This window comes from Lygodium microphyllum, chromosome 9 (assembly GCF_053477565.2).
Source record: "Lygodium microphyllum isolate KBCC chromosome 9, Lygodium_microphyllum_v1.1.10, whole genome shotgun sequence".
Taxonomy (NCBI): Eukaryota; Viridiplantae; Streptophyta; class Polypodiopsida; order Schizaeales; family Lygodiaceae; genus Lygodium; species Lygodium microphyllum.
This window is the reverse complement of record NC_141143.1, coordinates 112,035,219-112,107,307: the sequence shown is the minus strand read 5'-3', so window position 1 is coordinate 112,107,307 and position 72,089 is coordinate 112,035,219. Positions and strand designations below refer to the sequence as shown.

The window sequence follows — 72,089 nt, the reverse complement described above, 5'->3', positions numbered from 1 at the left end:
AATGTGAACTACTGATTGTAGCCCCTCATTTCTATTGTCAAGCTATACTAGCTTGCTCTTCCTCTGTGAACGGAAGCTTGCTACCTTTATCTTGCCTTGCCATTTTAAGTTTGTGTCATATACCATGGTTCGCCATTAGCATTCTTAAGACATTTTCTTGCTAGAAGATAAACAAGAGTTGATCATGCTTTTATGGAAAGAAGAACATGCTTTAAGCATAAAAATAGAATTTTCCTTCGAGCAGTTCTATTCATTTCCAGAATTTTATGACACTTTTCCTTGATTTCACCTTACTTCACCTTACCGCCTCCCACCTTGGGAATGAAAAGAATCCTTCCTAAGATTAGACATGGGAGAGGCAAGACATTTGAGCACAGTATGGTGCTATCTACTTTTGCATAAGCCAATCATAGAAATCAGGGTTGTATTCCAAGTGGGCATGACGATCGAGATTTCGAGGACTAATGCATACTTGGGTAATGTAAGTTAGGACATCGGTTAGAAAATCACCCGAGTTGATGCGGCTAGCCACATGTAGCTCCTCTTCCGTAAGGATGCAATCAATGTAAGGATGGGCCAAGACCTGGTCGTTTAGGTGTTTGTTTCGGGTGATGGCCAAGACCCTAAAAGGGGTTGATGCTATGTAAGTTAGGTCATACTCGGTTGTTTTGATGGCACATCGCTGCTCAGGATTAGTCATTCTTTGGCAACCCTATTTCTCCCGCTGGAGATGTAGGTTACACCGTTTTTGTAAGAAGAATGAGTCAGAATCAGCGAGGCGGGTGAGTTCCTCAAGCTCAACGGGTGAGGCAAGCCTTTAGGTCTTGCGGTATGATGTTATTAGTTGTCTGATAAACATGTGCTCTTTTGAGATTTCACCATTATCGATTAACTCCTTTGAGACCTTGGGGGATGTTATGTTCATGAACTCATATTCTTTCCAAGTGCAGGATAAGGAACGAACCTCAACAGCAAGGGGTTCATTAAGCAAGTTGAGGTCAAGTCTTTCATAGCTCTTAGTGAATGTGATAAAGGTATTATCTAAGAGCTTGATGCAAGTCACCAAGTCATCTCTTATATTCTCAGCAAGGTCCTTTGGCGACCGATAGGAATGAACCTCGCTCGTAGGAAGACCTAAGACCTGCTGGTGGTTGGGGTGGAATTAAGCTAGACAATAATGGTTTGAGGGGCAGCAGACTTGATAGTGGTGTGTCTAAGGGTAGCTTCGTAGTCTAATCTGTGTGTCCAATGCTGCTTTGGGGTACTAAGGGTGGCTCCATTGGCACAGATGGTGCGTTGCCCTCTTCTTGCATAGCCATTGTAGTGCCAAGCTCTCTGGACTTAGATGATTTTGGGGTATCATGCGATTGTTTGGGTTGATAGATTGGTTAGGGTTTTTTTATCACAACTGTCGTGGAATCTATTATTTTTTCCGCTCGGGTTTTCTGGGTGTTCACTACCTTAGAAGGAGTGGGGCTTCCTAGAGATGGGGTGGCAGGAGTGGGGCTTCATGGAGCAGGGGTTGGGCTATGCTTCTAGGATATCTCTTCTTGGGCACCCATGTCTAGGTATTGCATTCGTAGTATCCTTGGGCTTGCAACAGATCTTTGGGGATCCATCGCACCTTGATTGTGTGCCTATGTTGATAGCGTCAGATCAGTCACTTAGGTTTTGAATGACAGTTGTGAGCCTTGCGGGGCTGTGTTTGTTGGCTATGAGTAGGTCATTTTTGGTGCTTTGGCACCCATTTAAGTATGGGCTCTGTGACTTTGGGGATAGCACTAGTTGGCGGTGGTTTTGTAGTTTGGGTGAGCTATGATGACTCAAGACCCCCCTCCCTAGGCTTAGTCCTAGGTAGCTCTATCAGTGGCATGGCGGTCTTGGGTGGAGCCTCGCTGCCCTTGTCGAAAGCTGTCACAATTTGAATGTTGCCAATGGCAAGGTAAATACGGTGCAAATCATAATCTACGTTGCATTGTGCTTGCTTCTTGAAAGTGCGTCCTAATAACCATTCTTGACCTGCATCCTTTGTATTTGGCAATACATAGAAGATGACTGATGAGCTCTCAGACTTGATAGAGACTACAATCTTGCACTTCCCTAGGAGTGCATATGACTTGCCCTTGGATGGGTTAAGTTTAGCGTTGGTGGGCTGTAACTGTGGCTAACCAATGAGGGTCCAATGAGCTTGAGTCAAGGCATTGAAGTCATCTCCCTCATCAATGAGAGCATCTCCCTCGTCAATGAGGGTCCAATGAGCCTGAGTCAAGGCATTGAAGTCATCTCCCTCGTCAATGAGCTTGAGTCAAGGCATTGAAGTCATCTCCCTCGTCAATGAGCTCTCTTTTTGCGGTGAGTTTGAGCCTAAGATAAGCAGGTGGTACTATGTCTTCATCTTTTGGGTCTTGGCCTATAAACTCAAGCCTTCTGATACATGCCTTTGAGTCCTCAACTGCACAACCAGATATGGATTCTCCACTGATGTCTTAGGTCATCTGTACAATGCCGTTCAAGGTGCATCTATTGTCAAGTCTATCATTCTAGTCATCCTCGTAGTTGTAGCTTGATGTTGTTGCATTCTGCTTTGACTAGATGCATTCCGAATGCAACCTATACATATTTTTGTGGTGTGGCCTTTTTTCCCTTGTTGGCTAGATTGGCCCATTGAGGTTCTAGGGTCTCTATTTGGTGTTCGGGTATGGGCTTTTGGTTGTTGTTTTGCAAGTGAGAATCTATGCTTGTGTAGAGCCATTACTACACTAGGATCTAATTTGGAGGACCTGTCACGGCGCGTGTTTTCTCTCTAGCCTACTTGGGGGAGGTGCGATTTGAAGGACCATTCATAGCCAAGTTTTAAACTACTTGCTCTAGATTTTAGCCCAGTGATAAATCTATGACGTGCTTTTGGCTCTATACGGTCTTTGGGTCAGTTTCAGGGTTAAGATGTTAAAAATTTGAAAAAAATCCAAATTTGACCCAACAATTCCGAATTATAGAGGCCCAATGTCTGATTCGGCTCGTCTGAATGGCCGAGGGCCGAATGAGAAAGGGTCAAATGCAACTGGGCCAAATGTCAAATTCGGCCAATTCGAGGGCCGAGTGACCGAACAGCTGAGGGATGAGTCAGGTGGGCTGAGGTTCGAATGAAGAATTCGGCCGAGTCGAATGTCAGCTTGTCCGAGTGGGGTTGGGCCAAGTCGCCAGGGCGAGGGCCGAATCAGGTGGGCCAAATGCCAAGTTGGTCCAAATGGTCAATTCGGACAGGCCGAGTGGTGGGCGTCTGAGTGGTAGTGGGCCGAATGGCCGAATATAGGAGGGCCAAGAGCCAATTCTAGGACTCGGCCCAGAATCGCCATCACTCAGGCCGAATGCAGCGTAATTATGATCGACGCAATAATAAATCGCTACAATTTATTACAATTGGTATATATAATATAATTTATTTGCTTTTAAAAACATCAAAGTAGAGCAATACCCTTGTAATCAAAAGCATTGCAATATTTTTTCTGTTGTTGTAAGGGAAAATCAACTACTAAATAAAGTTGAAATTGGTAAGTGGTGCTAGTTAAACTAAAATTTTCAAAATCTCAATTCTCTTAAACTTGACCCTATGTGCTATCACTTACTTATCAAGTGAATGCAAACAAACATGTGACAAGTGATACGATTAAGCTTAATGTGAACCTCAAGGGAGCAACTAGTCAACAGCCTCTAAAGAGCTCATGAACATTAAGAAGGTTGAAGGCAAGGGGGCAGAAAGCAAATTCCACTCAAAATAATGATTCAAGTGCTCTACCACTTCAAAAAGACAGGTGATAACTCTCTAGAAATTTCAATCACCTTACAAATGACAGTTTTTCATCAAGGAATTAATTCTCAAACATTGAGGTTTGCACACCCAATTAATTCTTCATAGTCTTAACCATTCTAATCTCTTCTAAAAGGCAGAAGCCTCATTGTAGGGCATTGATATTATTTATTAATATGAAGAGGGGACTCGTTCATGGTTTCTAATCATAAATATTCCTCAACAAGGTTGGGGAGTTTCTCTATCTGATAATTAAGGGAGCATAATAAATCCACAATTCCCATCCAACTTGATCCAACAACCTAGGTGACTCAATGATAGATCCATTAATTTTGAGTTATCACCTTGTAGTAGAAGATCTATATGAGCTTGAGGATATATAAAGATTGAAGCTAGGTTTGAGCTTTTAATCCGAGCGTAGTCTCCATAGCTCAAGTCAAGGTTCTCCATCACATCTACTTGGATGTAATAGTAGGAACCTAAATTGGTCCATCCACTATACTAGGACCACCTAACTCTAGGGAAATAAAGATGTAAGGGAATGAAGATCATCTCCAAGATCATGAATATTACATTTGGACCTCCCAAGAGAACACCAAGAAAACCGGGAAAGGAATGTAAGAAATCCTAGCTTGTAACACCAATAAGCATCTTCTTAATCTTCTGATAATATCACTATAAGGAAGAGAAACTAGGGGCATATTTGAATAATACTTAGTGTCACATTTACCTAAGTATAAAAGGTGTGAAGGACAATTGTACATGTACCAATTGAATAATAAAACACTATCATTTCACCTTTTGAAGCTCCTCTCCTATCCTTTCATGGTTGCCAACCATCTCTCTCTTCTTTGTGTCTTTCTCTCTCCTCTACATTTTCTTTCGCTCTCTTCTACATTCTTCTCTCTCCTCTTTATCTCTTCTCTTAGTCCCCTTTAATACAAGTGGTATTAGATCATAAGTCTTTGATCCATTCATCTTTCATTTTCTTCATATCTAGTCTGATTTTCACTCAAGAAATTCTATTTCAAACAAGTATTACAAGCAGAAGACATGGATCACGACTAGTAGTAACTAGTAGGACATCTACAGTTGGAAAACTCCATATTTGAAGGATTACAGTAGAGATTGGGATACATTTGGTGGCAAGAAGGTCATTTTAACAGGTCCTCATTTAGCTCTAGGCATTTTCGAAAGTCATATTGAAGAAAGAGGCCTTACTGAAGTTAGAGAACACTTTTAAGTCAAGGTTACTTTTGAAGACATGCCTTTATTTTCCTTTTTCCAAGCTCCCGTGGTAGACTCATGCTTACAACTCCATTTATCTTCAAAGATCTTCATCTTTGATGAACAATGGACTATTGAGAAAGCTTTCAAGCTTCATGAGCTTCAAGAAGACTACCATTTTCTAGAGCTTAAATGGAGTAAACATCCAAAAGGTTCACCACATTTTGCATTGGTTTGAACATGCCACGCAAATCTGTAGTGTATGGCTTCGTCTATGGCACTTATATCTTGCTTCGAGCATTAGGCAAGTAATACATCAAGAATGGAGCATTCTTCCTTCATCTTATTGCCATTTTCTTCTTCAAGAAACCCTAGGAATTTATGGAACATTCAAGACAACCATGGATGTTCTACAACAAGCGCCTTGCTAGCTTCATCAATTACATTCAATTTTACAAGCTCATGAGCAATTATCTTCAACACATTTGTTGCTATCTATGGTGCTACAACATCTTTCCATAAGATAGTTGCACATGCCAACTTATTGCTGAAGTTGACATAGGAGAATTTTGGAGCACTTCAAATAGCAAATTTGAAACTTGGTATAGACAAAGTAGTTCCATATGTGAGTTATAGCTTGCTCTTCCCTAGTTTTGGATATTCAGGCTCGTCGAGGTTTGTTTGCAAGTTTTTTTGTAGGTTGGAATTCTCCTGTACCATTTCGAACTCAAATAAATCAAGCTTTGGATCTTTGTTTCTATCAAGTTGATCCACATGCTTTTCATCCTTAGCATGCTCGACAAGAAAGATCTGATGAACCTCCTCCTGATAGTTTAGCAAAGCCTCTATGGATTCCAACTTAGCTACATGGTTATGGAAATGCAAATCCTCCTTCAAACTCCTTAGGAATATCTAGATTAACTCCATTGTCATTGGATGCATCATTATCCATTAGTTCTTCAGATTGGGGAGCCCTTGCAGATGTGGAATCACTACGCATAGAAGTCTTTGTTAGTACTTCTTTTTGAGATAGGGGTTTCAGCACAAGCTCGAATCGACATAGCTTTTTGATGCACTTTCATCAGACATAAGCGAGTCCTCGTCTTCGCTGGCATGCACAGGTGTGGAACTGCAGGAGCAGGAGCCAGCTTGTAGCTTTGAGCACTCCTCCACCATGGCTTGGGCGTTTGGGGAGTATGATGGGGCAAGCCAAGAATGCCACTGATCTTTCCCTTTTCTCTCTATTGCAGGCGGCAGCTTCTGCTTTTGTTCTCAAGCTACAGTAAAGCTCAACACGGACGATGTTGCCGGCATCGACGACACACATAGAAATTGATCAGCCCCTCTCAGGAGCTAGGGCTGTAACAGCGACATCGCTTCCAAAATGTGTATTCTGGTATAGAAACTGGTAAATGGATGAATCGTCAGATCCTGGCAATCATACTAAACTTGTGTCTAATGAGGAGACTTCGCAGACCTCGAGAAGATGTAGTAGTAGTTTGCAACTCGTCATTCCATTTATCCTCAACGATTAAGGCACCATGTCTTGCTAATACTCTCTCTGCTCGTCCAACATCCTTGTTACCAGCATCGCCATTACCAGAGTCTGACTATGCTTTCTTGCTTTCCTTCTGCAATGTAAGGGTTTCCATGGAAACTGCATGCTAATCTTGCGATGCTTTCATTCCTTCTGCATCAGCGACTGCAGCAACAGTAATCGTTCCAATAGCAGATATTTCAGTGCATTTTCATCTGAATAGCATCAGCTTCAAGCTTGCTTCAACATTGCTGGTTCTGCTCTTTAGAGAAGGACCATAGTGTTCAGGTGCAAAGTTCAAAATTTCTGAGTAAAAGTCACCAGGGAGAGAGAGACAGAGAGAGAGATGAGGAATCAGGATTAAGGCCTGGTGGAAAGCCTTTGTAGAGACATGGTTGTCAGCTTCTCTTCCTTTCGTTGATATCGAGGAGAAGATGTCTCTCTCTCTCTCTCTCTCTCTCTCTCTCTCTCTCTCTCTGTGTCATGGGTGTTCCCGCCATTTGTGCTTGAGAAGGAGAGCCTACCTCTGGGGCCATTGTCGCAGTATAAGGAGATGTTGCTATAGACCCGTAGGGTAGGAGCACACCACAGTAGAAGCTCTTTTCATGAAGAGTGCAATCCATTTTATGCCCTCACCTTCCATCAGAACTCTATAAGTATTTAAGAGATACACATGGGAGCTCAATCACAATTGTCAAAGGAGACCAGAAGCAGTCCCATGAATCCTTCCTGTTATACAAAAGGGGGAAATAGAGAATCCAAAGGTCGTCTTAAAAATAGATGTGCTTCAATAAGAGAGGTAACATGGATGATGCTGTTGATGATGATGGTGTGAATGTGTGTGTGTGTGTGTGTGTGTAACATGGATGATGATGATGATGGTGTGCGTGTGTGTGTGTGTGTAACATGGATGATGATGATGATGATGATGATGATGATGATGATGATGATGATGTGTGTGTGTGTGTGTGTGTGTGTGATTGATTATGTTTAATTTTTTATTATCAATGGGAGTTAAATCGGTTTATTTGTATTAGTAATGTCTTTTAAAGTTTGTTTAAGAACACATGAGAGATTGTCATATGATGTCTTTTACTTTTTTATTGTTAATGTTTTTCAAAACATTGTTTAGCAAGAAGATGGTGGTGAAGAGCTTTTGTAATGTGTGCCTTATGGCATTTATTGGGACATTGCCAAACCCTATGAAGGGCCACCATCTCGAAGGATAGAATATCGCAGAGTTGCATAGGTTAGGGGAATCGATGTGTAGGCTTTTTGAAACACGCACCCCCACCATACCAATTGAGCTATTGCTCATTGACAATGAAGAGTTATATATATAAGAAACAAAGTAGTTTTGGATCAAATGTTTAATTATAGTCTAATTGAGTATTCTATGTTTCGAACTAAAACATTGTAGTCAATTAATGTGTTTTTTTAATATTGCCATTTATGATCCATATTATTTTCACCTACAAGCGACAACTAATTGTTTGGTATGAAATATGCATAAGCATATATCGGATAGGTTGGTTTATAGGTTTGAGTAACTCATTGTTTTGTTAAAAAATAAAATATTGAGATGTCATTCAACTATAAACACTTGGAGTTATTGGGTTTGAAGCCGTGTGTTTTCTATCTCCACCTTTTTGTTTGTCCATTATTTTGAATGTTAAGAAATCATATGTAGTTAACATGAATGCAACATAATTATGGCTTATTTAATTAATTGCATGATGAACTTGTTATCAATCCGATTAGCTATTGGTTCTATTTCAAGAAGAGATACTTAATCGACGTATAAGTTATTGTTTAATGCCTTGAGCAAGTGTTGTAGTATATGCCTCTATTGAAGGGCAATCAACAACGACACTGAGTTGAAATTAGTGTCATTTGTTGGCGCTTGAAAATATTGGCATAATGCTAAATTTATATTGGGTAACTCCGAGAAGTGCAAGTTTGCAAACTGACTAAAACTACATCAAAAGCCATTACCATTTCAATAGGAGGAAATTATTTTTGTATAAAAGCTTACACCATGAGCAATTTCACAACACATGTAGACATAAGTTCACTTGGGAATAACATACCCTTTCCCTTGTTACATGTGAATAACATAACCTACTAGATAGAATGCTCCTCCTACTAACCCATTAACCTTGAATTCATCTACTTGGGGAACTAACATGTTAATTTTAGTCAAGATGAGGCGACACTAGCAAAGTTGTCATGCCATTTACCTCATTGTTAGCATGCCTCATTATGTATTGCTTCCAAATGAGTTACTTTTCGCTAAGTATTCATACAGTTGTGTTTCTTGCTATCATGTATATGATGATCAATCATCTATCTTACTAAACTTCGTTATTCTTAGACCAATAAAATTTGCATTGGAAGCATCTAATTATAGCAAGGGTGCGATCTTAGGTGTATCAAGTCTATGTAAGAGCTTCCCCAGAATCACAATAACCTATGGCAAGAGCTTCCCTATAAGATTCTTTTCGAACTGAGAGTGACAACTATTGGAGAATCTATAAAGAAGGTAACTCAAGCTACAAGGATGACTGTTGAGCTTGCCAAGCTACTCTAAGCTAGAAACTAGCAACAAGAAGCATACTATTCTTCTACATTCTAAAAGCTATGACTAGACATAGTAGAAGTATAGTGAGGGTTTAGACTAGAAATAGCAGATGCCTTAGTAAGAGCATTACTCACATGGTTCTGCCCCTTATCATGTGCCATAGACATATGAAGAGACCATGAAATACATATCATTTTTCTAACACGAAGTTGTCTAGGCCATAAAACATGAAGACTTCAATGTTTCACAGACAGTGAGGGCATTAATTCAGTGTTCACAACCAAATGTGGAGTTAATTTACATTAGTTTTCATGATTGGGTAGTTGATTCACTACTAAAACTCACATGCCCTAATAATGATATATGTATTAGTTGAGGAACCTAGTGCTTTGAGAGCACCATCATTAACTTCACAAGCAGTAAGGTGATTTTTCTATAATTCTATTGCAATACCTCTTTTGGTAAGTGCCATAGTAGCGTCTTCATAGAAATCTAAACTGTAATGAAAGAAACCTAACTGTCCTATAACTAAGGGAGAGAAGAGAGAGAAGGACTGCAGGAGAAGAGGAAGAGGAGAGAGAAAGACAGGGAGAAGAGAGAGAAAGGGAGGAAAGGGAGGAAGAAGAAGAAGAAGAAGCCATGGAAGCTTGTGAAGGTGAAAAGAGAGATTCTTGATAATTCTATGATGCCTCAAAATACCCTCTTACACCTTATATACCGTCAGTGTGACTAGTATGTTCCCCAGCCAAGTTCCTGTGATCCCCACTCATTACAAACCATCCCGTCTCATAAAGTTTTTGTCCTAAAAAACAAGGGATGATGTCCTGTCCCGTAAGGGTGTGCTGTAGGAAATTAGCCATCACTTTGTGTAAGGAACTCCAAATGGGACAAATGAGGTGTCGTTACGGAGCCCACGAGATGTACTTTCAGCCCATGTGGGTGGGGGGGGTTGCAAATAGGTCAGGACCAAAACTATTGCAAAATAGAGGGCTGTCCAGGAGTTACTAGTGTGCTGTCCAAGATAGTATGGCCGGAGAAAAATAGCCATAACTTCCTCTAGGAAACTCCGATCGGGGCAAGCAAGGTGTTGGCGCGGAGCCCTTGAGGTGTACTTTCAGTGCATGTATGGGAAATGGAGCTGAAAATGGGTCAGGACCAAAATTGGTGCAAAATACTTGGCTATCTAGACGCAAACTACAGCCCAAAACAGGTGTCATGGTTATGTTCCAGCCAATACGGCCTCCTTGAGGTGTGGAAATTCATCCAAGATAGATGCTGGGTGCCAAGAATCTTCCTCTATTGGTAGGCCTTTCCATTTGATTAGGTATTCATGGATGGAACGGGTGCAGAGTTGCTTTTCACGCTACCCAATGACCACTTCAGGAATATACTGGGTAAGGCCCTCCTCATCTATGGGAGGTAGCTCCTCTACATGATCTTTGGGAGTGCCAATGAAAGGTTTCAATTGGCTCACATGGAAGACATTATGGATCTTAGTAGTGGGAGAGAGTTGGAGATGGTAAGCCAATTCCCCGACCTTCTTAATGATTGTGTAGGGCCCATAGTAATGGTGTGCCAACTTGTTGCAAGAACTGTCCTTTAGTGTAGCATAACGGAACTTGGGGACCTTGAGGAGTACCAATTCACCCTCTTGAAAGTCAAGGGGTCTTCTTTTTGCATCAGCATGGAGCTTCATGTGCTCTTGACCCCTTTTGAGGTTTGCCTTCCATTGTTGAAGTAAAGCTTGCATACGGTCCAACTCTTCTTTTCCAAGGGGGTTGAGCTTTTCATTGAAGATCGTGGTGGGAAGGGGCACTCGATAACCATACAATGCTTCAAAGGGGGAGACTCCAATGCTCGAATGAGTGGAGTTGTTGTAAGAAAATTCAGCCAAGTGCAGCCATATATCCCAAGAATTCTGCACATCATGACAAAAATGTCGCAAATAAGTTTCAAGCCACTTGTTGACTCGCTTGGTCTGCCCATCCGTTTGGGGATGATAGGCTGTAGACCGAGCCAGTTTGGTCCCCAAGGAGCTGAAAATTGTCTGTCAAAACTGACTCATAAATTTGGTGTCCCAATCATGTACTATGACATGGGGTAAGCCATGCAACTTAAATACATGCTCCATAAATTGAGTGGCAACTTGAGATGCTGTAAACTGAGATTTTGTAGGGATGAAATGGGCTGCTTTAGTGAGTCGGTCAACTACCACATAGATGCTATCCCAACCCTTCTTGGTTGTAGGTAAACCAGTGATGAAATCCATGCTAATGTGGGTCCATTTTCCTTTGGGGATAGGTAAGGGATGCAACAATCCACCCGACTTAAGAGTGCTATCTTTATTTTGTTGACAAGGCACACATCTAGACACGAAGTCTTTAACATCTCGCCATAGGCCTTTCCAATGGAAGCTTTTAGAGATGCGGTCATATGTTTTGAAAACCCCTAAGTGGCTAGCAATCGGTGAAGAATGCATCTCTTCAAGGATCCTTTGGGTAAAAGGAGAGGCATGGGGAATCACAATACGGCCATGGATCCAAATGAGGCCGTTGTGGAGCTAATATTGAGAGTTGTCATCCATAACACATTGCTATAATTTTTGAAAAAGAGGGCTGAATTCAGCATCAAGCAAGTAGGCCTCTTGGATCTCTTCAATCCAATCATGGTGGAGTTCAGTGATAGATGAAACCTTACATTCCCACATGCGAGAGAGTGCATCAGCCACTACATTGTCCTTGCCACGGGTGTGGGTAATCTCAAAGTCATAGTTTTGTAGGGTAGCTACCCATCTACATTGTTTGGGAGTGAGGTTGGGCTGAGTCAAGAAGTATTTGAGCACACGATGGTCACTTTTCACCTTAAATTTACTGCCATACAAGTAGTGGTGCCACTTTTTAATAGCATAAATGACTGCCAACATCTCCCGATCATAGACATGCAACTCTCTCTCTTTATCATCCAATTTTCGGCTCTCAAATGCTATCACCTCATGTTCTTGCAGCAAGATTGCACCAATACCCCATCCACTAGCATCACAGTGGATGGTAAAATCCTTTGAAAAGTCGGGGCATACGAGGATGGGGGCTGAAGTGAGCAAGTCTTTCAGCTGTTGAAAACTGCGCTTAGCCAAATCATCCCATAGGAAAGCCTATTTTTTCAGCCTGTCGGTTAATGGTGCTGCAATTGTGGCATAATGGCGAATAAATCTCCGATGAAAAAAGGAGAGGCCAAGAAAACCATGCAAGGAGGTAGTGGTAGTGGGGGTGGGCCAATCCCGGACACACTGCACTTTCTTAGGATCAACTTGGATGCCTTTTTCACTAACAATGTGTCTCAAGTACTCAACCTCTGTTTGCAAGAAGACACACTTGCTTTCCTTGGCAAATAACCGATGCTCTCTTAGTATATAAAAAATTTGTCCGGCATGCTTCAAATGCTCATGCAGTGACTTGCTGTAAATGAGTATATCATCAAAGAATTCCAACACAAACAGGAAAAACCATGGCTGCAATATTTTGTTCATTAAGCTCTGAAATGTGGTAGGTGCATTAGTGAGCCCAAATGGCATGACAAGGAAATGGTACAAGCCATGGTCAGTCCGAAAAGTTGTTTTAACTTCATCACCCACTCTCATTCTGATTTGGTGGTAGCCAGATCACAAATCAATCTTGGTGAAGTAGCATGCTCCCTTGAGCTCATCAAGCAAGTCATCAATTCGAGGGATGGGGTATCTATTTTTTATGGTGATCTTATTGAGATCACGGTAGTCAATGCACAACCGGAAGGATCCATCCTTTTTCTTAACCAATAGAACTGGGGAGGCATAAGGGGAAGAGCTAGGCTCTATGAATCCCATTTCAGTGAGCTCCTTGACTTGCTTAGCTACTTCCTCTCTCTCACATTTAGAGAGCTGATAGGAGGAAGAGTTATGGGGGGTTGAAATAGGTCCTCATATTCAGCCAAAAGTGCTTTTAGTGTTGCATTTTGCTTCCCCAAGGTGTGCTGGTCATCATTATCCTTATGCAAATGCAAGAAAAGATTTGGAAGCATTTCTTGAATTCCTTTTTGAGTTGTCTTGCTGTTATAAGCTGAAAATCTGCAATTTCTTTGATGCCCTCCAAATGTACAAGTTGCTTATGCATTACAAACTCCATATACAGCTGAGAGAAGTCCATAGAGATTTTTCCCAACTTCTGCTGAAGCCAATCACAACCCAAAATGACATCCACAGGGGCCCATATCAAGGGTAATTAAGTCCACCTTTGCTGTATAATTTTCGGCCAACATAAGAGACACTTGTGTGCATACATGGAAGCTTACTTCCTCATTTCCATTGGCCGCTTGAACCCTAAGAGGTTGCTGTAATTCAGTAGGAACACATGTCAAACGGCCAAGAGTCGATTTATTCACAAAACTGTGTGTGCTGCGACTATCTATGAGAATGTATACATTCTTGTCATCAATGTTACCATGTAACTATAGGGTGTTTGGGCTCCTAGAGCTGGTCCATGTATCCATGGAGATCGAGCAAGGTGATATAGTGGTAAATGTAGGGTGCAAAGGGTCATTCCCAAGCATGTCATCCATGGGGCAGCTGGGGTCAAAAGGGAACCCATCCAGTGAGTCATAAAATTGATCGGTGTCAAGATCCTCTTCATTTTCAGCATTTTCAGCAAGTGTCATCATGGGAGAGTTGTTATGCAAGTTCTCTTCCAACTTATCAATATCTTCTAGCACATACATGCTATTAAACTTGACAATGGCATTCTTAAAGGAACATTTGGATGCATAATCAATCGTGTATTTATCCCCACATTTAAAGCACAAGCCTTTAGCCTTGTGATCCTTGACAACTTCAGGAGGCATGAATTTTTGACCGTTAGAACTGAAGCAATTCCGTGTCTTATTTTCAGCATACTTTGGGTCACTTTTGGAGGGGGATGTTGTCCCAAAACTGCCTTATTTCCTTTCAGCATTAAAAGTGGGGTAAGTGGGGATTTTGGGGCTGCCATTCCCTGCATTGTTGTTGTGATAATTACTGGCATATGGGGGTTGCCTGATAGGGTATCTTTGTTGTCCTACAATGGGCTGCATGCCCTCATTGCGATGGTATTTCCAACCATGTTGTTTAGCCAATTCTATGGCTGCAAACAAGGTGGCTGGCTTCTGAGCCATTACGTCAACTGAAAGATGCACATCTAGCCCATAAATGTATTTATGCAATTTGACCTCATCACTGACTGTCTCAACATACATGGATAGGTTCATAAACTGGTTGGTATACTCCCTCACGGTGAGATTTCGCTGATCAAACTGATACCATTTCCTAGCCAAACATTATTTCTCTACCGCGGGGAGACAAAAACTTGGATCATATGCATCTTGAAATCTTCCCAATCACAAAACTGCTGATTTTCTCTTTGAATAAATCTCCACCATGTGTGGGCAAAACCTTCCAGATGAAGGGAGGCAAAAATAATCTTTGCCTCATCGGTATGGGGGTAAATGAGAAAATAGGTTTCCAATTTAGAGGTCCATTCCAGTAATTCAGCCGCTGGGGATGAGGACTGTCCATTAAACTTAGTAAACACAATCTTGTCACGCAACTCATTTGGGCCTTGCTGTCCATGAATGCCATGTGCTACATGTTGCCCATACATGCCTTGCTGTCCAAATCCTAGCTGTCCAAAATTTCCATGGGGGCCATGCTACCCATGCATCACGAGGACCAAATTGCATGTTAGGACCTTGCTGTCCAAAATGACCATGCTGCCCAAAACTGCCATGTGCATACTGCCCATTGCTATGTGCATGCTGCCCATTGCCATGCTTCCATTACGGGGGAGTTGTGGTCCCAAGGATGGGCTTGAAGGATTTGTAATGGGGGGTGGGAAGGAGGGGTTCATCATGTCGAGTGGAAGGCTCATCCATCTCATAAGTGCTATGGGGAATGCCATGGGTACCAACAACACCTTGTGGGCTATGCCTGATCTCCAAGGGGGGAGGGCAGTTAGCCTCATGGGGAGGGACATACTCCTTGGGTCGATCCGGGGGGGGGGTTGCAATGGCAGGGATAAGGGCACCCATGCGCTCTATGAGTAAGTTCATCTTGGCTATCATCTCGGAATGACGATGATCTTGGCGGGTTTCCATCTCCCTATGGCGTTGTTCCATCTCTCAATGTCGTTCAGCATGGCGGGTCTCATGTTGGCATAGAGTTTGGTTGAGCATAGAGAAGCGGTCCATCTCGGGGGCACCCTCTTCAAACATGTCTTCACGATCCTCTTGAGCTGAGCTAGAATTGTTCATTGAGGCACGGGAGTCCCTTATTTCACGCTGGAAGTCCTCCTGGGCCTTTGCTTTACCCTTGTCCACCAAACCCCTTGTTACAGAAATGGCAATATCTTGGGCTAGGAAGCTTCAATCGCCAAACCTTTTAATTCAAATTAAAGCTCTCGATCCCCTCTATAAGACTATGTAAAAATATCTCTAACAATAAATGATCATGGCTCTTCTGTGATCACTTTTTGTGGGCTGACTGTGTAGGACTGCTGCCTTGTCCCACTGTACCTCTGAGCACAAAATTGAGCTTATCTCCCAAACCGTAGGGCAGAATGGGGAGATTTTTGGTTTAAATCAAAGGGGGGGATGTCCTCTTTGAATTGAGCTATGGGTGCCGCACTCAATCACACAAAAAGGCTTTGCTATAATTGACTTTTGTGGACTAACTGTGTAGGACTGCTACTTGTCGCACAGTACCTCTGAGCACAAAATTGAGCATATCTCCCAAAGCGTAGGGCGGAATGGGGAGATTTTTAGTTCAGATCGAAGGGGGGGATTCCCTCTTCAAATTGAGATATGGGCCCATGCTCAATCACACAAGAATCCTTTGCTGTAATAGACTTTTGCGGGCTGAGTGTGTGGGACTGGCTGTCTGCAATACCCTACAAGGACTCCACCAAGGAGCATACCTTATCCCAATGGTGAGGTGCTTATTCCAAGACATCCAGGGCCTCAACGGTGGTTCTCAATGCCACATAGAGCCATACATCATTTGCATCCATAGTTCTATTGCTGAGACCATTTCCATGACTGCATACCCTGCCCTTCTTGCATGCATCCACCATACATTTCCAAGTGATACATGACATTACCAATGCATGTAGAGGGCTGTAGACTCAAATGATTAGGGATCGGGCTATTCTATCAAGTGTACCTGCACCTGCAAGAATCTTTGGGCTCCGGATCACCAGGAGGTGGGCAAAGTTCCCCCCAAGCCGGGTTATGCACCCCTTTAGGGTCTTTGGTGGCAAGGGGGATCACCCCTCTTTTGTCTTGCCACCTCGCCTAGCATCGGGCTTTTCCTCACCCAGAATATACATGGCAGACATTTATTATTAAGCACAACATGATATACATTTATAAATTGAGGATTGGGCCTTTCATGATATGCATGATCAATAAGGAAATGGGATGGGGAAAGGGGTTACCTTTGCAATTCAATGACTCATTGATTGCATGACTTACCCTTCTTACAATTTTTTTTTAAAAAATCAATCGGAATCAAACAAGAGTACGGTTAAGGATTAGAGTAAAATCTTGATCAATGGGAAATAAATTGAAAGATTATCCAGCTATGTATGCATTCCCAGGGTGTGGGCTGAGGATGGGAATCCCATTGGCACTCTCAACCCAAGAATTTCTTCCATCTCTCTCATCAAGTGGCTGAGCTCAACAATTGGATGTAAAAGAGAGAGGAAGAACTAATTGACATACCTTGTTCAAGCCTAGGGAAGAGTTATTGGCTACCTCCTTCAAGAGCTTTGTGGTTGCCCATCTTCTTGTTGCCCGTGGTTGTATGGGGGCCTTCAATGTTGTATATCTTCACTTGTTGAAGCTTGTGGCTGCTCCCAAGGCTCCCGGGGTGAGAAAATTGAAGGGGATTTAGTGTGCCCTGAGCTGGGCTGAAGGTTTCATGGCTGCCATGGCTGTTGCCCACAGTAGGGTTTGAGGTATTGTCAAGAACTGATGGGGGGGTCAATACCCGTGCTCAAGTTTGCCCAGGAGTGTGCCAAGGCTGAGGGATGAAGCAAGGAGGGCTGGGATTGAGATGGAGTAGGAGGAGTGAGCCAAAAAGCTCAGCGCAAAATGCACTGTGTTTTTCTGGCTGTTCCCTGGAGGCTCTAGACAAGACAAGCAGGGCTCAAGGATGCTCTAGATGCTGAGCAAGTTGAGGGGGATGATTTGGGACAAGTTATTCCTGTTGAGGAAGAGGAGGGAGCAAGATCTCTGAAGTTCTTGGGGCTGAAGGTTCCATGGCAGCTTGAAGAAAGAAGGAGAGAGAAGGCCCTCTTGAAAAAGTAATTGTGCTTTTGGTCTTCTCTAACTTTGCTACACTCCTTTTGCCCAAAACCCTCAAGAAACTTACATGGAAATTAGTGACGACCTGTCAAATTTGTATGCCTGCCTCTACATGTGTCCATGGTTCTTGGGAAAGCTCCAAGAAAGGCTGCCATAGTCTTCAAGAGGGCTGACAGCCTGCCTGAGTACTCCTATGTACTTGTGAGAGAGATGTAACTAAGGTTTTCTAACGATGGGAAAACTATGAGAACCCTAAATCTATGGGAAAAGAAAAGGATCAAGGACAAAGCTCTGATACCACTTGTAATGAAAGAGACCTAACTGTCCTAACTAAGGGAGAGAAGAGAGAGAAGGACTGCAGGAGAAGAGGAAGAGGAGAGAGAAAGACAGGGAGAAGAGAGAGAAAGAGAGGAAAGGGAGGAAGAAGAAGAAGAAGAAGAAGCCATGGAAGCTTGTGAAGGTGAAAAGAGAGATTCTTGATAATTCTGTGATGCCTCAAAATACCCTCTTACACCTTATATACCGTCAGTGTGACTGATATGTTCCCATGCCAAGTTCTTGTGATCCCCGCTCATTACATTAACTTTGCTCCAGCATTACAAGCAAATGCAATAGGTGCTTTGGTAAATGTTTTTTAGGGTATGCTTGTTATAATCATAAGTATCATAAAAAGAAATTTAGCTCAACAAGCTAGATGCTCAAATGACTGACATAATTAGTATATTGGCATATGCACTTTTAAAAATATCATAATGACAACACAAATGATAGATGTAATCATGATAGAATTTGTACTTATACAACATTTACCACCTCCTGTTCCTCATTTGGTACAGCAATTGCATTATAGAGGCTCTCATAAATCTTTATGGCAATGTTGTTTTGTAAGAAGGCCTAGCTCATACAGAAGACAAGAAAATGTTGCTTAGTGTGATTACCATGGTTAATGTAGCAGTTGAAGAAGGCCTTATACAATCATTGATAAATTTGTGTCTCAATCACCTAGCAGTCACCATGGATAGCAACCTATCAAACCTAGTGCTCAACTAGACAATGATTGCAACTTGAATGATTATGCGAATATAATCTTATATAGTGCTACTACAACTAGAAATCTAACTAGTGATAAGATCAAAGAACTACATGCTCACAAGTTATGCTATAAATGTGCTAAAACAATGTCCTTTGACCATAAAGGCAAATACAATGCAAATAATGCAAAAATATTATTGGTAATAGAATATTTTGATGAAGAGGATGAAGAAGCTCATGTTGAAGAAAATTTTGATGCAGGTCAAGAGGGAGATAAAGGGTCTCAAGTCAAGTATTCATTATGACAAAGACTATGCCAACTAGTAGGTTGTATTTCACTACAAGGCAGCCCTCTATTTTGAGACATATTTAATTCTGATTTCATGACAAATATGCAAGAGTAATATGGCTGAGTGCTCAAAGAGAGATTTGTTTAGAGTTTCAGCACATTTAATTTGGATCAAGGAATTAAAAGTTATCATAAATTTAGTGCAGCAAGATCTATAGTGGATAACACTATGTCTATACCTAGGAGGAGCTCTAAATTGAAAATTTTTGACCCAAGTCTACATTCTCATGCTTTAAAATAGACATCTATACCCTATAATTGATTTCCATCCCTATAGTTGTAATTTTTCTAGCGAATTCTTAAAGATTAGGAGAGGGTGGGGTGGGAGTTTGAGAGAAAGCAATGGACCCAAGGCTAATTCTTGAAGATTTAGGCCAAGGCCAACTTGCATGACTATGCTGATCGAGAAAGGTAAGAGTTGATCTTCAAGGACAAAGACATGGCCTTTATTTGTGTCTTTCCTAAGAAGATTTCCTTGTCCTTAGGGAAATTCAAGAAGTTGAGTCCAAGATACTACAGGCCATACAAGGTTATCAAGTGTCTCGAACCCAATGTATACAAGTTATAACTCCCAAACACTTGAAAGTTCACAATGTGTTCCATGTTAGACTATTGAAAGGTTATGTAGCAAATCTAGATCGTGTTCTTGGTGATTAAAAAGTTGTAATACCAAGCCAAGGAGTCCTTGAGCTTCAGCCTAATAGGACACTTGATGTATGAGAAGCATGACCCTTAGAGACTATGTCATCTAGTGAAAGGATTATCCTGAAGAAGAAATCACTTGGATTGATGAGGAAGCACTATGTAAGCAATATCTCTTTTGAGATGAGAACATCTTGACTCCTCTAAGGGGAAGAGGATGTAAGGTTTAGGTTCCTCCACCCTCCTCATGTGTGAACACTACTTCCACTCATGCCTAACGATCTTTCTCTTTGTGATACCTTTTTATATGACTACAATAGCAGTTGCTATGGTCCTCTCCATGGTATGACTATAACACTAACTTCCAAAAGTTTGGGGAAAGCCTTTGGAACCCTTGTAACATTAACCTCCAAACGTTTGGGAAAGGCCTTGTTCTTTTCATATAGTGGTGATGTTTTTCTACCTATTCGAGTTACTAGGTTTTGATGTTACCTTGAAGATATATCTAAAGAAAAACCTCTATGCCTCTAGTCTCCAATATGGTCATCACTAGATTTGGAATCTTTGTTGCTATGATCTTGGATCCCCTTTAGAAATAGTTGTACCAGTTCGTTTAAGAATAGTTTATGCCTACCAAAAATCCTAGCAATTATTTATTCGAGTTATTTACTACCTCTCGCATGGTCTTGAAAGGTGTTGTGATTAACTAGAGTGTCTATCGTTGTTCTAAGATGGACCAGCATTTCTTGAAAGTGACATGAGAAAATGTCATTAATGTCACATATGGTGCCTATTTATATGTCTTCCTTATCTTCTTAGCTACGGCTAAAGCTCTGCATGCCCCACTTTTGATCCTCCTCAAGCTTCTTCTACCCCTATTGATCCTATTCTACTCAAAGAAGATATTGATTCTATGCCACCTTTGGTGATTTAGCACAACAAAAGCTTAAAACAAATCACTAACTCCACACTTGCTCTACAATCCCCCTTGGTTTTGTTCCTACCACATAAATGCATTGTCTTTATATGCCTTCCCAATATCCACTACTACATATAGCTTCTATTTCATAGTTGAAGTAGAAGATGGGATGACTTTTAGGACCTTCTCTCTTGAAAGGTTTCCTAACATCCATAACATCTTATTTAAGAAAATTTTAGGTAGAACTATGGGTAATCTATGCCATCTCTTTGTATCCTTGAGTAGCTAAATGTTTAAGGATGCCTTCATGAGCATGGTTATGAAACGTGCCCAAATTTTTGGCAATAAAATACTCCTATATTTTTGCCACTAGCTCTAACCATGTCTCAATAATAAGAACAATAATCCCTATCAATGAGGTTTTGTATGCCCATTTATAGGTGGAAGCTACTTTGTTGTCTCCTCCAAAACAAGATTGAAAACTATCTTTATGGCATAGAACAACAATGAGGCTTGGCTTGATGGATAGTCACCTTGTGAATAAGTGCACTTGGATGATGATAGTACTAGGATGGTTGACCTTCCAAGTAGTTTTTCCTTCAAGACATGGTTGCTCCTCACACATAATCAAATGTACCAATAAAGCCTTTGTAGCCTCATTACTAAGTATGCCAAGGTCTATGCCTTGTTGCAAGAGGGATTCCTGCCCACTATGTGGACTTGAGTGTGAATTTGTTATAGTTGGGTGACGATAGACCTCTTTTCTATGGTTTAAGATGAATTATATTTTAAAGCTTCCTTTTCTTCTTTTTCCATTTTTCTTATTCCAAGCTATAGAATCTAGTCATGCCAAAGAAGGCATTAGCATGCTTATCATTTGAGCATCCTGAAACAGGCACCCTTGCCATAATTGATTATGAAAATTGCAAACACTAAATGCAAACCCCCTCCTCCCCCCCCCCCCCCCCCCCTTGGTGCTAGTATATAAAGAGACGTAGGATATCATGCAAGGATACTATAAGTAGAAGAGGACGCCATGATTCCAACTGAAGGGAGAGATTTACAATCATTGTCAACCTCAGATAGAGCTCCCTTGCCTTGGATGTAGCTCTTCAATAAACTCTTCTATGGTGATACTTTTACTCTCTATCTAAAGAAAGAGACAGCGAGGTGAGATAAAGTCTACAAAAGAGAGAGAGAGAGAGAGAAGGAGAGAGAGAGAAGAGACAGCGAGGTGAGATAAAGTCTACAAAAGAGAGAGAGAGAGAGAAGGAGAGAGAGAGAGAGAGAGAGAGAGAGAGAGAGAGTCTAGACAAGGAGAGAGAGAAAGATAAGAATAAAAGAGAAAAGAGAGGAAGTCATAGATGCTAAGCAAGAAGGTTGGAGATGAAGAGGATTTATATTACTTGCATGAATCATTTAAAAAAAATCATCTTACATATTATACTCATGCCAGTGTGGCTAGAGTATTATTCTCTCACTAAAGTTAAATGTCAATTTCCCTTTCATTACAATCCATCTCCACCTAAGAGTTTTTTCTCTCAAAAACAAAAGAGGAGCTTATTACAAATAATTGCTCAATGAGGATGACAAAGTACTACTTGACGATATGAAGGAATATTCATAAAAACTATTGGAATCAAAGGAGAAGAATAAGTAGACCATATTTATATCTATGGTAAGCCATAAATGTGATGCCTTGGTCATCATATCTTCATAAAAATCCATCTCCAAAGAGTGAATAGCATGTTGTCCTCAACAATCCCTACTATAGTAAAATTGAGATAAGTTTTGATGGACTTATCTAATTTGAGCTTGCCATATGTCAAAAGAAATCTTATGACATGTACTTTCAGCCCATATAGGTAAGTCATCTCTAAAAATTGATCAGGGCAAAAACTATTTTAAAGCAATGAGCTATCCGAACCACATATGCCTATTCTTCAACCAAAGTGCCTATTTGAGATAAGGAAAATCCTCCACTAGATATTGGTCTCCTAAAAGCCTCTTCTGAAGATAATCCTTTGACAAAATATCCATTATGAATCTAGTACTAAACTTCTCTAGTTGGCCAATGATCACCATAGGGATATATTGGAGAATTCTCTCTCCATCCATTGGTGGCAACTCCTCAAGATAATCCACTTGTGAGCAAATTAAAGGTTTTAATTGACTCACATGAATAATATTATGGATCTTTGTAGTAAAGAAAGTTGCAATTTGTATGCTAAGCCTCCAATCTATTTAAGGTTTTTATATTGTTCATAATAGCAATGTACCAATTTGTTACTAGAGCCATCAATGTAGCATACCTAGACTGGGGCACCCTAAAAATTACTAACTCTCATTCTCGAAACTCCATGGGTCTCCATCTCGCATCATCATAAAGTTTCATCTATTTTTGTGCCTTCCTAAGGTTCACTTTGCATTGATGAAGTAGGGCCTACATTCTTTCAAACTCTTCCTTTCTTTGTGGATTAATCCTTTCATTGAACATATTGTGAGAAGGGCACCTTATAGCCATACAAATCCTCAACAGGGAAAACTCCAATACTTGCATGAGTGGTATTGTTATAAGCAAACTTAGCTAGGTGTGTCTAGGTATCCCATTCATGTTGTACATCATGATATTAGTGGTGAGATAAGTCTCAAGCCATTTGTTGACCCACTCTATCTGACCATCAGTCTAGAGATAGTAAGCTATCGATGGAGCCAATTTAGTCCCCATAAAATTGAAAAACATCCTATCAAAAAATTTTCATACACTTGAAATCACGGTAATGAATAATGAGTTGGGGTAGGCTATGTAATTTGAACACACATGTTCCATAAATTGACCTACCACTTGAGATACAACAAATTGGGTCTTTGTAAGGATAAAGTGAGTTGTGTTTGTCAACATGTCTACTACCACATAGATACTTTTCCATACCTTCTTGGTTGTAGACAAATCAATGATGAAGTCCATATTTATGTGCATCCATTTACCCTTTGGAATAGGCAATTGAAGTAGACCTCTTGGTTTATGTGTATTGTCTTTGTTTTGCTAACATGGAACGTAGTGTGACCCAAAGTCTTTCACATCCCTCCATAAGCCTTTTCAATGAAAGCTTTTAAAAGTCATGTCATAAGTTTTAAATATCCCTAAGTAATCAATTATTGGTGAAGAATGCATTTCCTCCATGATCTTCTGCTTGAATAGGGAAGCGTTTGAAATATCAATTTTGCCATGAAACCATTTAAGACAATTCTTGCATGGAAAATGAAAATTTCCAAAAGATATGCCTCATGTAATTCTTCATCCAATCATGAGATGAATTTCAATTATAGAAGACATTCTACAAGCCCACATTCTTGATAGTGAATCTGCCATAATGTTGCATTTGTCCCTAGTGTGGGTAATGTCAAAGTCATATTTCTAGAGAGTAGCTATTCATCTTCTTTGCTCTGGAGTAAGATTGGATTGTGTAAGAAAATACTTGAGTACACTATGATCACTCTTAACATGGAACCAGTTGCCATAAAGATAATAGTACCATTTCTTAATAACTAACATATCCCAGTCATACACATTCATTCCTATCTCTTTGTCACTCAACTTGCAACTTTCAAAAGCTATGACCCCATGCTCTAGATGTAGAATAACATCAATACTTGTCCACTAGCATCACACTGAATGGTAAATTCCCATGAAAAATCAGGGTAGCCTAGAATAGAGACTAAAGTGAGCAAGTCCTTCAATTGATTGAAGCTATGAGGGCAATGAAGTCCCAAAAGAATGCTTCCTTTTGCAGCCTTTCTATCAATGGTGTTGCTATAGTCACATAATGCTTCATAAATCTTTGATAAAAAGAGGACAAACATAGAAATCCATAAAGAGAAGTGGTATTAATGTGTGTTGGCCTATCTCAAATACATTGCATATTCTTTGGGTCAACTTGAATCCCATGTTCACTCATAACATGTCCCAAGTACTCTACTTCACTCTGAATGAAGGCACATTTTGTGATGGGACCTAAAATGGCCGGCACTGGCTATGGCACTAGCTGGACCTCATGCTCATATCAGACAAACACACCCTCACGGCCTCGCGGGCCAGGAGCGTCTATCTATTGCTAAAGGACAAACTATCCTAAATCCTAATCTATGTGTTTATAGTTTTATAGTCCAACGTTTCCCTTTCTATAAACTCCATAGAGGGAGAACCCATACACATTGGCAATCAATGCCACGATAATCACATATATGGGAGGCAACTTCTCGGTGGAATCACCACGGCCCCACTGCAACTCTCCTACATCGCAGGGATTAGTCCCTTGATGTGCTGCTCAACATATAAAACAAACGAACAAACTCCACTCTTTCATTTCGAAAGTACTCCAGGAGATACCATCTGTCCTTACTAAATAATTTCCCAAGAAACGAACGTCTATCCTACGATTTAGGATGCCTTTCCACACTCAAGCGTGGGTCATCGTCATCGAAAACATGTGCTATGCATCCATGCCTTTTTATTCCAATACCATGGTTTACATGCACATGTAAAAGTGGATGCTCCTAAAGTGCTCAAACATCATTTTAAATCAGAAATACATGGTGCATAACCAGGCTTTCCAATGAATTTACTAACCCGTTGCGGCGATGTAAGGATAGCACCAAGACAACACTCGTGCTACTATCTTTTTAATTAAAATACACGAACTCTATGTCATGATATGCATCAGAAAATCAGCAACAAGCAGTGCGTAAATCACACCATTCAAACATCCCAACCCCCTACGTTTAGGTATTGCTTTCGTTGCATAGGTGTAGAGGTTCATTTTGTCATGTTTTGATGTACAAAAAGTGGTAAATCATAAACTTTGACAAGGAGATAGGGCAAACTGAAGCTAAACCTCATGCTTCGCCACTACCATACATCCACGAACAATCATTATATTCTTCCTTATTTTTCCAAGACGTATTTCTATTTTTTCCTTTATTTTTCCCATTTTCTTGATTTATTTGGCAATAAAATATGCTATTTTCTGATTTTTCTTGTTCTAATCACTTCAGCATACTAACATTTGACTTATCTTCCATATTCCCCCCATGGGAACACCTTTTATCCACCTGAAATGGAAAAACTACCATTTTACCGCTTAAAAACCACATTTCGGGTTTACGAGAATTAAATAGAGCATATAAATCATTGCAAAATCAAAATATTCTGATAAACAGCAATTAGTCATAATGCAACCAGCACACAAACAAATTTTCATCCAATAAGAACATAATTATCATCATAAACTATAAAAAATCCTTCATTTTTTTCATAAAAATGGTCATACCATGTTTTTATGTACCCAAGACGCCTTGAATGACTCCATAACCAGTAGAAGGAGCCTCCATTGCTCTCAATCCAATGCTGTATATCACTCTTCAGCATCTCCATCAATCTCCACCACCATTTGCTTCAATCTCCTTCCCCAATTCCTCCTTCAAGATGGTGCACATGAACAACCCATAGGGAAGAGAGAGAGAGGGAGGAGAGAGAAAGACTAGAATTTGTTCTCTTCATCCAGACAGCCATATCTCGCACGAAGACTGGCGATAGATTCAGCCAAGAGGGAGAAGTTGAGGCCCAATGTCTCTTAGATAGGTTGCTTGCAGCCTCCATGCATGATTCATGAGGGGGAGGGCGCATTTTTTGGCACCAGCTTCACACCATCTTCCTCAAGTTTTTTCCACGTTTTTTTCATCAAAAATGAAAGGGGGGGGGGGGGGGGGGGGGGGGGGGGGGGGGGAGGTGGGGGGTGTTAAAATCCCAAAGGGCACCCCCCCCCCCTTTGGTTCTCTCAATGTCCACCTTTTAAAATCTTGGCCAATTTTTTGCCTCTTCCTCGTCCGGGCTCTGTTTCAGCCTCTAAAAAATCTAGCGTGTCCGTCTCGGCATCTTGCACTGATTGGCAACTCTTGGAAAACCGTACGATAGTCGAAATAATTATCAAAAATCTACAAGTGTCGCTCGAGCGCCTTTTAAAAGTCATCTTTCACTTTGTGCTTAAAATCGTCCTAGCTGCAGCCACCGCCTTCGTATCGAATATTTTTCCCCTAAATTCTGGATTTTTTGGCAAATTTTAGGCACATCCCAAGCTCAAAACTCCACTCTCATTGGCGACCACGGGATAGGGCAACTCAGCCCGTCGAATCCCACAACAGATCTGCACAAAACAATCAAAGGAAGCATCAAGCTGATACAAAATAGATATATATTAAAACACAGCACAATGCTCACCCTACCCCTGACAAAACCAAGGCAGGAAATCCACAAGGAGTAGGCCTAGCAATAAGCTTATAGAAGGTCCGAAGCTAGTCCCTAACTGACTGCTCCAACACGGCCAAACTAAAAAGAACTATCAAAGAGGTCGCCCTAAGTGGTGGTCTAAACTACCTACCTAACTAAGGACAACACAACCAGGAGCTCCTACTAGGCGAGGACTCTTATAGCCTAATCAAGAAGTATTTCCTTTTAGCACATTTCTGCTTTGAGGTTTTTATTTCCCTATACTCGGGCATGTAAAAAGGAGGGAACTGAGCGTAATGACCCAAGGAGAACAGGGCATGGGCCTCAGGTCGTGTCTCGGTATCCAAGAACCTACCAAGCCCTCGTGAGGCGACACTTAATCCTTTTTTGACACTCACTTTTATTTTCACTCCAACCTTCCTTAATTTCTTCTTACGGGTCTAACTCATCCCCAGGAACCTACCAAGCCTTCGCAAGGCAATGATCAACTACTTCTAAAATTTCCTTTCTTTTCTTTTCTATTTTTATAGGGGTTAGAACCCCTTTTTACACACCTTTGTATCTATTTATTTTCTTTGAGATATCATCATCATTTTTCTTCGGCAGGCTTCTCTAACTACCTCACAACTAAGCAAGAATTCCTAGAACGACTGCCTAGCAGGTTAGCAGAATAGGGTCACTAGAACTGCCTTCTAAAACAGGTCTTTCGATGCTTGGCAATGTCTTTACAGGAGGCAACGACTACTCAGACCTCCCTCAAACATACCTAACCTAAACCTGGGACTTCATGCCTTGGACGTCGGTCCCCAACAAGAAAAGAAAACCCCCTACAAGTATGCAAACACATATAGCATAAAAACCACGTTACTCGTAAAGGAGAGAGATCACCTGGATAGGGCCACGAGAAGCTCCCGCACGACACAAGCTCCTTCCAAGCTCTTCTGTAAACCTGTCTAGCACAAGACTAAAACAAGAAACCATTAACCGCACCTGTACTAAACAGACGACTGGCCCTCTTGGCCTAATGAAATAAAGCATTTCTCTACCAAACTGATTGGCCCTCTTGGCCTAACGAAATAAAACATAATAGCACCTACACATCCCTCCCCGAAATAGTATAGATATACAATAATATGCTCCTTTTCAAGGAGGAAAAATAGGACTCGCAGCCCTAAGCTAAATGCATAAGGTTATGACCCATCCTTCCTGCATATATAGCAAGAGGCGTACGCATAACATGTTGTTTAATCAGCCTATGAGTCCAAGATAACAATGGTAGATGGGTCTCGGCTACTCTTTGCATCACCCGTATCAACCATCGCCGGCCATATATTACATTCTCTAATAACATTCCCCACAAGCGACCGGGTCCTGTCTCGTTATTAATAGCAATGTCCAAACTAGGACCATAGTTGAAGAAAAGGTCTTCTTCATAAGTAAGGTTTGCCAGTGAATCCGCAAACTGATTCCAATAACGTGGAATCAGCTGAAGAGACACTCTCTCAAACTCCTCAAGCAGGGTCATGGCAGTTCGATGATGCATACAAAGGATGGGATTCCGCACTGTGTATGTCCCATCTAGTTGATTCAAGATCAACTGGGAATCCCCTTTTACTAATGACCGCCGAATACCACCTTGCTTGGCAATATGCAGTCCCATAATCAAGGCTTTATACTCCGCCATGTTGTTAGTGAATCTTACCCCGAGATAAGCAGCTAACTTCATCGTAACTCTACGTCGAGGATCTCAGATTACTACTCCAACACTCCCTTTTTTATTAGGGCCCCTGGATGCTCTGTCAAAATATAATGTGTACGTCCACAATGGGTTTACACAGCCTGCCATCACGAACTCCTCGATTAGTAATTATGATAGTCAAAATTTAACATGTTTATAGGATGAACTGACGGTTCCATCCCACCTTCTTCATTAAACTCAACAGGGATACTTGTCAACACTCGTAAGCAGTGATGGCAGAAAACTTTGATCTCCCACACAAAGGTTCCGTATTCTTGCTCAATGACTTTGTATCCTTTTATCCACCAGATGAGTTTCCCCTGATGGTATCTCTGCTCCAGATATGGGTGCTCCAAATAAGGAATTAACCGCCCCATCAACCAACTTTAAGCACTTTTGCAGGTCTCAAATCAGTCCCAACATGGACCTACAATGCATTTCTTCGTGTTAGCATGCTTAGAAATAATAAGGTTTAATCTTATTAAGATTAACCTTATTTTTAAATTCTACTCCCTGCAAATCAGCTATTAGAGCCATAGACCTATTTTTCCCTATCCTGACAATCTTGTAGGGCCCATCCCATCTAGGTTCCAGGTTCCCTGGAAACAGCTCCCTACGCGCATCGTAATACAGAACTAATTGCCCTTTTTTTAAAGGTATACTTATTTGCTTTAAGGTCGTGCAACTGCTTCATCCGACGTTTAGCTACCTCCTGGTGTAATAAGCTCTGCAATTTCAATTCATCCAGGTGGGCTATGGTCGTGAAACATTCAAAGAGTGAATCCTCATCTCCCAAAGAGTGGTTAATTGCAAACCATATGGTTGGCAACTTGATTTCGAGGGGTAACACACATTCTTCCCCATAAACTAATTTAAATGGAGTATGGTTGGTAGCTCGCTTAAACATTGTATTGTACGCCCATACTGCCACATACAACTTCCTGTCCTAGTCTCGTTTCTTCTCCGAGACTATTTTAGACAAGATACCCACAAGCTGCTTATTAGTACTTTCGACTTGCCTGTTTGCTTGCGGATTATAAGGGGTCGTTTGGCTGTGCTTGATTTGCCAAGCTTCAATCAGGCTTTTGATCACTTTATTCAAAAAGTGGGCTCCACGGTCCGACACTAGTTCCTTCGGTGGACCGAAACGGCAGATAATCTGCTCTAAAAGAAAACTTGTAGTCTCTTTTGCATTGTCCTGCCTCGTCGCCCACGCTTCTGACCATTTTGTGAAATAATCAGTTGCTACTATAATGTAACTCTTCTGAGTAGTAGACAATGGGGTGATAGGACCCACAAAGTCAACGCCCCACTTCTCAAATGAAAGGATAGCCATGATAGGTGTAAGTGGACGTTTCCTATTCTCTCTGTTGTCATGCCTTTGACAGGTATCACATCTCTTAACGTACTCAAAGGAATCTTGGAAGATGGATGGCCATCAATATCCACCTCTTAACGCTTTCTGTGTCGTCAACCGTCCCTAGCAAAGTGCCCTCCACATGCAGAGTCATGGCACTCTTCCAAGATGAAAGGAACCTCGTCAGGCATCACACATCGGCTGTAGATATCATCAACACCCTGCCGATATAGTGTCCCTGCGATCAAGGAAAACTTCAAAGCCTGTTATCTAATTTTTCTCTTTTCAAATTTTGATAAACCGGCTCCAGTCTCTCCCGTTGATAGATAATTTGTGATAACAACATACCAAGATGAAATAGAAGCTGTATCAATTTTTAACATTTCTTCAATATCACTTCCTTCAGCCAAAGTCTCTTTCGGCTTCCCAAAATCCACAAGGCATTCCACAATCCCCTACAACCTCAGTGGCTTACTCTTAATCTCATAATCGAACTCGTGCAAAGTGATTAACCACTTTGCCAGACGATTAGCGGTTGCAGCTTGTTCATAAGCAATCTAAGCCCTTCTACCTTTGTATAGAAAACTACCTTCTCATAGAGGATGTAGTGCCTAAATTTTTTTGTCCCAAAGACCATCGCAAGGCACAGCTTCTCCATGTAAGTGTAGTTGATCTCTGATATGCCCAATTTTCGACTAGCAAAAGCTATCATATGATACCACTTTTCCTCCCAAATTTGGGCTAAACAGCACAGCTGATAGTATGCATGGTGGCTGGCTAAAAATATGTAAAATACCTCGCCTCTTTTAGGTGCTTTTACTAGCTCCTGTTTCACATCCTTGAAAGCTACCTTACAAGGGTCGCTCCATACAAATAGATAGCTAAATGATAATAAGTTCGTTAATGGCAACGTCCTTTCTGCCAAGGCATTTATAAACCTCCGATAGTACCCTATCGATGACAGAAAGCTATGTACCCCTTTCAGAGTGCGTGGTAGACTCATAGCGACTATAACCTTGATCTTTTCAGGGTTAGTTGCAATTCCTACTGAACTGACCATATGGCCTAGCAATAGCCCATAAGGCACTCCAAAGACACACTTCCGTGGATTAAGAGCAATACAAAATTGTCTACAACGCTCAAAGCACTTTCTTAAAATAATCAAAATCCTTTCCCTTATAGTGGCTGCCCCCAGGTCATCGATAAATACTTTCAACTCATCTGGGGAGATGTCACCAAAGGTCTTGTCTGTTGTTCATTGCCATGATCCAGGCATTGCACAATCCAAAGGCCATCACATGGTATGCAAAAGTACCAAAGAGAGTAATAAAAGTTGTTTTCAACTTGTCCTCTTCTGCAATTGCCATCTGGTTGTATCCTGCAAAGCAATCCATAAACGAATATATTTCCCTACCGGCTAATTGATCCAAAATCTGGTCAATAAATGGCAATGGGTAGTAATCCTTAACTGTCTGCTTATTCAGCTCTCTAAAATCTACACATAGTCGGATCTGGTTGTTTTTCTTCTTCCTAATGACAACTGGTGAACACCATTCTGTGTGCTGTACCGGGAAGATTAAACTAGCTTTCCGTAACTTCTGTAACTCCTCAAACAGCATGTTCCTTAATTCAAAAGGCATACGCCTTACTTTCTGACACATAGGATGATTGCCTTCTTTTACAAGAATAGTATGAACAGCCAGGCTGGGAGGAATGCCTCTCAGCTTGTCATAGCTCCAAGCAAAGATGTCGCAGAATTCTTGAATCAAGGACACATAGTCCTCCCTTTCTGCTGAACTGAGCATGGAACCTAATTTAATTGGCCGCAAAAATCATTCAACGTGCCAAGGTCCAACTCAATCACATCCGCATCTCTTATCCTATCTTGCGGCTCTATCGGCTCATTTAAAGCTATTTGATAAATATCATCTATAGTAGACCCCTCTTTAGAGTCATCACTGGATGATGTCTCACTACCAAATGGATCATCTGTTGTTTCTAATTCAGTAGAGGATAAAGGAGCTCTCTCACTCTGAGGAGACTCAGGGTAAGCATGGACTATTACTCGATTAGCACCTCTACCTAGAACCACTCGACCGACGGGTATATCGACTTGACAGTCTGTTCATAAGATCCAAGGCCTGCCTAGAAAGACTCGATAGCTAGGACGTCCTGCAAATCTTATCACCCTAAAGTCCAAGAAGCATTCTACACTTGCAACTGTAACATGGACTTTAGTAACACAACCTTCTGGTTGCCTTAGACTATCATCAGCCATTCTAAGAAGGGCGGAGCTATCTTTTTGGATGCCTAGATCCAACCTCTCCATCAACTCTAAACTCATGATATTGACGGAGGACCCAATATCTACAATAGCATGCTCCACTAATATTAAATCTACGTATGTTGAAACCCTAGGGCAATTCTTTTCAGCATGATCAAACCAATCTTCCCCTACTCGTGCTATGCCCAAAGGTTCTACAATATACCCAATACGCAGGATCTTCTTGAATTCCTTGCGTACTCCTGGAGATAATTTAATCAACTGTAAGAGGTTTACATCTGGTTTAACTTCGCAAAGAGAACTTGCTAAATCAAAATCATGATAGGTGGCCAAAGCTCTCTTTTCTCTCCAAACCATCCTTTCTTTTGGTCTCGGGACTGTCTTGGGACCGGCTTTGGTGCTTCTTTTTTAGCTCTTGCCTTCATCAGGCCTTAGAGATCCACCTTCCATGCCAGGATTTAGGACTTGCATCCCCTTATCCCCTTGCTTAGGGTTTCCCTCGACCGGTTTTGCATCACCTTTATCGACCTCTTTAGCCTTTTGGCCTCTTGTCATGGCTCTTAGGTTAGAGGTTTCAGCACCATTGATGCGTACAGCCTCAATAAGGTTGACTCCATTGCCTTGTGGCAAGTCTTCTATAGAGGTCTTTCCCCTTTATAGTATTTGTCTTGGTCCATCATTTTGCTGGAGGTTATTACCTTGCGCTCTATGATTAACTGGACCTGGCTGTTTACTCCCTTGTTGAAGGGAACTAATATTACTCCAACAGGTAGTGGCTAAATGGCCCGACTTCCCACAAATATCACATTTAACATTTGGACATTTTCTAGGGAAATGTTATCTCCCACACCACTTACAGCTGAAACTTGAGGGCCCACCCTCTTCAGGGCGTCAACTCCCTATCAGATTCTACTGCTTCTTTAGGAAATTGACGTCAAAAGCTATTTGCCGATATTGTTCAGAAATCATGTCGGTGTAGTGCTTCATCATATCCTTAACTTCACCAAGGACATTAGAGGCACTCGACTCATAGCCTTGATTGTCTATCCGTCGTTCCATTGGTCTAACAATTTGATTGGGCATTGGTTGTTGACTCACAGAAACAACATTAGGGTTCAAAACTTGGCCTCCAACATTTGGTGGGGCCAACTGACTAGCCATAGGCATAGTCACACTGAGAGGAGCTGGCAGCAAAGGTACATTTTGAATCATGCTTCCTCTCCCATTAGGGTTATTCATAGGCATCCCTTGGCTTCCATTCATCAATGGTAAATTGCCTCCAAGTACTAGACCCGCATTAAGATTTATTTGAGAGGAGTAGGCCGTTTGTAATCGTGACTCTACTCCTGTCCGCGTGATGGCGGTGTCTATATCAGCTAAAGCTACACTGCTCAATTGTACCTGAATATTGAAATCCAATCCATGCAAGAAGTATTGCAATTGCGCAGTCAGCGGAATAGGAATGTAAGTTTGTAACTTACGAAACAATTCCTTAAGCTTCTTAACATAGGCTTTCACATTCTCATGGGGGTCTTGGCATGTTACATTCAAAACATGCAACCAGTATTGGCCACCTCTTTCAAGGGCATATTCTCCTTGGAAAGCTGCATAAAATTGGTCAATTGTGGTTATGATTCCAATCTCTATGCTATGATACCATACCGCAGCCCTTCCTTTTAATGTCATGTTAAAGAACATCATAAGATGTCCCTGATCTTGGATGCGGTAATTAAACATTAGTCTTTGGAATTCACAAATGTGAAACTCCGCATCTTCTTCGGCTAACCCATTAAAAATGGGCAAAGAAACTCCTAAAGCTGGTAGATCCGATGTCCCTGTAGGAATTGCAATGGGTTGTGCCATGACGACAATCGGATTGACAATAGGAGTTTGGACTGATAGGATCACACCCCCACTTGAAGTGGGTTGACTTGGTGGAAGAGAGGAAGAACTTGTGCTTCCTCCTGCACCTAAAGGACTATGTGCAGCAGTTGGGTTACTAAGACCACTGCCTCTTATGTGTATCGAGCTACTCCTTTGAGGAGAATAGCGACTTACAATCTCCAACCGCCGTCTAGCCCTCTCAGCACGTTCTGCTTTTTGTATTTTGGCTTGACGGTCCTTGTCAAAGAACATAAACCAACTTGTTGGTCCTTAAAAACCCTAGATTCGAGAACCACCACTCGTTTGGCAGCTCCTAGCAGACGCACCACTGATGGGACCTAAAATGGGCCGGCACTGGCTATGGCACTAGCCAGACCTCATGCTCATATCAGACAAACACACCCTCACGGCCTCACGGGCCAGGAGCGTCTATCTACTGCTAAAGGACAAACTGTCCTAAAGCCTAATCTATGCGTTTATAGTTTTATAGTCCAACGTTTCCCTTTCTATAAACTCCACAAAGGGAGAACCCATACACATTGGCAATAAATGCCACGATAATCACATACATGGGAGGCAACCTCTCGGTGGAATCACTGCAGACCCACTACAACTTTCCTGCATCACAGGGATTAGCCCCTTGATGCGTTGCTCAACATATAAAACAAATGAACAAACTCCACTCTTTCATTTCGAAAGTACTCCAAGAGATACCATGTGTCCTTACTAAATAATTTCCCAAGAAACGAACGTCTATCCTACGACTTAGGATGCCTTTCCACACTCAAGCGTGGGTCATCGTCATCGAAAACAGGTGCTATGCATCCAGGCCTTTTTATTGTGATACCATGGTTTATATGCACATGCAAAAGTGGATGCTCCTAAAGTGCTCAAACATCATTTTAAATCAGAAACACGTGGTGCACAACTAGGCTTTCCAATGCATTTACTAACCCATTGCTGGGATGTAAGGATAGCACCGAGACAACACTCGTGCTACTATCCTTTTAATTAAAATAAATGAACTCTATGTCATGATATGCATCAAAAAATTAGCAACAAGCAACACGCAAATCACACCATTCAAACATCCCAACCCCCTACGTTTAGGTATTGCTTTCGTTGCATAGGTGTAGAGGTTCATTTTGTCATGTTTTGATGTATAAAAAGCGGTAAATCACAAACTTTGACAAGGAGATAGGGCAAACTGAAGCTAAACCTCATGCTTTGCCACTACCATACATCCACGAACAATCCTTATTTTTTTCTTATTTTTCCAAGATGTATTTCTATTTTTTTCTTTATTTTTTCCATTTTCTTGATTTATTTGGCAATAAAATATGTTATTTTCTGATTTTTCTTGTTCCAATCACTTCAGCATACTAACATTCGACTTATCTTCCATATTCCCCCTATGGGAACACCTTTTACCCACCCGAAACGGAAAAACTACCATTTTACCGCTTAAAAATCGCATTTCGGGTTTACGGGAATTAAATAGAGCATGTAAATCATTGAAAAATCAAAATTTTCCGATAAACAATAATTACTCATAATGCAACCAGCACACAAACAAATTTTCATCCAATAAGAACATAATTATCATCATAAACTATCAAAAATCCTTCATTTTTCTTCATAAAAATGTTCATACCGTGTTTTTACGTAACCCGAGACGCCTTGAATGACTACATAACTAGCAGACGGAGCCTCCATTGCTCTCAATCCAATGTTGTACATCACTCTTTAGCATCTCCATCAATCTCCACCACCATTTGCTTCAATCTCCTTCCCCAATTCCTCCTTCAAGATGGTGCACATGAACAGCCCATAGGGAAGAGAGAGAGGGAGGAGAGCGAAAGACTAGAATCTGTTCTCTTCATCCAGATAGCCATATCTCGTGCGAAGACCGGCGATAGAATCAGCCAAGAGGGAGAAGTTGAGGCCCAATGTCTGTTAGATAGGTTGCTTGCAACCTCCATGCATGATTCATGAGGGGGAGGGCGCATTTTTCGGCGCCATCTTCCTCACGTTTTTTCCACATTTTTTTCATCAAAAATGAAAGGGGGGGGGGGGGGGGGGGGGGGGGGGGGGGGGGGGGGGTGGTTGTGTTTAAATCCCAAAGGGCACCCCCCCTTTGATCCTCTCAATGTCCACCTTTTAAAAACTTGGCCAATTTTTGGCCTCTTCCTCGTCCAGGCTCCGTTTCAGCCTCTGAAAAATCTTGCGCGTCCGTCTCAGCATCCCCCACTGACTGGCAGCTCCTGGCAAATCGTGCAGCAGTCGGAAGAATTATAAAAAAACCACAAGTGTCTCTCGGGCGCCTTTTAAAAGCCATCTTTCACTTGGTGCTTAAAATTGTCCTAGCTGCAGTCGCCGCCTTCGATGTCGAATATTTTTCCCCTAAATTCTGGATTTTTTGGCAAATTTTAGGCACATCCCGGGCTCAAAAATCCGCTCTCATTTTGTCTCCTTGGCAAACAAGCTATGTTGTCTTAGTACATCAAACACCTTTCTCATGTGGGATAAATGGCTTTCCAATCATTTACTATAAATTGATGGAAAACCTCAAGATTGTTACATTTTTTATTTTTGAGGAATCTAGATTAGACCCTACCCTCCACATAGGTGGAAAACAAATTTAACAAAACTGCTATATCTATTAATAAGTATTTCAAGTAATTCTAAATAAGCGTATTGCTATTTTGGGCCACTCTAACCATTCCAATTATTATAAAGAATACCTTGGCCTTCCTTCTAAGTATAAAATCCTAGACATTTTCCTTGAGCTTCTAGCTTATGAAACCATTAATGCATTCAAGTTTCATGGATAAGCCTTATAAAAAATATTATTACTATGATGTATCGTCTTTTTGGCTATTGCAAATATGAATAATAGATGTCTCTTTTCTTGCCATTTGTGCAAACGATTGATACCTCTTTGAAGTCCCAATATTAAGGATACATAAAGGTTTACATGGGATCTTGAAGTAACTTGTATTAAAATAGTTTTGTGCATGGTAATTTAGGACCTTGCACTTATCACTAATCCTATCAAAACTTAGGAGAAGAAATTTCTCATTAAGCAAGTCAAGTCACTGAATGTGTTGATCTTACTACACATTCCTTTGCCATATGGTAAGGCTTCTTGCCACCCTTTGTGGTACAATGCACTTTTTTCTAGGATTTATATGCTCCCCCACCACATGCACTATCAATATTAGGCTTTCTTGAGGACTCAGCTTGGGAGTACACTGGGTATTCTAGGATGTGATTGGCTGAAGTAATGGGCAAGATCACACTGGACCTCTCAGTTGTTGGTGGAATTTGTGAGTGATGGATAGCTAGTTTATTTAAAGGGGATTCATCATACATTAGGTTTTTAGCTTATCACTACTAAGCAACTTAAGAAAGAGTTCAAGAAGTAATCTCAGATTGTTGTATTACATCTCAATAAGGAAACCACAGATGAGCCTAAAGATTCAACAAGGTATGCAGCCCTAAAAACTCTATTGAAAGAATACAAGGATTTATTTCAGTTGCCTAACGCTCTCCCTCCAAAAAGAGCATTTAACCATCTTATTGATCTAGAGCCCAACTTAAAGGTTATCAACAAACCCCCTTATAGGCTTTCAAAGTGTGAAAGAGAAGAAGTGGCCAAGCAGATCAAGGACTTGTTGGAGATTGGATTCATAGAACCTAGTTCTTCTACATACGCTTCTCCAATATTACTAGTTAAGAAGAAGATGGTGGTTTTTGTGTGTATATACTACATGGATTTGAATAAGATTGCCATCAAGAACAGGTATTCTATCTCATGGGTTAATGACCTCTTGGATGAGCTTAAGTGGGCTAAGTTCTTCACAAAGATAGAATTGAGGTTAGATTATAATTAGATCATGATGAGAGAGGATGATAAGTTGAAGATAGCTTTTAGAATTGACAAAGGGCTTTATTACTTCCTTGTGATGTCATTTGGATCAATGAATGCTCCAACCACTATTCAAGTCTTATGAATGTGATACTTCACCCCTTTTTAATTTTATATACTAAAAGTATAAGAAAGGGATATAAATTTACATTGTACAATGTAAAAAGGGCCATATTAGTCTTATAGAAGTCATAAATAGAGGAGTTTAGGAAATACTTTGCTCATAGGTGACATGTCTTCTTTACAAATACAGGAGTTTAGGAAATATTTTGCTCATAGGTGACAAGTCTTCTTTATAGAGAGTAAATCCTTGGCTCTCTCTCTCTCTCTCTCTCTCTCTCTCTCTCTCTCTCTCTCTCTCTCAATGTTTAATTGCAAATCTTACCGTGAATATTCTATTTTCCTACAACCCACCATTTCAAACCAAGCCATAGCTAATACACGTGAACATTCTAGCCTCTTTTCAATTCACACACTCTAAAGCATTAGTGATACTAGTTAACTAGAGCCATTTGAAAAACTGCATGCTCAAATTTCTGGCCTGAATTTTCCAGAATGGAAACACATGAGATTCTCTTAAAACTTGTTGAGGAAATGCTATTAGATAATGTTTCTTTGGTTAGTCCTGAAATTTGATTTCTAATTTGATGTATGAAGAAAACTTGTATGCAAAAGAGTGTGTGAGCGAGCGAGCAAGCATGTGCACGCGTGTGTGTGATGTAGTTTAGGACTGCTTTATATGTCCGTGAAAGATGAATCAATTTAAGGATTAGCCCAAAACTCCAGGAAGGAACGAAACAAAACCAATGTCACCCTAAATTCATGAACACAAACAAGGAATCACATTCCATTCATCCATTAATATATGAAGAAAAGAACCTGCATATGAGGTGTTTTAAGGTATAAAGATTAAAAAAGGTTTACATGCTCATAGAACCGAGCTTCAAATAGCTCAGAGAGGATAGGTATAGTTATTTTGCCTTCAAGCACATAGCGCTTAAGTTTAGTTTGAGAGTGTGGAGTCTTTGGGGGTGTGAATGTAAAGAGACTAGTTTGTGAGTTAAAGTCTACTCAAGAGGTTTGAAGTTTGGACAAGTCTGTGTTTACAAGTTTGCCTTCTTTTGCCAACCTGTTCACAGGTCTATCGATGAATGATCAAGAGAGTGATACGCACTACCTCGAACGCCTTGTATGGAGGATAGTGAGAAGGATGTATCTCCAACAATTTTCCTGCAGAAATGCAAAGTGATGGTGGCAGATAATGTCTTATTCCAAAGATCATGAGGAAATAATAGAGCAAAGGCCTCTCCTGGGCAGTAGTTAAGTCTTTGGCATTTGGACCATACAAAGAGGAGATACCAGAGGTCATTTACGTATCACCAGGATTCTAAAGTATATTACAAGGGAGGTCAGGATAGATAGTGTGACTATGTTTGTTGATTGCCTTGTACAGGTCTGGTTCAGGGTCTTGTGTATAGAGTGCTTAGAATAGAGATAATAAGTATTTAGGTTGTCACATGCACTTGAACATCCAGTTGACCTGGAATCTGATCACTGCAGGTATCAACCTAGAGATCACACACTGCCAAAGAGGCCATTTGTATATCTGCTTCTTTTTTGTATTAAGTTTTTGGAGTCCTTTTTTTTAAAACTCCATGTTCATTCATCTGCAATGTCTATGCAGGCACATGTCTGCTATAGGATGTCAATGAGAGAGCTAACTTATCTGACATTCTCAAGTACACATCAGCCCATCTGACCCGGCAACTCTTTGTAACAGAGCATACACAGCGTTAAGCTGTCAAAACCACACTTCAGAAGTTGCACATTATGTGTACAGCAACATACCACTTCATGCGACTTCATGGTGATTGGCTTGAACAATAAGTGAAGTAGCTGGTCTCAAATCCACAGACAGTCAATATCTTTTGTACAATTCCAGTGAATCTCTTTGGTAAGTCTACTCACACTGACTACAACCGCTCAAAGTACTGTGGATTGATCAGAAATCATACCCAAATTTGTTGCCCTTACTCTCATAGTTTCAACTTTGTCTGCATCCTTCTGCCTGCCAGCAGTTGCATATACATTACTCATGCAGATATAAGCTGCAGCCTCTTGTTCATCTAATTGCACTAAGTGTTCAAAAGCCAGCCTTCCAAGCTTAAAATTTCCCCATTTTTGACAAGCACCCAAGAGAATAAGCCACACTGTAGGATCAGCAGAAAAGGGCATATCTTTTATCACTGCCAGTGCCATGTCTAGGTGGCCTGAGCGAGCAAAGAGATTAACCATGCAAGTGTAGTGCTCTAACGTTGGTTTGACATCATGGCTTGAGCTCATCATCTGAAAGTACACTTGGCCTTTAGCCACTAGACCTGCATGACAGCATGCATTGAGCACAATTGTTAACACAATTGAATCTGGCTTTGTACCTTCTACTATCATTTTGTCAAATAGGTCAAAAACATATTCCACCTTTCCCAACAAGGCATATCCTGACATTAGTGTACTCCATACTTCCACATTCCGCATTGGAAGCTTATCAAACACCTCCTGTGCATTTGCAAGCAGGCCACATTTGGCATACATATCTACCAAGGCCATGCCAACATCAATATCTGATTCCAGGGACCCCTCCCTGATAATCTCAGCATGTATGTCCCTTCCCATGCCTGCAGCTCCTATGCTGCCACAGGCTTTTAAGGTGCAAACAATGGTAATTGAATCTGGTGTCAGGCCCTCAAGTTTCATCTGTTTGAAACACTCCAATGCTTTCTCAGCATCCCCATTTTGGACATATCCTGCAATTAGCGCATTCCATAACACCACATTAACAACTGGAAGCTTGTCAAACACTTCTTGTGCTTCGGCAAGCAGGCCACATTTAGCATACATATCTACCAACGCAGTACCAACAATGATACAGTTCCCTAATGATCCCTTTGTGACAATATCAGCATGGACTCTTTTCCCCCTCTCTGCATCTTGGATGCTGCCACAGGCTTTCAAGATGCAAATATAGGTGACTGCATCCGGAGAGAGGCACTCCAGTTGCATCCTTTTGAAGATCGTGAATGCTTGATGACTGTGCCCATGCTGGACATATCCAGCCACTAGTGCATTCCATGAGACTACATTTCGAATTGGGAGTTTGTCGAACACTTCTAGTGCTTTTTCAAGCAGGCCACATTTGGCATACATATCTACCAATGCAGTGCCAACAACAACATCTTTATCTAGTAACTTCTCTCTGATAATTTCAGCATGTATTTCTTTTCCCTTGCCTGCAGTTCTCATGCAGCCACAGGCTTTCAAGATGCAAACAAAGGTAACGGCATCAGGAGAGACATTGTCGAATTTCATTTGATCAAAACAGTTCATTGCTTGCTCACCATAACCTTGCTGTGCATACCCTGCAATTAGTGCATTCCATGAAACCACATTACGAGCTGGAAGCTTGTCAAACACTTCTTGGGCTTTTCGAAGTTGGTTGCATTTGGCATACATGTCAACGAGGGCAGTACCAACAATGATATCTTTTTCTAAAAGCCCCGCTCTTGCAATGTCTGCATGGATTTCTTTCCCCTTCTCTACATCTCCTATACTGCCACAGGCTTTCAGGATGCAAATATAGGTGACTGCATTCGGAAAAATGCCCTCGAGCTGCATCTGTTGGAAACATTCTACTGCTTGCTCACCGTATCCATGTTGCGAGTACCCTGCAATGAGCGCATTCCAGGAGACCACATCCCGAATTGGGAGCTTGTCAAACACATTCTGTGATTTTGCAAGTGAACCGCATTTGGCATACATACTGACTAAGGTGCTGGCGAGAAAACCATTTCTGGTCAAGAGCCCCTTCCCGACAATATCAGCATGTAACAGGATCCCTTGATGCAGGTCTTTTTGCTTGGCACAAGCCTTTAGCAAGGCTGCCAGAGCGTGAGGGTGATGAGGAACTTGTTGCAGCTTCTGGTGCTGGTTGTGGCTGCAAGATGCCAAAGCCGCTGGCTTCTGGTCCTCTCTCGCCTGTGCCTTGTTAAGAATTCCCCTAACCTTTCTAATATTTTTCTTCTCTTCTGGAGAGAGCTCGTGCTCCTCCTCTCCATCGTCTCCTTCTTCTTCTTGTTCTTCCACTTCTTCTTCTTGTTCTTTCCTTGATCTCTTGATTGGTTGCATTTTTCTGTGCGGCTGTGCGCGGGTGTGCCAGCCATTGATCCATACGGACTGTTTGGTGGAGTAATGATCAAAACGAGAAAATTGGGAGCATGCAAGAGGATACTCAGACATGCGCTCCTGCTAAGCCGAGAGCAGCAAGGAGGCCGGATCCAGCCATGACCGCTCGTCGTCTTTTCCCCTGCTTCTTATCTGTTGGGTCGGCATGCGTCGTCCAGAAGAGAGAGGACACTATCTCATGCGGTCGCCTGCACACTGATATTTACTGTGAGAGTGAGGTCGCGCGTAGACCTATCCGACCCTTTGGATGCCAAATAAGTCAAGTTAGCGTGCTGTGGCATGCCTTCTTTCCTTCTTACTTACTCAATTAATAGTCACCTTTGCTTTAAGATGCAAGTGGAGACTATATATATGCGGGGCAGCATGGGTTTTACAATGCAAAAACAATATGTATTGTATTATATATAACGCCTCTTATGAAGATCAATTAGCGCTCCACGTTAGGACCTGTGCAAGCATGGGTTATTAGGGTACCTAAAAAGGGATGCTACTTAAAACCCAAACCAACCACCACCCCCTCCCCCACAAAAGAAGACTCCCACAAGATTGTATTTCCATTCTATACATGCGGCCTTAGTCTTGCAAAAGGTTATTAATTATGTATAGATTGCAACTTCGTGTATCTTGAATTAATGCGTCTTCAACAGAGATAGTGGAGTCTTAAGAGTATTAAACATATAGATGTAGGATCAAAGGGCTCATAAGCATATCGTTTGATATATATTGGCCCTTCTCACATGGTTGCATTTCCCTCTCTCTCTCTCTCTCTCTCTCTCTCTCTCTCTCTCTCTCTCTCCACATATTTCACATAAATTAAGGTGGTAGAGCACATAGAGTTAATCAAGTTAGACAAATGATTGTTTAATTGTGTGCTTACATGGTTGTTTGTCTTTTTGTATGCTTAATTGTCACATATTGGCTTGCACAATATACTTGATCATTGTGATATCTACACCTCACTCTCTTATATCTAGATGACTCATATGACATTGGCATATCCCTTCATAATAGATTTTGTACCACAATTCATACCATAAGCTTATGTACAAACTTCTTGCGATTGTGGATTCAAAATTATAAATGAAGCATTTTTATGAGTTGAATTTGCAATCACAAAGCGTGTTAAAGTGCTCTATGACAAACCACTTTGCTTTGCTGAAATATACTCTAATATTGTGTGTAAAACAAAGGTTGAGCTATTTTCATTAGTCTACTAGTAACTACTACAAAATACTTACTATTTTAAACATGCATGTGCATGTGCATTAGTGTGGGCATACTTATGGTCTTATATTTGGCATTTATCTTAACCTCCAGCGTGTCCATGTTAGCATGTCATAAGTCCTCTTAAGAATGTCAACCAATAGTTGCAAGCATCCTATTTGTGAATGACACTTTTTGGTACTCTTTCATTCTATCACAAATGGTTGCCATTCTAAAAACCAAAGGATCAAACTTCTCAACAACATGTGTAAGAGTGCCTAACTAAAAACATGCGTTCAAGTTTTTGTCAATTGAAGAGAGGGATGATGTATCGATCATTGGCCTTTTCCCTAACACAATGTGGTGTGAGAATAATAAATAGCTCTATATGTAAGGGTTATTCGTGGAAAAAAAAAAGAATAAGCTATTAGGAGTGAAATAGTTAAACACCATATTAAATTGAGTAAATGGTCCATTAGTAAGCCTTGAGCAAGGGATAATGCAAATCTAACCTAAACTATGAATCTAACAAAGTAGATGATAAAAACATGCTCATTAGATAAGTTGCCCATGTTTTTTATTGGTGGATGTAAGATTCTTGGCTACATGAAATCCATCCCATGATTGTAAAAGGCTCATAAATACAGTCATCCTTAGCATGTTTTCTCTCCCATTTTGACTTCTTCCATATGGTAGAGACTACCTATCTTAGTCTCTCTCCATGTTATAGGCAATGTCACTAAATTGATTGCTTATTACACATTCTCTATTTAATAAATTTATATCAATAAATTAATGACTCACTTTTCTTTAAGTGTTGATGATGATCTAGCATGGCCATGAGACCATTTAGAGACCAATATTCCTAGTGCATCACTTAATGGGGTGATCAGAGCACTGTGGGGATATTTGGTACAGGCAGTACAAGTTATGAAAGGGGGAAGAAGTGTCTACCAAGTGTAAGAGTGTATAAAAGAACCAAGGAGTTACACATAAATGAAGATAGATTGAGTTCTAAGAAGAGGATGTGCATTAGCATTATGTATATGTATTTATGTGTGCATCCAGGGACGCCTGGGAACGTTTACTTGTGTGTAATGAGCATTGCATTCATTTGGGGTCATCCTCTCCCTTACAAGTCAAGGTTTAAGGTTTTTTATTTCATTAAGAAAGACGAGAGAGGTAATTCTCTCACTAAGAAAGACAAGAGACGTGATCCTCTTGAAGTGAGGAGAGAAGTGATTTTCTCTTTCTAAGGTCTAAAATGACACAAAGCTTTTGTGTGGAATTCAATCTTAAGGTTGAGACCCAAGGCAATCTAATGAACTCTCCTTATATATGGCTCAAGGTGGTTGCATGGACCACAAGTTAAGAGTATAGTTTAAAAAGTTGTTTTAGACATGGTGAATCCATTTTTAAAATATCTCACGATAGAAAGACAATCTCTAAAAACGGCTTGTGAGGGTTATCGAAAACAACGAGATCTACAACTTTTGTGTTGGACGTTTTTTCATCCGAGCAACACACTAAGAGATATCTTGAAATTGGTGTTGCAGAGTACGTCCTGGAATAGCCACATCTTGCATGAAGATCAACCTTTCCAATCTTGGCACTCAAGTCTCTCTCCAAGAAGAGAAGCTCTTGAAAGCCTATAAAAGAGGAGGCTCTCCTTGGGTGTGGAAGAGGGGAAGGAAGCATCACTTTGCATGCATCCAAGAGGAGAAGAGAAGGTGTAAGAGCTGCGGAAGCTCTGCTGAAATCAAGTTCCAAGGGAGCTGAGAAGGTGCAAGTGCTGTGAAAGCTCTGCTGAAATCAAGCTCCAAGAGGAGAGCCCTACACATATTGTGTAGGAGAGAAGGAGACTCAAGAAGGATCAAAAGGTGCCAACTTCCAAGTTGTGCAAGTGTTATCCGGTTGTATACCCTGCAAGGAACTGTGATCTTGTTTCCAAGATCTACAAGTAAGAACTGGTTTATGTGTAATAGAGGAGCTTGCTCCTTGTCAATAATATAACTCCACAAGGGGGGGAATCGGCCCATCTTCCAGTCCCTAGGGTGTTGTCAATCTCTCTCTCTCTCTCTTTGTGTGTGCATCTTTCTTTTCTCTCATCTGTTCTCTCTCTGCATCAGCATAATATTCACGATATATTTTAAGTATATAAGAAATTCGAGAGTGTATCTCAAATCTGATAAATGTAAAACTTACAAAAACTACACAAACACCAAGATGACACTTATCTATGAAATGTTCTTTGTTTGTTCTCTCATACGCAAATAATCTAAATGCATAAAAAAACGATTTGTATGCCTATGATATGAATAAGACAATGTCTGTCATGACAATAACAATAATAAAAACTTTGAGACCCTATTAGATGCAAGATAAATCTTTACTACCCTTGGTTTGAAACAATGTGCATCCTCTCTCTCTCTCTCTCTCTCTCTCTCTCTCTCTCTCTCTCTCTCTCTCTCTCTCTCAATTTAAAGCCTAAAGTTAAGGTTTTCCATAGCTCGCATGTATAGCATACTTATGTCCACACATATCACAAATGTTGTGCACAAATTTGAACACAATGTAAACCACCTAATGAGCATATTAACATGTAGAGTATACAAACAATGCTAGGGATGGTGCCACATTCTACATAGTCATAGTGCAAGCACATATGACACACTTAGCATGGTATCATTTGATGAATCCTCATAGTACATCAATGTGTAACATAGGGATGATGTTTTGGAGAGTCTATCTCATTGGCGTGTTATGCCAAGTGGATGTTGAACATGCATACTAGCATGTGTTGAGCTATAGGCCTGAAGCAAATCACCCCCAACCTTGTTTACTACGTGTTCTTGAAGGCCTCATTGTACTCCTGCTAGCACAACTCCCAAATACCTCGTTATACCCCTACTGGCTTGGTTTGCAAGTCAAGTCCAAGTTGACAAACCCCATTATCGCCATGTCGTCCTCGAGCCTAGCTTGCAACTCCACTTGGTTGTTGTTGCAAGCTTTTAATATGATGTATTGAGCCTCCTTCATGTGTTGCTACATCACAAGCCATCAAGGCAACTCAAACATGAACAAGACCCTCACCCCAAGAATCAAAGCTTGGATTGCACCCACCTCAAGAATGAGGCACCAATTGATGTGTGTCTAGACGTCCTATAGTGCAAAACTAACAATATAACCAAGCCATATGCCAAGGTTAATGAAAACCTTTGTCAACAACACAACCGAGGCCCATAGCCTCACCGATGAGAGCTCCACCAAGTAGCTACCCCTCCATCAACCCCCTAAGACCAACACCAATTGCAAGGACTAGAAGAGTTAGCTAGAGAGATCAAATGAGGAGCTAGAAGGAAAGTTAAGAGTCAAGACACTCCTAGGACTTGACACCTAGGCGAGTCCACAAAGCCCAAGAAAATGGATGTGTGAAATTGCGATTAACTTCTAGAAGCTTATAAGCCCATTAATCAACCCTTTTCTTGCGACTTTGCCCAGTTGATATAGTCCCTCCATTTTTAAAGGGACTATATCGACTCCCACAAGTTTAATTATGTGGCAACGTCTCTCTCTCTCTCTCTCTCTATGCTTTTATAAGCATTTGTTCCCTTTTTTTAATTATATTCAAAAGAGAAAGTCGTGCATTGTACCGTGGGGTCTACACAAGTATGAACTAATGTGTGGCCATAGGATTTTGTTGGCAAAACCCCTCCACATCAAGTCAATGGGCTTAGGTGTGTTAGGGCTTTAAGGGTGGGGTTTGGGACTATTACAATGTAGAAAACTTTCCAAAAGGTGAAGAGAAAATAGCAAGCCCATGGTAGATAAATGGCATTGTGTGTTGTGAATGCAATAGGAGAGAGAGAAGGGGGGGTCTCCATTCTACAATGTCCCTTTAATGCATGCTCATGAAAAAGAGAGAAATGCAAGTTCTCTACAATCCAAAGAGAAAAAGGATAGTGCACCATAAATAGTAAAGTATTCTCAGACATTCTTTGAATGAGTGTCATGTAGGTTCATGCCACATTCGGTAAATTAGTATGGTGGATGCAAAACTAAGAGACTTTGGCATGGTTCTTTTTTCTCTAGATTAATAACAAGAAGACTTTTTTGCTTCTATTTGATATATTATTTATAGCTTTGGCTTGGGAATCCCAAACCAACAAGAAGACCCTCGAGCCTATGCGGATCTTGTAAAAAAGGTTTGGTATTCAACAAAACTCGTTCTTGAAGGGTGAGTGGAGGGGGTGGTTATTTCTATAATGGCAATCTCTCTCTCTCTCTCTCTCTCTCTCTCTCTCTCTCTCTCTCTCTCTCTCTCTCTCTCTCTCTCTCTCTCTCTCTCTCTCTCTCTCTCTGTGTCTCTCTCTCATGCAAGTTGAGGAGCTAACAAATCTCACTCTTCTTCTCTTTCTCACTCTTTACATGCTACGAGTCACAAACAAAGGCGATGACTTCAAAACTCTCTCTCTCTCTCTCTCTCTCTCTCTCTCTCTCTCTCTCTCTCTCTCTCTCTCTCTCTCTCTCTCTCTCTCTCTCTCTCTCTCTCTCTCTCTTGTAGGTGGACACTATGGAGCTATGGCTAGAGCTTTTGATTTATTTGGAGATAACATGGTCAAGTTAGCAAGTCATCACTAAGTTTTGTGATCAATTTTAGGGGTTTTGGGAAAAGGAGGCCTCCACATGAGTTAGATAAGAAACAAGCTCCATTTACCTTTTTCTCAAGAGCTTCTCTCTCTCTTCTTGTTGCCATGGATCTTTAGCCAAGAAATCCCCATTTCTCTCTTGCACCTCACCTCCCATGGATCAATAACCTTCCAGAGCATTCCTTGCTTGATCTGGAGCACATTGAGCACCCTTCCTTCCTCAATGAGCCACATGAATTCTAGCAATGTAGCATGCAAAATACACTGCATTTTGCACTAATGGTCATGATTTCATTCATCCTATCCACTGAGCTTCACTAATCAAGCTTCAAGCCTCCTCTTCCTTGAGCAAAAGGGCATCCTCCATGGCCAGCATCTTCCCCTATCTTGGTAGTCCTCAACTCTTGTAGCAAACTATATTATGGATAGCAAAGGGCAGCCATAGCCACTCAACCCAAGCTTGCAAGAAAATCCCTTCAAGAAACCTCTAGATCTCAGCTCGAGGGTCCACCTACAACCATTCTTGATTGAGTTTTCTTGAGATCAAAGACATGGAGCGCCAAGTGGAAAGATTCATGGGCATCCATGAAAGCTTCACCTAATCTTTAGATTTCTTGAAGTGGAAGCCAAACAAAGCTCATGAGAGTCCCATACATTAGTGTATGCATCAAATCCTTGAAGGGTAGGATAGCTTGAAGACATCTTGCTCCCATGGGCTAATTTGGCAAAGAATTTGGGTCTCTTGATCAAGGAATTTTCATCTACTCACTCCAAGAATGGAAGGGTTAAGTTTATTGTATCCTAATCTCTCTATTAATGCATTTGTTGACCTATGTCACTTGAGAGATTTTAGGCATTCAACCCTCTTCTTCACTTAATCATTTGCATCACAAGAAATGGAACAATTGAAAGCATTAGCTCCTTCTAATCTTTCACTACATGCATCAATGATCAAAGAGTGGGTCAATCTTTATCCTTGAATCAAATTTGTATCTTAATTGTAATCCCCTTTTGATTTGTGTGCTTCTCTTCATTAAATCTAAAAAGAAAATATAGAAGGGTAAGTTGGTAGCCAGTGAGTCACTAAGCTACTTAGGTAATCAACACATTTCCTATTACTCTTACATATCATTGAAAGAAAAAGGCTCTTTTATCAAACTTGCATTGCATATTGTTTGATTAATTAGCATAGTATAACACTGCCATGTCTATTACTAGCTAAGAAAAAGGATGATGCTAAGTGAGGTGGCAAGACAAGAGTGAGATGACCCTCTCTTACCACTAGCAACCCTTAAGGGGTGCATGACCTAGCTTGATGAGGAACTTTGCACACTCCTCAAGTCTTCAAGCCCAATACTCATGTGCAAGTGCAAGTGTACTCCCACTCTCTTTACCCCATTTGAAGGCATTGCCAGTGCAAATGTGTTCTTGACCAATGTATTAGCAAAGGGTTGGATATATGGCATTCAAGGCTTATGTATGGTTTCCTTAGTGATTCGTGGACATTTTTAGTCTATCTATTGAGATCCTAGCATTGATGAAGTGATATGTATGCTTTATAATAGGTCCCATAGGTTATTAAATCCCTAAATAGACCAAAAAACGAAAATTTGGTAATAGACAACAGGTTGTAGATAGGGCACACTAATTTTTAGGTAGCCATAGAAATTTGCTTATAAAATTTTTTGTATAAATTTTGTCAATTGTCTTCTTGGATTCAAAATCAAAAAGTTCTCCAATCGGAGTTACAATCTAAAAGTTACAACTATTTTTATGTAGCAAAGTATTGTGGATTGCACTAAAATGGTAGGACATAGAGCCAAAGAAAAGGCTCACAAAGAGTTCCAAAGGGACATTGAGACTCTCGAGCATCCATGAATGATGATCCTAGCTCAACCCAAGAGTACAATGGAGAAATGCAAGAAGAAGTGCTGGACATGGACTGCAATAGCATAATCAATCACACACTATGTCAGTATGAACTTTGCCATATGAAGATGTATAATGACATGGTTGCTAACCATCACTAAATGATATGTAAGATTGATCAAGAAATAAAAAAAATGGCCCTCTTCAACTCCTAGAATCAATAAACATTAGAGCACCTCACCACTCTTGTAGCCTAGTTAGCTACCACTATGGTGCAAGAGAAGGAAAACGAGTCCAAGCTTAAAGCATGATGACCTCCACCATTGGAGCAGCTACATGGCCCATAGGGATAGGGCATCCCATTTGGCACTTAAGAGGTTGGTGAGTCCTTCCACAAAAATAAATAGCCTCTTTTGAGCTCTCATGTTATCCATATAGCTAGTTCCCCAATGAGACCCCCAATCACCCTTGGTAAAAGCCCATCCACTTTCCGTAGGAGCCCTATATTGGTGCCCCAATGACAATTATATGGCTTAGTTGAATCATGGATAGCATGGCATTAATGGCCAACATGGTAATCATAGACAACATGATATGTATGGGTAGCATGGAATGTATGGACATCAACGTTTTCATTGGCAGTAGGGCCCAATGACCTCTATGATAAGATTATTCTTACCAAGTACAATGGGCAATCACCATCCCCATCTAACTTGGAAGAATGGATGTTTAAAATGGAGTCATACTTCAATATCTACCTACGCCTTGATGATCAGAAAATTATGTTTGCCTCTCTCCATTTGGAAGGGTTTGCCCACACATGGTGGTGCTACATAAGTAGAGAGAATTAGCAGCTCATTGATTGGGAAGATTTTAAAATGCACATGGTTCAAGTATTTGTGTCCCTTCATGTGGAAAAGGAACAGTTGGGAAGGCAATGGTACCAACTCAATCAACAAAACCTTATGATAAGGGAATGCACAAATCAATTCATGAACTTGACCATGTATATTAAGAGCATCAGTGATGATGCCAAATCACAAAAATACATATATGGGTTAGAGCCAAGCCTCTTTGCTGATGTAATTGCTCAAAACCCATCCACACTATTTGATGCAATTGCATTGCTTGAAAGATTCCAAGGAAATACCACAAGAATAAAGGTTTTTAGCAAGGTTTTGGAGGACTCCCATAAGGCAAGGCCAATATGGTGGCCTTTATAGAGGAATCTCATGCCTATTAACAGCCCCAAAATCCCCACTTACCCCTCCTTTAATACTGAAAGGAAACAATGAAATTTTAGGACAACACTTAGCCCACATGGAGATGGTAAGTATATTGAAAAAGGCCACAAAATGCATTAGCCCCGAATGATCAAAGTGGTCAAAATTTTAATCCACTAGATGTAGTGAAGGATAGAAAATAAAATGGCTTATTTTCTAAGTGTGGGGATAAGTACATGGTGAATCATGCCTCAAAATACCCCTATAAAATAGCAAAGGTCAAAGTTCATAGCATGTATTAATGAAGATTGGGAAAATAAAGATGAGGGTTGTAATGCTTTAAATGTTGCAAATACCATGGCACATATTGAAAATGATGACTATAAAGAGGTCCTAGAGCAAGAGGAGTTCTACAACCCATTGAATCATAAATTTCTTTGATCTCGGCAGCAGTTGCTTGACTTGTGATCCTAGTCTTTGTGTCTCTACTGCACCCCCTCATGCTTCTAGTTCCATTTTCTCCATCTCTATGGATGCATGGACATGCTCTAAGAGCCCTAGTAAACTTCACATTCAAAAAGGAAAATCAATTGAAAGAATGCATTTATCCTAGTGGACAATGGTAGCACACATAGTTTTTGTCAATACATTAAGCATTAATAGGCTAAAATGTTTTCCTACAAAATTACAATACCCCCTCAAATTTTAAGTGGCCAACAGTGATGAGGATATTAGAACACATGTATGGTCTAAGCTTCCCCTATGGTTGGTTGAAAATGATGTGGCATCAGTTGATCTAATTGAACTAGAAATGGGCCCATTGATGTTGTTTTTAATTGTGACTAGCTGAAACACTTAGGCAAAATTTCTATGGACTTCTCTCAGTTGTCATGGATGGGCAACTCATCCATTCAGAGTTCAAGATAATATATATTTTTAGCTTATTATAGCAAAATAACTCAAATGGGAGTTTAAGAAATGCTCACAAATATTTGTCTTACACTTGAATAAGGAAATCACAAAGTAGTCCTCAAAAGTGACTAAGAATTTAGCATTGAAAACCTTACTTGAAGACTATAAAGATTTGTTTCAAATGCCTATAGCCCTCCCTCCTTTTTGAGATAGGTGGATCAGCCCATCAATCTAGAGCCCCATTCTAAGCTAGTGAACAAACCCCCTTACAGACTCTCCAAGTGTGAGCGCGAAGAAGTTATAAAGGAAGTCCAAGGAGTTGCTTGAAATGGAATTTATTAAGCCAAGTTCTTCTCCATATTCATCCCTAGTCCTATTAAACAAGAAGAAAAATAGATATTTTAGAATGTCCATTGACTACAGAGACTTGAACAAAATTACAGTCAAGAACCAATATCCTATCTCCAGGATTGATGACTTGTTAGATGAACTGAAAGGTTCACAATACTTTACTAAGATCAATCTAAGATTTGGCTATCATTAGATATGTATGAGAGAGAGGGTGATGAGGTAAAAATAGGATTCATTTGTTGTTGAAGAAAGCAAGTGTGTATTCATGCAAACATCATTGGAGTACTTGGGACATATTGTGAGCGAAAATGGCATACATGCTAACTCCAAAAAGGTGCAATGTGTAAAGGATTATCCCACACCCTCCAATAAAACTTCCTTGCATGGTTTATCTTCACGCTATAAAAATGGAGCGCCCCCCCCCCCCTAACATCATAAAAAATGCTAAAAGAAAGCATCTTCACTTTATCATCGATGATGTCATCAAAAATGCTAAAAAGCAAGCGTCCTCTCTTCGCCCCCTCCCCATTACTATATAAACAAGGATAGAGCGTCACATCAAACACACACAAACACAACAATGACCCATGCAGAAGTCTCTATGTTGTTGATACGGCAAAGCTCTGTTGCAATAAGATAATCTCTCTCTCTCTCTCTCTCTCTCTCTCTCTCTCTCTCTCTCTCTCTCTCTCTCTCTCTCTCTCTCTCTCTCTCTCTCTCTCTCTCTCTCTCTCTCTCCACACCTACGCAGAAGGGCTGCTCAAATCCATTAGCTTTTTCCATGGCTCCCAAGAGACGTCGAGATGTTGAGCAAGGTCACACTTAGAGAGCTCCCCAACGCGAGGAAGTGACCCCGTTGGCTGATGGAACTCAACACGATGCTGAAGCACAAGCAAAAGTTAACCCCAAACCCATTCAAACTGAAGAACCAGCCATCCCACAACAAATCGAGGTTGCAACCATAACCCGTAATCACGATGGATGGTCGAACAAAGATAATTAGGTTTACTACATAAGAAAATGATTACTTTTTAAGCTATTAACTCTAAAGTTCCTAATGAGGGGATAAGCTAGTTTGTTACATAGATTAAGATTAGTTAGAATGTACTCAAACTTGTAAAAACATGTTAGTATTATCAATTTCTTTTTAGGAAGGAACACAAGAATTGATGAAGGGGATTGATTCCATGCATCGCATACATTGTTAAAAATGTCTTATGGTTACGACTACTTTTGGATTTGTGAACGATGAATTATGGCTCTTATGATTCCATGTCTACATAGATGGACGAATTGTGGATTATGGTAGTTCGGGATGTTGAGGTCCCCAACCCAATGCTCCTTAACACTCTGTGGAGTGTGGAAAAACTCACTTGTAGGTGGGGGTCTTATGCTCCCGAGGGAGGTAGGTGTTTTTTATTTTTGATCACTTGAGCACCTGAGAGAGCAAAGGGCTGAGTGGTAAGTGCCCCTCTTATGTAGGACGGCTCTTGAGGCTCAGGGAATCTTAGAGGGGCTCTGAGCCAATAAATGCCTTGTTGATCGCGAACAGAATGTCCTATCCTAGGCTAGATGGTCTCTTTCTGTGGAAATACGATTTTGTATCACTATGTGGAGTGATGATTCTGGATGTTATTATGAAATAAAGTATCTGCTTTTATGAATTGTTTGTTATGTGCTAAAGATTGAGTTTAACGAACCTAGTTTAATAGTGTAATAAAAGGAAGCTGATTTTATATATCCAAGCAACATGGTAGTATGCTTTGCTAATTAGAAAACTAAGCAAACCCCTTTGAGGAAAGTGGGAGGCTTAGATCATGATGATGACTGAACAACTATGGTTGGGTGGACCTGATAAGTTGGGTAACTTTCCAACCAAATTAGATAGAGCTGATAAATCATGGCCCTCCTAATATCGATAGGATTAGTTACCAAGTTTAACACTCTTTTAAGGCGTCAGAGTTGAGATTTTACCTTATGGGTAGGGGGATTGAGTTACACTCTCCCCCATCTCTCACTCTCTTTGAACCAAGTGCAATGTTAACCTCACCCTAGCCTTTGATTGATTACAAAGTGGTCTTTCTTAGGTGGGCATTAGATTGTTGTTAGGAGTGACTTGACATGAGACTCCAATCCAAGGTCATTCATATGTTGTTTTCAAGCCAAAGGTACAACTCATTCATACGTTGTTTTCAAGCCAAAGGTACAACTCACTCATGCACAACATTGGAGTGCCTCTATTGGAGAGCCTAGTAGCCCATTCATCCAATGAGATCAACTGGAATAGCTATGTGTAGAAGACAATCGACCAATCTGCTAGAGCACTAGCCTTAGGGAGCATGCCAGTTGGGAGAGAATCCCTAGCATCAAAATCTCCAATAGAAAGAACGTAGTCTACCTCAAAAGCTTCATCCATAGGGTACGATGGAGTGCTAACTGCCCTCATCCAAGAGGCAATGGGAGAGGTGGTGGGTGAAGAGAAAGTAGGAGAGACACCCAAGAGGACACCACTTCATGAGCAAGAACAATCTAGCAAAAGAATAGTAAGTGAGAGAGAAGAACAAAAGACACAATCTAGCCATTGAGAAGGGCTTAAAAAGCCAAAGAAGAAGACTCCCTAGAAGCAGCAGCAAGAAGTGGAGAGAGAATGATGAAAAAAGAGAAGGCTAACTTGCAGAAGGCACAAAAAGAGTCAAAGAAGGCTGAAGAAGAGAGATGGAGGAAAGAAGAAGCCAAATTGCAAAGGATACAAGAGGATTCTAAGAGAGTCAAAGAGGAAAGAACAAGGAGAGCTAAAGAAGAGGTAAAAGAGCTATGCAGAAGGGAAGATGAAGACATGGCCCAAGCATTACGCATGTTGGTAGAGTAGCCCTCCAAGCAAGAGGAGTTGGCTGCCATGAGCCCATGTGGAGAAGAAAGCCTAAGCACTTGTGCCCAAGTGCTAGAAATTGCAGCACCAGTAGTAATAGAAGGCAAGGGCAAGAGCCCGTTGTTATATCCAATCCCATCTATTCACGTGCCTACTACCCTAAGTGCCACATCCACCCAAGGTACCTCAACCACGATGGGTGAAAGAAATCTCATGGTTTGGGTGTAATTCCTAGTAAATAAAGCGTAAGAGGTAGGCCTAGATTCAAGTGGAGGAACCCCGACAATGGGAACAAAGAGGCCGGTAGCTTGTAGATGTCGAATTAAGACAAGACCTAAAAAAGCAAAAAATAGAGGCATCCACAACATCCATCCCTACAGCAATGCCGCCATCCGTGGGCTATGACGAGTACATCAAAGAGCTCCTTTCACAGCTAGAGAGGGCTAAGGAAGAAAAGAAAATAGCATTGGCCGGGTTGAAAACTAAAAGAGAAACATTGGTAACCTTTCAGCTGGAGAGGACTCACCAAGTGGCCAGTCACCAAAAATATATAAGTGAGCTCAAGGTAGAGCTCAAGGCTTAAGAAAGAGACGAAGACAGGTGGCAAGAAATGCTTGTACAAGAAGTGCAAGAGCTAATTGGCTTACAAAGACAGTACAAGCTGCTAATTGTGCAACACAAAGACCTGACAAGGTAGATGAGAAGAGTTCAAGAAGCCATGGATTAGCTCGTAGTAGGAGAAGCAGAAAGAGTTCAGGTAGGAGAAGAGCATCCAAGAGAGATGGAGGAAATGAGGTATAGAGTACTAATGGAGATGGAGGAGCAAGAAAGGCTAGAAAGAGAAATCGAGTACTTGGAGGAGGAGAAGAAAAAGGTGACCCAAAAGTGGAGAGACCAAGAGCCAATGATAGCGGCCTTAGCCCAAAGGTAGAGTGAGAGCCTAGAGGAGATGGAACAAAAGGCCAAAGCATGGGTGACCTAGAGTGAAGGAAGAGTAAAAGACCTGACAAGCCATCTAGCCCATGCAAAAGGTGAAAGAGTATTAGCAGAAAGTAGGATAGAGGCTACACACATGAGATTGGAAGCCCAACAAAGCACCTTCCTCAATACCATCTTAGACATCACACAGTTAGAAGAGGAGGAGGCCGTTGAAACTCTAAAGAAGAAGTTGGATATCGCTTGTAGAGCCATAAGGCATGGACTGTGTGTCCAACCACAAGGGTGAGCCGACAGGAGCAACAAGAGTATTTGTTAAGGACAAGGTTGACAATTCAAGAGGTGGAGCTATCAGGCTTTAAGGAGGGACAAGGACTACAAGAGCCAATGAGAGAGGAAGAGTAGCAATAGGCACCACCACCAAAAGAGGGGCAAGATTTTGAAGTAAGGCAATGAGATGAGGAACAAGTCCCCCAACCACCCTCTCCAAGACCAGAAGCCCAACAGGAAGTGCCACCTAAGGACACAACTATGGAAAGAAAAGAGGAGATCAGAAAAGGAAGGAAGAAGATGCTAGAGCAAGCACACAGAATGCTCAAGGCATGACCCCTAGTAACCCTAGAAGCCCCCATCTTGCAAAGAGAAGAATGCTTTCCAATCAATTGGAACCTAGAACTTGCATATGGGAGCAATGGGAGAACAAGTGCAAGCCCTTCGAATTCACTTTTTGATACCCATCCACACTAAGCATGTATTATCCCCTAAAGTGGTGAAGGAAGTGATCAACATGGGCAGAAGGCTTGGGGAGCAGTGGAGTGCGGAAAGAGAGGCACATCCAACATTGTGGGGGACAGAGGCACATGACTACTGGAAAGACAAGGTCATGGAGGTACTCAGGACTATCAAAGGGTATGAATCACAGCTAAGATGGAGGTGGAGAATTCGGGACGAGAACATAGATGCATGGATTCCATTTTGTAGCACCCTACCCTATGAAAGAAATGACCTAGTGTACATGCCATATCCAAGAAGGGTAGGGATAGACTTTAACCCCAACATCCATGGTTGCTACAACTTCCTTAAAATCTACAATATAAATGCTACTAAGCCAGAGGAAGCTCTTTTATTCTCCAAAAATGAACTAGGACCTTCCATCTCCCATTTCCTTAGTGAATTCTCATCTTGCCCCCAATCCTTCCTTTATCACAACCTGTAACTACCTTAGGCTACTTAGGGTTTTGCTTAAGAAACCACCTACCTCTCACGAATACCACCTACCACCTCTATTTTTTTATCTAAATGCCAGCATAGATAGCTACTCCATGGCTAGGTTAATGATGCGAGCTGCCCTCCTTCCATCCTTTGGCATGGCCTTGCTAGAAGACATGAATGACAACCATTTCACTAGTTGTAGTCATCCATTTTTGTCAACAACTCCTTTGAATGTATGGATGAACCTAAAGGACTATACACAAAGTAGGAACTTCCTTAGTAAATCGCTTAAGCCCCTAGCCTCCTCCTCTCATGACCCGAAATCCAAGGATTAGTCCCTTGTGCACATTCAAAAAAAAAAGAGAAGAAAAATTTTTTAAAAAGAGAAGAAAATTTTATAAAAAAAGTAAAAAAAGGAAAGAACGAGGAAACGTGAAAAAGAAAATGAGAATGAAAAGAGAAAAAAGAAAAACAAGAGCAAGAAGGGAAAAGAATATCAAATGGAAAATGGGGAAATGCACCTCACTTGATGGATGCCACAATCACTACACCTAGGGTCCTCCAGTTAGGCATGTCCAATGGCCTTGGTTGGATAGCTCCGTGTCTAAACCCCTAGCCCCTTTTGTTTCCCACTTCACACTTATGGCACATTAAGGGCAAGACATACCTAGGGAGCTCATGCCCATTGCCTTTGTCTCCCTAAGCTACACCCACCACACCTCCCTTATGCACGAATTGGGTCCTCAAGTGTGGGACATCACCCCAATCTTGCCTGTGGTTTTGACCCAACTCTTGGTTCCACTAGCACAAACACAATGCACCACATGGTAAGGTAGACATATCCCCTAGGCACAATGCACTTTTCTTTTCCTTTCAGGTAAACACGAATGTGACCAAACACTGACCCTCAGAGGTCTCCGTCAACCAGTCAATCTACCCTCAGTCTCCAAATCCTCGACCATTCTAACATGCTTCTCTTCCACATCAAATCTCTACAAGAGGTCCATCATCAACCACATGACAACCCTTCAATCATCAAGCCCTCACTAACAAAGACCCACAAGTGCCATGTGACTAGCACTTGACTAGGAGGGGGTAATGTTAACCCTAGTGCAAGACAAGGAAAAATAAATCTAAGAAAAATAAAAAATGTGGACCTGACATAAAGGAAGCAAGATATGGAAAGGCAAAATGTGCAAAGGCAACCTCAAAGAAGGCAAAGGGGAAAGGTGCATTTTAAAATGCAAAGGTGCCCCCAAATTTTGTAAAACGATGCCACACTCTCTCCTATGCAAATTCTAAAGACTAGATGGGCATAGGTGAAGGGATAATGTAAATAGAAGGGAATAGGAAAAGAGGACTTTGACAAGATGCTCGGCCATGTAAAAAGGGGATGGGTTCCCAAAGGGATAAGCACATGTATAAAAACTGAAAAGTGAATGGAAGAGCTCATTCTTGGTATGTGGCAGCTAAAGGGCCTCTCTTCTTCTCTTCTCCTTGCTTATGCTTGTTCTTGTGCTTGAGAGAGGGAGTGCGAGAGTGTGAGGGTGAGGGACCATGGTAGAGAAGCTCTCCGTCTTCTACTCTCTTCTTCTCTTCTCTTCTCTTCTCTTCTCTTATCTCGTGTGCGCAACTATGGAGGATGGAGCTTAGAGGTAGAGAATTGAGCTTGCTTAAGCTCACATCTTAGATCATAGAGCTATCAAAGTGCTTGAGGGAGGAGGCTACTCAATCGGGCATCAATGTAAGCTCACTACACTTGTAGGGTTGAGAGTGTGTACTGCTATGTGAGAGGTAGCCATAACATTCGGCTTGAAATGCTTGAAGCAGCAAGTGGTCTGTGGGTCTTGGCAATCAAGTGAGAGCTCCCACACAATGGTAGGAGCCAAAAGACTAGTAGCAACCAATACAAAATCCCGCCAAGGTCCTAAGATGCCACGCTTTGAGGTATCAACCACTTTGGTACCGTTAGTAGTGTGAAGCACAGAGGAGTATGATGAGGTAGTAAAAGAGCTCAAGAGTTAGTGTGAGAGAATGAATTAGGAGAGAAAAGCTCTGCTTGACAACCTAGAAGCAGAAAAGAATGCTTTTGCAACCTTCTGACTAGAAAAGACAAGACAAATGACAATATTCACCAGGGAAGTGATGGCGTTGAAAGGGGCCTTGAAGGCAAGATATGGTGACAAGAATCTACGGGACTTATACGAGGAAGAAAGGGAAAGTTGCATGGCATTAGAGCAACTATGTGCCTTAAACTTCAAAGAAGACAAATGCCTAGAGTTAGAAAAAAATAAGTGGAAGAAGTAGAGGGATGAGTTGAGACAAGGATTTCAAGCCACAAAGATGCAAAAAGATGAAGAGGCTATGAAGAAGATGGTAGAGCTGCATAATCAACTCCAAGCAGCACTCCATGAGCATGGCATCCTAAAGGAGCAGATGGAATGCCAAGACCAAGACAAAGAAAAGATGCTTGCGATTTGGAAAGAGCAAGAGCGGCTCGTAACCATCCTCTCACAAGAGCAAAACCAAAGTATTAGACAAATGAAAGAGATAGTTGAAGGATGGACCGAAAAGTAATAATGCTAGAATTAGTGATTTAGTAAAGCACCTGGCGCTATAAAAAAGCGAGAGAATAATGACTGAAACAAAAGTGGAAGCGGTAGAGACAGAGATGCTAGCACAACAAGAGACCTTCTTAAACACTATGCTACATATCACTCAGTGGAAGGAGGAGAAACAATTAATGGGCTCAAAAGGAAATTAGAACTCACAAAGAGAGCATTAAGATATAGCCTCCATGAAAAGACACCCAGAGCTAGCACCAGCTTAAGTATGGAAGAGTAAAGGTAACATCTGATTAAGATAGGGTTGTTTAGGCAAGAGTTTTACCTACTTGTTGGGATTTGGGGAACAAGAGCAGCAAGCATTACTACGGAGCCTATAGAGCCAAATCTTGAGAAGGTCCTGATTTTGAGCAAGAGGATGATGAGAAAGAGCAGCCTAATGCATCGAGTCACCCCACAACTAGAGTTGCAAGTAGAAGCACATGACAAAGACCCTATTGCCCTAGAGAGAAGTGTGGAAATGAGCCATAGGAGGGATTTTCCAGATCTTATGCAAAGAAAACTTAGTGCCAAGCCTCAGCCAATACCTAAAGTCCCTATCACTCAACGTGAAGAATACTTGCTAGTCAATTGGGCACGAGAACTGACCCTATTGGAGTAATGTGAAAGCCATTGTGCAACCCATTCAAATTCATATTCTCCTACCCCCAATCACTTAATCGAGTATTGTCACCAAGGGTGGTGGAGGAAGTGATTAAGCTTTCAATGCATCTAGGTAAAAGATAGCTAGAGAAAAGGACAAGGCAACCAATATTGTGGCAGAGGGAACCCACTAAGTACTAGGAGGATAAAGTGATGGATGAACCTAGAATAGTTAACGGCTATGAATCACAACCGAAGTGGAGAAGGAACATATGGGATGGTAGTATGGATGCATGGATGGCTTTTTGCAACACATTGCCATATGAAAGGGATAATCTGATCTACATGCCCTACCCAAGGAGATACAGAGTAGATTTTGATCCATAGGTGAATGGAAGATACAATTTTCCCCAAATTTACAATGTTAATGCCATGATCCCTGAGGAGTGCATGACCTTCACTGAAAAATATATTCACCCATCTATTGCACACTTAAGGATTTTTCTTCATGCCCAAATTTGGCATTTATCACCACTTGTAACTATCTACATCTCCTAAGAATCCTTCTTAAGAAAAATCCCATTATAGATGAAGAGCAACTATTGCCCCTCTTTTTTTATATAAATACGGGCACAAATAGTTATGCTATGACTAGCCTCATGATGAGAGCTACCTTATTGCCATCCTTTTGTATGAATCTACTAAAGGACATGAGTGATAGTCCATTTATGAGGTATAACTACCTTTTATTTTCTCTCTGCACCTCTGAAAGTGAGAGTGAACTTAAAAGGCTATATGCTAAGTCCTTTCTAAGTAAGTCACTCAGACCTCCACCCAGCTCTGCTTCTATAAGAGAAGGGGATGAAACTTAGTATCACCCCTTGTAGTTTATATTTTTTTTAAAAGAAGAAGAAGAAAGAAAAGAAAAAAAAGGAAATGAAAACAAAATATTCTCTTTTGTAATGTATGAGTGCCACGAATATTGCATCTAGGGACCATTAAATCCCTAGCCCCTCTCCACTTCATGCACTTAGGACACATCAAGGGTAGAACATTGTGATAGATATGTCTTCCTAAGTCATGTATAGTATCTCCCCCTTCCACCAACTGGGTCCTCAAGTGTGGGACAATACTTTAGGCTTGATCAATCTCTTAGTTCCACCACCACTTGCATAATACACTACACGATAAGGCAAAGACACCCTTAGGTAGGGCACATATTCTTCCTTTACAAGTACATTTTACAATTGTGCAGCTAGCCAAGGACTTCAAAGTTCCTCTTCAATTAGTCAACATATCTTCAGCACCAGCAATCTATGATCATATGTCACAAGCTTATCCTACATGACCAAATTTCCAAAAGCCCTAAGTACCATTTCATAGACCACCCTCAACCTCTCGAATCCATACCATCCAGTGCTCTGGGAGGACTTGCACTCAACTAGGAGGAGGGGGTAATGTAAACCCTCATCAAAATGATACAAGGCACAAACAAGGCTTAAGAATGAGCATAAGAAAACAAACCGATGAAAAAAGAAGTCCAAGAAGCACGGGAAATTATTTAAAAATCAAGAACAAGGCACACAAGAGATAAGGGCATTTTAGCCCTTTGCAAAAGAGTGTCGGGCTCCCTTCTATTTAAGTTGTAAATGAAAAGGCATATGTAAAGGAGTCATGAGAATAGAAAATAATAGAAAAAGAGTGAAAAAGAGAACCAAGACCGAATGGCCAATCATGGAAATGGGTTGGTGCCCAAGAGGAGAAGGGCACATATAAAAATCAAAAAGTGAGTGGATAAGATCATTCTTGGTGTGTGTGTCTCCTTCTTCTTTTCCCTTTTCGCATGCGCACAACTATAGAGGTTGGAGCTTCAAACATGCAAATAGAGCTTGCTTTGAGCAAGCACCTTGAATCGTGGAGCCATCAAATGATTCAAGCAAGAAGACTACAATGATTGGATTCAACGGTAAGCTCACTACATCCTTGTGTGAGAGCATGCATGGTTATGTGAGAGGTAGCCATTGCCACTCGCTTGAAATGCTTGACTTGATAATAAGCAGTCCATAGGGTTTATGGTTGCTACTAGTGATAGCAACACAACAAAAAAACTCAAATAAAGAGAGAAAAAAATAATATTTTGTGAAACAATTGTATAGTGATATCAACAAATGCAAGATAAATTCAAAGTAGATCACAAGCTATTGTGGTAGATGAAGGACTAGTGGAGGCTTCCGTCAAGGTAGAAATTGATACATAGACATCTCTAGAGCATCTCCTTGTAGGGCTTTGATTGGAAGAGGGATGAGGATTAGGCACTATAAAGAAGAGGACTTTAGAGAGAGAAAAGAATACTACAAAGAGGAGAGAGTGAGTGAGTGAGTGAGAACAAGGGAGAGAAAGCCTAGAGAAGGAGAGACAAAGGCAAGAAGAGAGGGAAAGAAGGAGAGGAAGCCATGGGAGCTTGGAGAAGGTGAAGATATTGTTGTTTGATAATTTTTGGATTCGTAAATAGGTCTCTTTATACCTTTTATACCTTGGTCAATGTGATTAGGTGTTTACCCATGGTTTCCATGTGATCCCACTCTTTACACTTCATCTTGACCCCAAAGGTTTTACCCTAGAAAACAAAACAAAATAGAGGGACTTGTTGCAGTGGCTAAGAAGTGGGGTTGTAGAGTACTACTTTGATTAGCACTATAATAAGAGAAATTTTGGATAGGGAAGCTCATATCCAAGAGAAATTGGAGCATGTGGATATATATAGATGATATACATGAAATAGGCATTGGTGCATGGGAAACATGGACACCAATTCATCACAAGGGGGGTCTCAAAGTCTATGGATAGCATCCTGTCCACCATAGGCATGCTAGGGTAAATCTTCTATAACTTTAGATGGGTTTCTTTGAATGGGGCACACCATATGTCAAAATGGAGTGTATCATGAATACTTTTAGCTCACGTATGAAGCTCCTGAATATAATTAATGTAGGTACAAAATTGTTCTAAAATAGCATGCTATCTAAATGCAGTCTAGTGTCAAAACAGGGTATATCCAACTAGTCTTCCTCCCATTAAGCCTCTCTTAATTAGGGAAACTCCTCCAAAATGGTGGCATGTCACCAAGAGGATTCTTCTAGGGATATGCCTTTCCATTTGATGAGGTATTATTTGATGGATCGACACCTCAAATGCCTATCTTACTGCCCAATGATTTCCTCAAGGGTATATTGGATGATGCCTTCTTCATCTATGGGGATTAACTCCCCCGCATAGTCCACCAAAGTGCTGGTGAAGGGCTTCAACTAGCTAACATGAAAGACATTATAAATCTTGGTTGAGTAGGGGATTTCTAACTAGTAAGCCAAGTCACCAACACTTTTTATGATAGGATATGGGCCATAGAATGTGTGGGCCAATTTGTTGCTACTACCATCCTTGAGATTAGAGTAACAAGACTCCGATACTTTCAAAAGTACTAACTCTCCCTCTTGGAACTCCGTGTGCCATCTCTTCTCATTGGCATACAGCTTCATATGGTCTTGTGCTTTTTGAAGATTGACTTTACATTGTTAAAGTAGGGCATGCATAAGCTCCAACTTCTCTTTGCTTTGAGGTTTATCTTATAATTGAATATGACTATATTGAGAGTAACCTTATGCCCATATAGTGCCTCAAATGAAGAAACCCTAATACTAGAATGAGTGGAGTTGTTGTATGCAAACTTAGCCAAATAGAGCCACAAATCCCAATTGTGCTATACATCATGGAAAAAGTGCCTCAAATAGGTCTCAAGCCATTTATTAATTCTCTCTGTTTGACCATCAAGTTGGGAGTGGTATGTTGTGGATGGAGTAGGCTTGGTACCCATAGATATGAAAATCACTTACTAGAAGTTGCTCATAAAGTTAGCATCTCTATCTTGCACAATGACCTGTGCATGCAATTTAAATACATGATCCATAAATTGAGTGGCCACCTAAGATCCAATACATTGAGTCTTAATAGGGATAAAGTGGGTAGCTTTGGTGAGCCCGACTACTATCACATATATGCTATCCATTCTTTCTTGGTTATGGATAGGCACGTAATAAAGTCCATAGTGATATGCATCCATTTCCTCTTAGGATAGGCAAGGACTATAATAAACCGGCTAGTTTGAGAGTATTATCTTTATTCTGTTGGCATGAAATGTAGCTAGACACAAAATCCTTAACATCCCTTCTAGTGAAAGTTTTGGAAATCTTATCATATGCCTTGAAGGTACCCAAGTAGCTAATAGTGGGGCAAGAACATATCTCTTCCATGATCTTTTGTGTGAAGGAAGAAGTGTGAGGGATGATGATCTTGCCATGGGACTATATGAGTCAATTCTTAAGCTAGTATTGAGAGTTTTCTTCCATTACCTCATGCTGTAACTTCTGAAATATATGGCTAAATTCTTCATTCAGCAAGTAGGCTTCCTAGAGCTCCTCAATCCAATCACTATGCAACTCCGATATGAATGACACTCAACATGCCCACATTTGTAAGAGTGAATCAATTAGCCACTCTATTATGTTTGCTCCTAGTGTGAGAGATGTCAAAATCATAATTTTGCAAGGTTGCCACCCATCTCCTCTTCTTAGGAGTCAAAGTACACTGAGTCTGAAAGTACTTGAGGACTTGATGGTCACTTTTCAATCTAAACCACCGCCATAGAGCTAATGGTGCCATTTCTTAATAGCATGAAGGATGGTTAATATCTCTTAGTCATATATATTCATTTGCATTTCCTTTTCATCAAGCTTATGACTCTCAAAAGTAATCACACCATGTTCTTGTAGCAAAATAGGACCTATGCCCCTGGCACTAGCACTACACTGAATGGTGAACTCTTTAGAGATGTTAGGGCATACAAGCATAGGGGTTGAGATAAGAATTTCCTTTAGTTGATTGAAGATGTGATCAACTATATCATCCAAACAAATGATTCCTTCTTTAAATGATGTCAAGGGGTAGCATGTTTAGCCACACTCCACAACAGATCAACGTCAACAAGACAAAAGAAAATGCAAAACAAAAGAAATAATGACACTAAGAAACTATTTATAATATGTATAAACAGTTTACAACAATGATTCAGTCCATATTACAAAAGTGACACCTCTTTCGGCAAGAGGCTACTCAACCTTGATAAACTCTTGACACAATCAATTTCTTTTACTCAAGCTTTGATTTGGTTTGCCTAGACCTTCTCATTCATCCATCTTCTATTTATACAACTCTATTCCTTGTTTACAAACTCAAACTCTTGCTTTTCAAACACGAAAGCTTACTTTTGTCTCCCTTGTCTTTGTTTTTTGCTTTCCTTGTTTTCCTTTTTTTGCAAGCCTTAAGTTTGTGTCTTGGCCATAACTTTGTCCTAGGAACTTTGAATATGGTCATCTAGGTACTCAAAACAATTGGAAGAACCTTAGTCTACGAGCAACATGGATAGAATTGCAAAAATCTTCTCTGAATATTCAAAAATATCACTTTTTATAAAACATATTGCTTTTTGATAGTTTTGGTCTTGGATGGCTTGCACTATTCAAAGTAGATCCTTATATATATTTGGATTCGTCCAAAGTTATCAATAAGTCATTAGAACTTAATATTGGAAATTTAGACTATTTTGGTGGACTAGTTCTGCTACTTGAAAATCTTGTAAAGATCCTATTAAAGTACACCATAAGCACATATTCAAAATACTTGTATGGATATCTTTTCCTTGGCCTTTCTTCATTGAACATGTAGTCTTACAATATCCACCTCCTCTGAACATGCACATCCTCTGAATGGGCCAATAGTATAGTCCATCTAGATCGAAAACCCATATATGTGTTTCCCAAGGTATCATACTTTGGATCATTCTACTTCCAAGATCATAATTCTGAACACTTGTCTTTATCACATCGCAATCACTCCGGTCGGGTTGTAAGGTATCAAGAGCTCAATCTTTTTATCTTGTATGTATCCCTCTCCATCTAATGATAGCTCATCCAACCTTTATCGTAACTCAAGCTTTGTAAATCCACTAGGATCATATGGTATCTTAGGCTCAAGAGCTCATATGTCAATCCATACTCCTTATCCTCATAACTCACTACCAAACATCTGCAATTACCATCAAAGCATCTATATCTTCAAGCAACTCATAAGTCTTGGTTGAGATCTATATTTCATTAGCACTCTCTATTAGTGTCTCCGTCATACCTACTATATCTCCAATTAAAGTCTTAGTAGATGGATCCTTTGCATCAAACATACTCTCTATCAAACACAACTCTTGCTATAAATGGGCAGCACTTGACTCTAATGTGGTTGAAAATGATTATCCCTCTACTCTTTGGGCTGCACAAGGATAGCCCCACACTTTGGATGTTGAAATAGTTGGCCATTAAACTCTTTTAGCTGATGTAATTCAATCCTCTACAATTGTATTGGCTAAAATACTTTAGCTTTCTTCTTTGTTTACTAAAATAAATAGGTTGATAACTCTTATTGCTAAGGAAACTCAACATTCAGCATATCCAATGTATTTTTTGGATAAGTCTTGATCTACTTTGAAATTCTCATTTCAACATATCTAAAATATCTATAGCAGATTCTATACATGACAGCCCATATACTTCATCTCAATACTCTCTTTACCCTACAAATAACTCTGTCTTCTCAACTCTTTCTCTTTCTTGCCAATATACTTCCATAGCTTTATTTTCCTCTCGAGCTTCTTTTCAACTCATATTCCGTAAGCTAAAGCATTTCATGTGGTTACATAAGATGTTCACATGGTCATGTCCTCAAGAATCTTCTTCATACCACCCTTGTTGAATTTTGGAGTAATCAGCATACATGTCTTAATCAAGCAGATTTTTCAATTTTGTCCCTAGAAAACAAATTCTTTCCCTTAGCATATCTATATGACTCACAATCCTTACAGTAATGCTTAGGACTATCACACCAGATGCATCTCTAGACATATGCCCTCTAGGTGGAGCTTGAGAAGAGTTAGCTCACTCTAGATCTTCTTTTAAAGACATTTTAATTTTCAAATCTCTGATTTCTTTAATCATTTCTTCATAAAGATCTTCTTTACTTGAAGTAGGAGTAGGTATCCTGGACTATGACCTTGGTGGAGGAGTTAATCTCACAACGGAGGAACCATAACTTTTTCACTCTTCATAACCTATTCTAGGAATAAGTGCTTTGTTACACGATCCGAATCTTCTAGAAAAGCCTTATCTTTTAAAGTCTTCTTAAATTTTTCCCATATAGTGCCATGGGTCCCATATAAGGTCTGGATTTGATTTCACAATTCGTAAGTAACTACTCTACTAAAGTAGTGTGACATCTCATTGACTATCACATTTACAAACTCCAGCTTCTCTTGATAGACTTGAAGGAATTTTGAAATATCTCTTCTATCGGACCTCTTCATCTTCATAATAACTACTTGAAGTGCCCTTGATATAGCTTCTACATGCTTTATGGTTTCATAGGTCCACATAATTTCATAGATTTCATGTGTAATATGAATATCTACAGTATTGAAGATGCTTTTCCTATTCCTAACGGTTTCTACTTTGTAATCACTATCATTCATCTTTTCAAATTTCTATAGCTTTTCAAATCAAGTTCACCAAAGCTATCAAGGGGTAGCGTGTTTAGCCACAATCCATAAGGGATCAACTTTAGTACGATAGAAGACAATGCAAGATACAAAGAAAGGATGATACTAAGAAGCTCTTCATAATATGTATAAATAGTTTACAATAATGATTCAGTCCATATTATGAAAGAGTCACCTCTTTGAGCAAGAGGCTACTAACCTTTATAAACTCTTCACACAATCAGTTTCTCTGACTCGACCTCTTATTTGATTTGCCTAAGTCTTCTCATTCATCCATGCTTCTATTTATATAACTTTATCCCTTTTTTACAAACTTAAACTCTTCCTTTTCAAATACAAAAGCTTTCTTTTGCCTTCCTTACCTTTGCTTTTTGCTTTCCTTGTTTTCATTTTTTTGAAGCCCTGAGTCTAGTTGCAACTTGTTTTGGCCATAACTTTGTCATACAAACTCTAAATGTAGTCATCCAAGTACTCAAAACAATTAGAAGAATCTTAAGCTACTAGTCTATGTGGACAAAATTGCAAAAATATTCTCTGAATATCCAAAAATATTTCTTTTATTTAAACATATCACTTTTTGATAGTTTTGGTCTTTGACGACTTGTATTATTCAAAATAGATCATTGTATGTATTTAGATCCATCCAAAGTTCTCAATAAGCCATTAGAACTTAATATTAGAAGTTTAGACTATTTTAGTGGATGAGCTCTACTCCTTGAAAATTGTGTAAAGATCCTATTCAAGTACATCATAAGCACATATTCAAAATACTTGTATGGATGTCTTTTCCTTGCTCTTTCTTCAATGAACATATAGTCTTATGACATCAACTAGTCAATGGTGCTACAATTGTGGCATAATGCTTGATGAATCTCCTATAGAATGAGGCAATTAAAATAAATACAATTAGCATCTCATACCACCACTTTGATTGGTACCATAGAATATCCTATTGGACTTTTAGAAGGGTCATATGGGATGATGTATTGCCTTGGCTTCATGTATCTAGAGGTTTGAAAGTTACCTTTGACACAAAAGACGTAAGAGAGATTGCTAAAATTTTAGGTTTAATTCCAAAGCAGGAGGAGAAACTACCTTATGGAGAAGTAGACCCAAAATTGCCAACTATTCTCAAACTAATGATTGTGTATACCATCATAAAAACCTCAACTTTAGAGCTTTAGAGAAAACACATAAGTAGAAAGAAATGATAGAGGATGATACTAGTAGGTACTAAACTATTTGTGAATGAATTCTAAGGAGTGACCAAGACAACAAAATGAAGCCCAAGATCAACGAGCACAAGAGAATGAGAAACTCGGCAAGAATCTTGGCTACTAGAGAGGCTAGAAAGGGTGAATGTGTTACTTAATTTTGGTATAGCTCAAATGAGCAACCTCTTAGACCTAACACAACATTTGATAGAACACCATCAAAAGAAAGTGAAATAGACCGAGTGGTTTCAAGCACTGATATAGTCTATTAACCCTCAGAAAAACAAGGTGGAAAATCCCAAAAATCTAAAGCAAAAGACAAGGCCAAGGCAAAAGTGAAACAGAAGATGAAGGCATGCCAAGAAAAATATGTATACACAAGAAGTGTAGAAAAGTCCTAAATCGAGGAGAAAGGCGCACAAGAAAAAGTGCAAGTCAATACTTTTGTAAAAGAGTGCAAGGCGCATCATGATTTATTTCAAGAGTGTCGGCTGTGCAAATTATAAAGGTAGATGGGTGGTAGGAAGGAAGCTAGGAAGATAGGAGGACAATGGGAAAAAGGGCCTAGGCCCATGTAAAAAATGGGAGAAGGGGATGACCGCCCAAAAGGGATTTAGGGTTTTGTATATAAAGTTGAAAAGTGAATGAGAAGCTCATTCTTGTGTGTGGCCAAAAGTAGCTCTTCTTCTTTTTTTTCTTCTTCTTCTTCTTGCTTGCTTGCTTGAGCTTGTGATTGAGAGAGGGAGTGTGAGAGTGTGAGGGAGTGTGGTGCGCAGATCGGACGCTGTAGGCTCGCGTAGTGAATGCCGGAAGGTCCCCAAGAACAATGAACTCTACTTTTTGCACAAGTTACAAGGTAAAAAGCATGAACGACAAGAGCAAGAGACCAATTGGGTGCAATCTCCCCCCATGCCTTGTGTGAGTGCTTCACAAAGCATGTATTTTATGTATATTTCATCTTCATGCTCAATAATAGCCCAATTTACAAAAATATAACAAGCTTTTAGCTTTTGAGTTTGCTTTTACAAAAATAGGAATAAAGCTAATGGACGGTGCCCAAAGAGTCTGGCACGCCCAATACAATAACATAACCATGCGCCCATGCGCATACAAAATAATAATAAATAATCGATGCCTCAATAAATAGGCATGACAAAATATAGGCATGGCGCCTATTAGAATATAATCCATAGATCGAATACTCGCTATCCTCCAATGCTTTCCTCCACCCCCACTGCTGCTATCTCTACACATCAACTGAAGCATTCACAATCGTTAGTAAAATAATACAATTGAACCGACAAAAGTGAATACCTAGCAGTCTTCAGCTACATAAATAAATCAACTGGTTAGAAATAAATCCTAACCTTAATTTATTACGAGTGCGCACTCAAAACTCATAAACGTTTATTAATTTAATATGCATTTTGCGGAATCACCCGCTATGGAATCACCCATGTACACACTAAATTAATGAAACGCCCGAAAAGGACAGGCGTCCCCATCAACTTCTCGCACAAAGAATCCGCTTTGTGTATGAGCCCCAGTCATCAAAGTTTACGGAATCCACCGTAAAACCTCACGGAATCCACCGTGGCACAGAATCCACCGTGGAATATGCCTCCTGGCATCATACCCCCGGGGTGGGATAGCAATTGACCTCAATTGCTATTAGCTCAATGTGGAGCTAACAGAGTGGGGAAAGCATTTAAGTCTCTAGCGTGCATCCATTGTGCTTCCTCTACATGATGGTTCTTAAATTTAACTAGATATCTAGAATACCTTCGGCCAGTTCATAAAGTCAGTGTCTATGATAGCTTCTGGTTCAAGTATTTCAGTCTCTTCCTCTAATAAAGGTGGGTTTTCATAAACAGGGTGTACAGGTAATTGGCCTCTAAATGGTCTCAATAAACTAATATGAAATGTGTTGTGAATTTTCTAATGAGGTGGTAATTCTAACTTGAATGCATTGTCATTAATTTTATGAATGATCCTAAATGGTCCATAGAATCTAGGGGCTAATTTGACAACTGGATGTCTATCTACACTTTGCAGTCTACGTTTTTCTATTCTCAACCAAAAATAATCATCAACTTTGAAATTCATTGCTTGCCTTTTCTTGTTGGCTTGTTTGGTATATGATTGCTGGGCTTTGGCAATCATATCTTTAACCTCATCAAAAATAGTATTATGCATACTAGCAATATCATCAGCACTTTGAATTCTATTAGACAAAGATGCAACAGGTGTAGATAATCTATATCCATAAATCACTTCAAACGATGCTTTCTTTGTAGATGTGTGTGGTATATTGTTATATGCAAACTGTAATAAATGCAAATGTGTGTCCCATGTCTGAGGTTTAGAGATAGTATATGCACGTAAAAGATCTAGAATTGTGATGTTAATGGCTTTTGTTTGTCCATTAGTTTCTGGATGAAATGCAGATGAGAAATCAATCTTTGTGCCTAGGTTAGCAAACAGAGTAATCCAAAAGTTGTTACAAAATCTAGAATCACGATCTGAAATAATAACTTTTGGCAATCCATGGTTAGTAAAAACAGTTTTCAAAAACAATTGTGCTGCTTGTGATGCTGTTAAAGTTTTCTTACA

At 40.5% G+C, this 72,089-nt stretch overlaps 1 protein-coding gene across 1 annotated transcript; it reads right to left on the bottom strand.

The window, feature by feature from the left end:
* Nucleotides 1-38,805: 38,805 nt before the first annotated feature.
* LOC148031430 (pentatricopeptide repeat-containing protein At2g33680-like) lies at nucleotides 38,806-42,464 on the bottom strand. The gene has a single exon (XM_087684969.1). The coding sequence runs from the start codon at nucleotides 42,230-42,232 to the stop codon at nucleotides 39,923-39,925; it is 2,310 nt and encodes a 769-aa protein (XP_087541095.1). The 5' UTR covers nucleotides 42,233-42,464; the 3' UTR covers nucleotides 38,806-39,922.
* Between the last annotated feature and the right edge of the window lie 29,625 nt (nucleotides 42,465-72,089).

Bases quoted from the DNA above. Each gene is read 5' to 3' on its own strand.
- LOC148031430 (XM_087684969.1), bottom strand. From the start codon at position 42,232: ATGTCTGAGTATCCTCTTGCATGCTCCCAATTTTCTCGTTTTGATCAT.